The following is a 72,089-nucleotide window of genomic DNA, read 5'->3' on the forward strand; positions in this document are numbered from 1 at the left end:
CCCCCGCCCCCAGCCCTGTCCTCCAGTGGGGCAGCTGTACAGACCCCAGGTAGGAGGACTCAGCAGATGCGGTAGCATGGAAGGGCTGTGGGCAGTCTCCTTCTATGTCTTTCTGGTGCACTGTACCAGCTATAAATATCAGTGGGGGCGGGGAGGGATAGCTCAGTGGTTTGAGCATTGGCTTGCTAAACCCTGGGTTGTGAGTTCAATCCTTGAGGGGGCCATTTAGGGATCTGGGGCAAAAAAAATGGGGATTGGTCCTGCCGACTAGATGACCTCCTGAGGTCCCTTTCAACCCTGATCTTCTATGATCTTACTGGTGTGGCACACTGGACCATACCACCATACTTGTACCACTGGAGATGTGCTTCCTCAGCTAGGGGAAGTGTGTAACCCACACACCTCCTGGGTGTGGTGTTCTGTCCCGTCTAGTTTCACCAAGACCATTCAGAGAGAGAGATTAATGAGTCTGCTCTACAGCCTTAGCTAAGAGTCATATGGCTTTCAGTTCATGCAGTGGAGGCTCATGCACTAAGCTCCCGAGGCACCAGGTTCAATCCTACCCACCTACAACTGGGGTCTGTCAGCATTACATAAGCAAGGGTAGAAATAGGACCCACTTACTAGCAGTTTTTATTTATTATTTAATATCTATATTAGGGTAGCTCCCAGATCAGGGAATTAAAAACCTATTGGAAAATTTGGGAAAGGGTCTCTGCCCTTTCCAACTTGTTTTGATGTTCAAATAATTTAAAATATTTAAGTTTTTAAGGTATATTGTTTCACTGGTCCTAAGCATGGAAACTTTATTTTTATTTGAAAATCATTAAGTGAAATGTCCTTCTCCCAACACAGATTGGTCTAATTATGAAGAAAATAGTTGAAGGTGGAGGTTGACTGACATCTCTTTATTTGTTCTACAACAACTTTCTTCTCTTCTTTCTGTGCCATTTTAGTTATTTATTAAAAGTTCAGAACCGTGAATGCTTCATAAAAGGTGTAATCAGGTTTCTGAATGGCTGAATAGAACAATGAGATTTTGTAACAACTAAGGCACCCTAGAGCACGTCAGTGAATAATGTAAACTATAGAAAGTCCTTTTCATCTTTTAGCGAGGGTCATTATTTCTATCTCTCTCTCTCTTTTGTGCTTTATGAAAAGATTTACAGTAAATAATGACTAACTATGTAGTCGTCCTTTCTTCTTTTGCCAAGCTCTTTTTAGCTTTGGCAACAATTCTGTTTTCCCTGTCATCATCTAATGTCTATTTATTTTACATTGCTACAAAGCCAGTGAAATTCCCTCATAAATCCCAGGTCATGAAGATGAAGCAGCAATTCAGTTTCTTTTAATAAAACACTCAGTGTCCTCTCTCTTTTCCCTCCACCCCCTCCTCAGGTTCAGAGAGGCCATGGATTTGAAAAACTTCTGGAAAGGAATTAACGGAGTTAACAGATTGCATACTGAATGCCTTGCGTTTCTCAGTATTGAAGATGGAGAGGTATTTCAATACCCAACTGACTTGGGTAGCCACATGTGCCACCCAAATGCTTCTCACTAACACTTGATTTGAGCAATCTTATAATCTCCCTCCCCTTTCTTTCTATTACATATATACATAAAATACACATACCCCTTCCTCTGTTTCTCCAAACCCACACTGAGAAAAATCTGTGTAGAAGTGACTCACAGGATGACTTTCTGGGTTGCACAGTTTTGGCTTGTCAGCATCGCCAACCACTGCCAAAACATGAAGGTGAGAATAACAAATACAGAAATAGTGAGAAAGAGGTTTGGGGCAAGGGATGCTGTTTTTGCTGCTCTGTGGACTTAATGTAGTAGATTCCCAAACATGAAGTGATTAGCAGGTGGCATGTTCTGGAGATGGTTCAGCAGTGGTTCATGGTATGTACAAAAGCATCTGATATTGCACTTTCTGTAGCCTATTAGTAGCATTAGCAGTTGTAAAGGTGGCTTTCCTGCAGTTTATGAAGAGAGATGGAAATCCACTGGCTCTTACACCTCCTCATAATGCAATGCAGCTACTCATGTCTTTGGGCTCTCAATGCTGTCTCCTGCCCTAGGTTGAAAGTTGGAAATAGACACCACATATGCTACTATGGTGCTTTTTGAGCGCACATAGCATAAACCTGCGGTAATTACTGAATCACTATTCGAATAATCTTTGAACTATAATCCATTTGTACTTTGTGAGCAGTCACATGCAAGGTCTTAACTATTCCTGAATATTCATCAGAATTGGCAACTTTGATCTAGGGAGAAATTCCAATCACATTTCTTCTCTGAACAAAGCTTTTTTGCTACCACTGTGGCAAGATCACAGCAGGTCTGATTTGGCCCTCCAGCCACTTTTGGCCATGTTTGCAGTGATATAGTGGATATTTGCAGTGAAATTGCGATTTTTGCCCCTCTCCTGAGTTTATTGCCTTTTACTTTTGAGGACATAAGCTCTTTGGGGCTCTCTCTTTCTACGTGTATTAAGTCCCATTACGATAAGCACTGAACAGTCTTGATTGATGCTTTTAGGTGCAATAGCTACTACCGCTACTACAACTTACATGTATTAAGTCTGAAGCATCTGGCACTGACTGCTGTTGGAAGACAGGATGCTGGGCTAGAGGGACCATTGGTCTGACCCAGTATGGCCATTCTTATGTTCTTATGTAATATCTGAGTCCAAGTTCATCATGTGTTTTGAATTTTCATGAAGACATGTTTTTTTTCTGGGAGTCTTAAGAGAGAGAGAGATCATATGACACAAGGGCAGATTCCCAATAGAGCTATAACAATCTAAACTAGCTGAAAATCTGCCCACGGGGAGGTTGGGGGAGAGATGGGATGGGACTACTTAACAAATCTTCATTCCCAATGATATTTTGTCAAATCCAGGGGCCAATTCAATGTGGAGTGGAATCTCATGCAAGTGTCCAAAGTACCCTATCTTTCTACAGTGAGTGTAGTGAGGGTTATAATACACATAGCTGAAAGCTGTGTGGCCAAGTGGATAGAGAACTGGGATGCAGGAGATCTAGGTTCTATTTGAGCCTCTGCCACTAGCCTGCTGGATGATCATGGGCAGGTCACCTCACCTCCCTGTGCCTCAGTTTCCCCATCTCTGGGGTGCCAACTGATGTACTGGGGTCCCACTGAGCTTGCCCATTCCACCAGGCTGGGGTCCCTTACCCTGTCCTGCAGTGCCAGGCCCTCAAATCTCCTCTAGCACACACACAGGTAGGGCCACACCCAGCTGCAAACACACACTGAGATCAGCTCTATATGGGAAGACAGCTTGGGGATTCCCCAGCACTCAAATGCACACATCCTCAGGAGTGTAAACCCAAAATTCTATTGTCTTGCGTTGTATAGTACAGCACAAGCTCATGAAATTTGTTCCCTCCCTCCATGTGGAGGAGGATATGCGCAGCTTTTTTGCCCCCCCCCCAACTGCCCCCGTTATGAATTCCACAAACTGGTTATAAAATAAACAAAAAACAAGTTTATTATAGACAAAAGGTAGATTTTAAGGGATTATAAGCGATAGCAAACAAAACAAAGCAGACTACTGAGCAAATAAAAAATCCACACAAACTACACTTAATACACAAAAGAAATTGGCTACAAATAGTAATTTCTCACTATTAGACAGGTTGCAGAATTTCTCTGAGGACAGATAGCTCTTGCTTGCAACTTAAAATTCTAGGTATGTCCTTCACAGGCCAGACACTATTCCCAGCCGAGGTTCAGTACTCCCCACACCCTCTTCCCTTTTGTTTTTGTTTTTGTTTCTTAGATGTCTCCAGCAGTCATCTTGGGTGGGGATTCAGTGAAGCATGAACAAAGATTAACTCACTCCCCAGCCTTAAATAGGATTTGCATATGGCAGGAATCCTTTGATTCCCAGTTTGACCCCCACTCCCACCCCCTCTTAATGGAAAAACACTAGAGTTCCAAGATGGTATCCAGTAGCAGGTGACATGATCACCTGACCCTGCAATGTCAAAGCAGCAGCCCAGGAAACTTCTCTGGAAGGAGGGAGATTAGCATCTTCAAAGACCTATTGTTCCTCCAAATGGCCCATCCAGGCTGTTTACACACTGTCTGGTGGGTATTCCCCAGGTGAAACCACAGTTGTAATTGTTATATAGTCTATATTCCTAACTTCAGATACAGAAATGATATATGCATACAAATTGGATAATCACATTCAATAAATCATAACCTTGCCAATGATATCTCACATGATCCATCTTGCATAAAACATATCTGTCATGCCATATTCATATCATAAGCATATCTCTATGAAGAATATGGGGCGTAGCGTCACAGTACAGTCCTGCTTTGTAAAGTGCTTTGAGATCCCCTGATGAGCTCCATATAAGCGCTAAGTATTTTATTTTTTGTTTTTAATTTTCTATCTTCTAAGTAAACATAGAAACACTTTACTTAAGAAATTTTTACTTAAACACTTAATTTAAGAATTTTTCTGAACTGGTGAATTGCTGAGCTTTGAAAAATATGGGGTTTTGTGGTTTTTTGGGGGGTGTGTGTGTGTTAACCTTTAAAGATTTGGGCTTTGGATTTCTTCACTAAATTGCTACATCTTGCTACTAATTGTATAAGGATGAACTCTGCATGCCCTCATTGAATTAATGAGTCACTTAGGAAAGAGAGGCCATCACAAAAAATGAGGTCACTCAAAAGAAAAATAGGAAAGTTACTTTAAACTAAATTCTTATTAGTTTGGGGTATTGTGAATATCTAGTTACAGCACGCAAACACAGAGAAATTCAGAAGAAGAATATTAGAAATCAGATGAACAATATCATAAAAAGGATAAAAGGACTCACCATAACATGTTGCATGAGATAAAAACACTACAAAATAAATATACATAGCTCAGTTTTGCTCTCTTCTGTAGCAATGTAAATCAGTAGAAACTCTACTGAAGTCAGTGGAAACCAGATTCATAATGGTATAACCAAGATCGGAATCTTGACCACTGTATATATTAAGCTTATTGCAACACTGAGCACTATATTTTGCCTTTAGATGTACTCTCGTACACATACCTTCCAGTGAAGTCAGCAGAAGTTGCATGTAAGCATCTAAGGGCAGAATTTTGCCCTTTGCCAGCTTAGGAACCGCCTGCAATCACTTGAGCACTATTTGTGTGTTATGATTGGCACAGTTTTTATACGTGCCTTTCCCTTTAAAAACAATCATTGATCCTATCTTTCTCCTTGTGATAATGTTTAATAACCAGCATAAAGCAAATCGGGCATTGTGACCTTTTTGGTTGGAAATTTTGTAGGATGTGAGCAAGGTTACTGAATGTGCAGATTGTCTCTTGACGGAGATATCCTACAAATAGTTCTATTCCAGTAAAATCCCGTTATTCAGTAAAAGATAGTCCTCATGTGCACTATGTTGTGGTCCTTCAAGATAGTGTAATGATCAGGCTCCTCCATGAATATAGATGAAATACTATTTCTAAACTTTTTGCCTATTTAACAATTAAAGAACCAAGAAAAACAAAATCATATTTATGGGGCATTAAAGAAATATTTAAGGATTATCTATCCCCTAAAATGAATTTTTAAACTCAGTCATATTTCTTCCAGCCTAATACTTTAGTTTATCTTTAATCTTCATAAATTATTCTTTTTAAAGAGCAATTGTTAGGAAAGTAGCTTGCAGAATGTACCACTGGAGTTTAAATGGCCTTATTTATTGAAAAATACTAAAATTTAAAATTCGAAAGTGATTCATATTAAAATAGTTTGATCCCCACCAAGATAGCTGCTTGTAATAGTCTGTGTAAACTTATGGTCAGAGTGGAGTAACCACCTCTGATTCCAGAATAAACTTTCCATGTATCTCAGAGCCAAATTGATTTGCTTACTCAGATTTTCATTTGAATCATAATTTTTTTTTTTTGAAGGGAGTGATTCAAAGATGTGAAAGCCTTTGGAGGAGAAGGGTGGTAAAGACATAGTGAATTCTTCTCATCTTAGGCAATAATGTGTCATAAAAACAAGGAATCCAGACAAAACCTTTTTGAACAGTTCATTGTTTTTATTCACTGTGACACCAGTAGCAAATGAATCCACACATAATTGCACAATACAGATTAATTCCCAGGAGAAACTCCTTTTATCCAAGAAAACAGTCTTCCAATGCCAAGAGTGCCCCAACAGTAGGAACATCATAACCAGAATATCACTAGGCACTTTCTTGGTCTATCAAGAGTGAAATCCTGGCTCCCCTGAAGAGAATGACAAAACACCCACTGTTTTCAATTGAGCCTCTCCATATTATTGTAACAGGATTAGCAGAAATTAGAGGTGGAAAAGACCTGTTAACTATTATGGGCCTTATCCAAAGACATAAGTAGTAGGTAAGTATAACCCACTGGTCAGTGTGTGCTCAGCATATGTGGATCAAAACATTTGCTTATCTGAATGGCATACTGTGTTTTAAACACTTCATAACACGTTTTCACTTAGAAAATGCAAGTTTCTGGCTTTTTTTTATGATGTTTTCAAGCTGTAAAGTCATATCCCTGGGCTCTGATTACCTGTCACCAACATTAGGTAGACACTACAAGGTTTCCAAGCAGATTCTCTGTGCCTAGAACTTTGACTGACTGATAGCAAAGAGCAGCACAGTTACATACACACACTGCTTGGACTGTTGCTGAAGTGTGTGGCTCCGAGAAGCCATGCATTGAACCAAATATAAGTACAGTAAATAGGGCCAGATCCAGTGTCTGTTAAAGTAAACGAAAAGCTTCTCGTTGACTTCAGTGGGCTTTAGATCAGGCTCATAATAAGAAACAGGTCTTTTCTGAATCTGACCGTAGTAATAAGTATTAGACAAAAATAAACGTTAGTGATTTAGGAGGGTTGACTAAGATTATGAGATTTGTGGGGAAAACATTTTTCTCTTCTGTCTACAGTATGGGACACATCTTGGTCCTATTGAAGTGAATGGAAAAACCCCAGTTAACTTAATAGAGACCAGGATTTGACACAGAACTCTTAGAACTTTCATGCCGGTGCCATGTCCACACTTGCAACTCCTAGAGGTTTGTTTGGTGTCAGTGTCATGTCATGACAATGGGAGTTCAATGGACTGCACAAATACAGAATATGGGAAAACTGGAACAAAGTGTTTTTTCTGAAGTGATGGAAAATAATCATCAATTGGCATTAAGACTGATCCATTGTACTGGTGATAGTCTGACACAAAATTATGAATAAAACCTACTTTTGGTTTTTGGTTACTAAACTGAAACACATCTATCAGTGTCCCCTAACATTGTTCATTAAGTTTTGTGTGGATTCCCATGGCTTTAAAGATTCCATGGCACTTAAAAAAAAGAATAAGTACCTTAAATAATCAGTAGATGTCCTCTTCTGCACCAGCATTTCTTGTAAAGGAAAATCAGTTTTAAGATCCTTTTAGGATGAAAGGTTCTATGTAAATGCTGTTGTGTATTTCAGAAATGACTGCTTTCATTGATGGGTGTAGTAATTTTAATGTAACCCTTACCTAACTCTTACAGGCATTGACACTATAGAGTTGGGTGTGAGTCACAAAGTTTGGATCAGGATACAATTGCTGATTAAGGGATTTGGCATGGTGTCCCTCTATTGTGATACCCCTCTCGGCTGGTAAAATAATTCAAATATCAATTCTGATTTCCTTTGTGTATATTATCATGTGCAAGTATTTTCTTATTATGTTGGAGAAATAATTTTGGGGTGTTTCTGAACTGCTTAGTGGGACTGTTTGCTATTTGTTTCTCTCGCCCTATGACTGGTAACCTACATCATGTGGTGTTTCTACTGTCTCCTAAGATGACTAACTTTTAAAACAAGAATAGTGAATATCAAAGAATGCATTTTCTTGTACAACTTTTCAAATGAATTTTCATTTGTGAAACTTTTGAGATCCAAACACATTTTCAGGAATACCTAGCAGTCATCTGACTACACTTGAATAATGTGGTGTCATGAATCATAGTGAACAGAATGCAATACTCTTATTTTGGAATGATTGGTTCTAATCTACCAATCTGTTTTAGGTACCTGTGGCAGAGCAGTGGTTTGAACCTAGGTCTCTCAAATTCTAGGCTAGTGCGTAACTTCTGGACCCACCTTCCTGTCTGCCGCTATATACTATATATATTTAGTTTTGTCAGATCCCATTAAGATGGCTGCCAATTATGACTGAGATCCAAGCCCATGTCCATCATTCTTTCGTGTTTCCATAAACAGCAAAAGGAAATAATAATATCTAGTTGGCAGCTTGTTGCTATTCTTCTGCTACCCTTCTTCCCTTTTCTATATGCTAATGCCTTTTCCTTCCCTGTTGTCAAGGCTTCCAAATTACACATTTGGTACAGCAGGAAGAAATGAGTCCAGGTGTCTGAAAGCCCCCTTCTTGGGTTGAAATACTTCAAAGGAGAGACACTCAGTCATGGATTGGATTCTGGTATTGAGTGATTGCAAAGGGGATAAAATTTTGTGCCTCACCAGTCCCCCATGTTATTACTGAGGCTCGCTTGACTGGCTAATTTGTCGAGATCTAAAGACTTTTTTAGTTTGTTGTTTAATTTTAGGAGACTATATCCTAAATACTAAAATGAATGAGTTCACGGATCCTTGCTGCATTTTCACTGTTTAAAATTTCTAACCAATGGACAGCTGAGCATTTGCTCTTATATCTCTCTGTTTACCTTATATAGCCATCATTTGCCAAACATGTCACTCTTGAGCCACACTAGTCAAATCGTTCTCAATCTGAGGGGGATCTACAATATGGCTAATGATCAGGGATTGTACCTACTTGTGAATCCTTGCTCTAGTCTTCAATTTGAGATGGAGTGATTAGTTTTGGAGAGGAAATGTCCAAGAGTGGAATGAGAAGCCATTACCCAGGAGCTTTGCGGAGTTTTCTCCTGACTCACATTTGCAAATCTGTAATTCTGCACGGAAGAGTTCATGCCTTCTAGCTTTCCAGGGTTTAGCACGGACTTTTCTGCTTGCAAAGAGCCAGGGCAGACATAGTTTAGATTTCATTAGAAACTCATCAGACGTGCTGGATCTGAAACCACTGCTGCCTTTGGCCAGCTGGAAAATACCCGCTTGTTGCAAGAAAACTCCAACCCACTAATTATCTTAAAAAAACATGTAGGAATTCACTTGACCCAGTTTTTTCTGTTTCTCTTTTTTCCCTTGAATGCATGGATCAGTTACTTTCTTAGAAAATAAAGGTTTTTTTTCCCAGTCATCTTTTGTTGAGATTCAGTCATCACGAAGTTAACAATGTGGCATGACTGTCACAAATTAGCAAAGCAATATGGGAAGGAATACCTTCTTGGATGGGTGGGTATGCCAGGCTAAAAAAAATAGAATCATAGAATATCAGGGTTGGAAGGGACCTCAGGAGGTCATCTAGTCCAACCCCCTGCTCAAAGCAGGACCAATCCCCAATTAAATCATCCCAGCCAGGGCTTTGTCAAGCCTGACCTTAAAAACTTCTAAGGAAGGAGATTCTACCACCTCCCTAGGTAATGCATTCCAGTGTTTCACCACCCTCCTAGTGAAAAAGTTTTTCCTAATATCCAACCTAAACCTCCCACACTGCAACTTGAGACCATTACTCCTTGTCCTGTCCTCTTCTACCACTGAGAATAGTCTAGAACCATCCTCTCTGGAACCACCTCTCAGATAGTTGAAAGCAGCTATCAAATCCCCCCTCATTCTTCTCTTCTGCAGACTAAACAATCCCAGTTCCCTCAGCCTCTTCTCATAAGTCATGTGTTCCAGACCCCTAATCATTTTTGTTGCCCTTCGCTGGACTCTCTCCAATTTCTCCACATCCTTCTTGTAGTGTGGGGCCCAAAACTGGACACAGTACTCCAGATGAGGCCTCACCAATGTCGAATAGAGGGGGACGATCACGTCCCTCGATCTGCTCGCTATGCCCCTACTTATACATCCCAAAATGCCATTGGCCTTCTTAGCAACAAGGGCACACTGCTGACTCATATCCAGCTTCTCGTCCACTGTCACCCCTAGGTCCTTTTCCGCAGAACTGCTGCCTAGCCATTCGGTCCCTAGTCTGTAGCTGTGCATTGGGTTCTTCCGTCCTAAGTGCAGGACCCTGCACTTATCCTTATTGAACCTCATCCGATTTCTTTTGGCCCAATCCTCCAATTTGTCTAGGTCCCTCTGTATCCTATCCCTGCCCTCCAGCGTATCTACCACTCCTCCCAGTTTAGTATCATCCGCAAATTTGCTGAGAGTGCAATCCACACCATCCTCCAGATCATTTATGAAGATATTGAACAAAACCGGCCCCAGGACCGACCCCTGGGGCACTCCACTTGACACCGGCTGCCAACTAGACATGGAGCCATTGGTCACTACCCGTTGAGCCCACCAATCTAGCCAACTTTCTACCCACCTTATAGTGCATTCATCCAGCCCATACTTCTTTAACTTGCTGACAAGAATACTGTGGGAGACCGTGTCAAAAGCTTTGCTAAAGTCAAGAAACAATACATCCACTGCTTTAAAAGCTTACTAAACCTTTGCCCCATTTTTAAATATAAACTTTAACCAAACTTTTTGGGTCTGAAATATTCAGTTAACGGCATTTTTCAATTTCACATGCCTCTGCACTTTTGGCTTCCAGTAGGGACAGAAACCAAGAGAAGCCAAAATACCTAGACAGAAACAAAAAGAAGCCAAAATACTGAGACAGGAACCGATAAAGGTCAAAATACTTAGACAGGAACAGAGAGAAGCCAAATATTAACCAGAAGCAGGAAGTTCTGACATCTCACAAGACAGCCTCCATGTTCTTGTGAGATTTCCAACCAATGATTCCGATTAAAGAGGTTCAACTTGTTTGGAAAAACTTCTATAAGCATCTAAATAGTTAGGTACTTATGTTAACCAAACCGAACCTCTGAGTCTCTTGAAATTTGCTTCTCACTCATAGAAATGGTCATTTCTCAGAGTTTAAAAGGGCTCTTGGAGAAATGAGAGAACCAATTTTAAAAAACATCTAATAATAGATTAAATAAATAGCAAATGCTATCATTCTGATTTCTAGAATACGAGGGCAAACAGATGAGGTCAAATAGGTGGGAACCTGCCACTAATTTAGAAATAACTCTCTGTAGTAACAAATTAACATATGGCCTAAAAACTCATTACCACTGTGAATTTGAATCCTAGTCAAGGATTCCTGATGAACTTAAAGGTCCCTGTAAGCTTTTCTAGGCAGAGACTAAGGCCCAGATTCTCAAAGGTATTTAGGTTTACCTTTGAGGAGCTAGACCTCTTGAGCTTGACTCTTCTTTCTTATTTACACTGGTTATACACCACTATAACTCATCGACTGCAATGGAGTTAATACTGAATTACACCCATATTAGTGAAAATATCCTCTTTTCATTTGTACAATAAACTGCTTAGAACTTTTGGCTGATGTAAAAATAAATAATAAGAATAATAATGTATTAACTTGGGCATCACTGTCATACCAGTAAAGTTATTGGAAATGAATTGGGTATCTCTATTTGCATTGTATTCTACTGGCATTGCAGTGAATTTTAATATATAAAGAATGTATCAAGAAGGTTTCTTAGCTTTATGGATTACTGGAGAATAAAATAAATAAGTTCTAACAGCAAATTCAAAATAGATGGATTGTAAGGTTTGGTTTCTTTTTCTTTTCTTTTTTCTTAGAGAATAGCAAATGTTTGGAACAGACTTCTGAATAACACACAGAAGCAATTAGAGACTGTCCCAGGAGAAACAGTTTATTAGACAAGAATGGGCTAAACTGACCTTCTCTTGTTCCCCGTGTTCCTTACATTTGTATGAATGATGAGTGAATATGAAACCACTATACACAAGGGAATAGCTCATGCTGATCTTTATGTTCTTCATTTGCTGTCTCCATATGATATAATAATGCTCAGAAACATTTAAGTGTCAGGCCAGCATCTGCTCATTTGGGTGAGGGAGTACAATGGGTTTAGGTAACCAAAGGTCTGTGAAATAGTCTGACAATTCCTTTCCCTTAAAAATATGAGCTGGGGCTCCACCAAACAATCTAGATCTTAGAGCCCAGTGTTCAAGTCTCTTCTCTGCCACAGACTTCCTGTGTGTACTTGGAAAAGTCACTCAGCCTCTTTGTGTTTTGGTTTCCCAATCCGTAAAAGGAGGTAATAATACTTCCCTACCTCACAGATATGTTATGAGGATAAATGCAGTGAAACAATTGTTTGATGCCCAAATATATAAGATGGGTCATATAGTACCTCAGACAGATAAATAAGTAGGACCACATCAATGCCCATGATAGATATACGTGATGTGGGAAAAAAGTAATGATGGAACTTGGCTATGTAGAAGACTTGGTGGCTGACAGTGTTAAAATCTAGCAAAACATTAACATTAGAAATAGGCTGATTCAAACTCTGGATCCAAGCAGGGAAGGGGGCTTGGAATGCCAACCTCTCCCTGAATTTTTCAGCTGGCTCTTGCACCTATAATGGACCAACACAAAGCCCTACATCTGAAAACTTTGAGGCATTTGAAAATCTGAGTTTGTGGCTTGGGCCCATGTCTGTTTCAAATGATGATGTTTTATTCTGTAACAATTTCTACCTTACCCAACCAGTGTACTAAACTTAGTATTGAAGAACCATTTGGCTCTCAACAGGAGTATCGCACAAAACTGGGGACCTGATGTGCCACTGGAAAAATGTTTATTTTACCAACATTAGAAATGTGGCTGTTTTGTGCATGCTAAAGTTATATTGTAACATCGGGGTAGCTGAAGGAATGAGGCCAGACCACGTTGTCTGAAAATTAGCTATCGGGGCAGGCCTGAGACCACCCATAATTGCATTTCTGTCCTTTTCACTAAAATCATATGGAGCAACTTGATGGGATGGAGGCATGAGGCAAGACTTTTGATGTTACAATATTGTAACAATGAGGAAGAGACTCTTTGGTAAAAATTCAGTGCACGTTGTTCTCAAAGTGTCGACGGCATTTCAAAATGTTTTGGAAAAAAAGTTAGGGGAAACATTTTCAAAAGTGCCCAGATGGTTTAGGAACCTGAGTCCCATGTGACCCTGTATGAAGTTACATTTGAAATAATGATTGAAAAAATGGACCAAACACATGCTTCTTCCCTTTGTTGTTTACTTCTCTTTGTTTCCGTTAGGATTGCATTCAAACAAGGGTCTGTTCGTATACTGTTCATGTACTTCCATCTCTGTGGGTAACATGCTACTTATGTGGTGAGTTATAACTTTGGTGATTACTTGATACATGCATTACAAATACCTAAACCAGAACATTAGAACCTCACTGAGTTTCTATTTTAAGAGGACTGTTTGCATGAGTAAAACTAAGTAGCAGGAGGTGAGGCAGGGCATACATGTACACTCTCCTTGTCTCTGGGGTTGAAAAGTTTAATATAAATTAAAAAGTTTGATGCAATTTTCAAAGCTGGTTAGGGTATTTATTAGCCACATAACTCCTGTTAATTTCAAGTATTCCCAGTCTTCTTTGAAAATATCAAACACTTTCTTCTACTGTATATATTTGTCAGTGAGGAGTCTCTCTGGAATTTCCTTTGTCTCTGAACCATTTCTAGTTTTGAAGAATATTACATTTTAATAGCTCATATGAATGGTCCTGTAGCTCATGGCAGTGATCTGGAATTGTCTAAAGCATGGCACTGTGGTTTGGGGATCCCTGTGGATGATTTGAAAGAGATAGGAAATGAGAAAATGGGATTTAACAAGACAAGTGATGTGATCAAAATTATGTTCTAACTGCACTGTATTTTTTGGCTGTCTAACCTCAAACTGAAGAACAGCGCATTTTAAAACCATTCTTTCCAATGTCTAGCATACCAGGAAAGGAACCACAAAGAGATGCTACTTAATGTTTAATATGTTTTGATAAACTCAGGAATGTTACAACATTCATTTAGTGTAATAGCTCATCATAACATTTGCTTTTTGGGGGGGGTTTACATAATATTTTATAGCACTGGAGTGTAATAAATGCCATTGAGGTGCCAATATTGCTAAAAAAAATTGCAGTTTAAAGAATACATTTGTCCAAAAAATTAAAACTATTAGTTAATATATCAATTTTAAAAATAAACATTTGCAACCCATGTAATGATGATGTGCTTGATGGGATGTTTAACTTGAGAAGTTATTTGTAGTAAGCTCTGGGGGGCTGGGCATGAGGAGGAGGGAGGAGATGAGCCATGAGAATGGTTCCCGTAAGAACATTTCAATTGTCTAGATAGATAGATACAGTTTCCTGGATGAGTGTGATTTAAAGCCAGATGAAGGTAATGGAATTCTTTCCATTGACTTCAGTGGGCTTTGGGTCACACCCTATTTGCAGTATTTGCTAGTTATTCCCCATACTAAATATTATGTGTATAAAAATGAGTATCTTTTGGGGGAGGGAAAAACCTAAAACAAACCATGTGTAGCAATATGGTATAGTGGCTTAATAAAGAAATACCCAGTACAAGGATAAGTCAATTCATGTTCTGAGTTGGAACAGGAATCAAAAATTTTGAAATTCTCCATGAAATGGAATGGCAGCTCCAGGGCAGTCTGCCTGGTGGGTTGTCCTGGAGCCAGGGAACATGGGAGCTGTGGCTGCTGAGGAGCATGAGCCTGGGAACTGGGGCTCCCATGGCTTAGAGGCTCTTGGCTTCCCATCAGCCCGCCAAGCAGGCTGCCGAAAAACAGGTCTGGAAAGCTGGCCGCAAAGCAGCCTGGCAGCACTGTTCTGTTGGAGCCCTTGCCTGGTTTCTGTCAGAATTTCATCAAAGTCAACTCATCTCCACGGAATGTTTCAATTTTGAAGAATTGTCAAATTTCAACAAAAAGTATAGTTTGTCAAAACTTTTCTGACCAGCTGTATCTCTAATTATTTTGTAACCCACCCAGTCCCTGCTACTCTGTCCCATCTCTTTTTTTGAGATGGAGTGATCAGAACTAAGCACAATATTCCAAATAAGGGCAATGAACTGATATCAGTAATAGCATCATAAAGTCAGTATCATTCTGTATCCCATTCCTTATGCATGCCGCCATTTTGTTTCTGGTTTTGACCTCTGCTTCATGTTGAGTAGAGGTCATTATTGAGCTGTCCACAATGATGTCCAGGTCCTTTTTTGGATTGCTACTGTTAATGTAGAGCCCAGTAACTTAGAACTTATATAGCAGATCACAAATCACATAGTCTGCATGCCATTGTCCCATTAATTCCAACTGGAACTTCATATGGGAAGTAGGTGCAGAAAATGCAATGGAAATCCACATCGTGAATTAGTGACAAAAATTTTTTTCTTTAATATTAGAGAGATTTTCAACAGGCAGCACATTATACCTGTGAAAACACAATGATCTGAGTGTTAAGATTCAGCATTCATCACGTTTTCTAACAAGTACAGTGCAGAATGCTCCTCTACATATGATGGCAAATGGGCAAATTACCATGGAAGAGTCTGAATTTGGAAACTTAAACTGAATTCTAGAGGGAAAAGTATTGAGGAAATAACTGGAGTCTTTGGGGTTTTTTTCAGGTTATCAGGAATATCATTTTAGTCGTCTGGGTAATTGTCTCTCCAACACAGGTTTCAGAGTAGCAGCTGTGTTAGTCTGTATACCACAAAAAGAAAAGGAGTACTTGTGGCACCTTAGAGACTAACCAATTTATATTCAGCATAAGCTTTCGTGAGCTACAGCTCACTTCATTGGACTCCGATGAAGTGAGCTGTAGCTCACGAAAGCCTATGCTCAAATAAATTTGTTAGTCTTTAAGGTGCCACAAGTACTTCTTTTCTTCAACACAGTCACTCCAAGTGCCAAATGCCTGAAAATGTGCATGACAAACTCACCCTAGCAGTGAATTGTGGTGGTTCATCGGCACATTACTATGCACAGTCGTATTAACTTGGGGTATAGGGTGGTGAGCTAAACATGGGATCACTGAGGAGCTGCTCCCCCAACATAGATTAAGAGAGAGGAGTAAAATAAGGCTGTCTCTTGCCACTGTTTTTATTTCTCACAAACAAATCGGATTGAAAGATAACCTTATTCCTTTGTAGGAAGAACATATGGGGATTTAAAAGTTAAAGTAACACAGTTGTAGTTAGGTACCATAGAAATCAGATGGTGGCTGTTCTTTCTGTTTCCTGCATGGAAATATGGTTCCCCTTTATTTGTTTTTTATGGTGGCCTCTCATATTAATTCTCCATGTGATCACTACATTTCCTCTCCAACAAGAGAAATCCAAGTGATCATGCAGAGAATGTGTGTGTCTTGGCAGCTGTGATCTGTGCCTATTAATACATAGCGCACTCACTCGAAAATCCAATTTGGTAAGAGTTATGTAGTTTGTACTGCAGGCCTAAGCCTCAGTGGGACCTTTTGTAAAAGTCCTAAGTGAATCCTTAATCACAGAGTGTCCATTACAAAGGATGGACTCTGCACCCGGAAAATTCAGCTCCCAGAGCCAAGTGGCTAACTTTCCACAGCCCATCTCTGCTCTCCAAAAATCAGCAGTGTCTCTGTACAGCTGACAAAAGATACATCTGGGGGCAGTGTTTAATTTGTAATGAAAGAGGTGCCGGGGCTCAAGCAATCTTTTTACTGATGCAGCAAGCCCAGAGAAGCCGGGGCTATGAATTGCCAAGCTTAGAGGTGCTCATCCCTGGCAAGCCCTGGCACAAATTAAGCACTGACCTGGGGATCTAAGCACTAGAAAACATCTATTTTTGAGGTTGTACAAAAATAAACAGTACCAGACTGAAGTCAGGGGGAAAGAGAGGCTTTCTGATTAGTTAGCATATAGTTTACTTCACTACTCTGTTGAAGCAAACTGCATTAGTACTGACCAGTGGTTTGGAAAATGGCTCTTGCCTCTGTAATTACATGACTACCAACGAGTAGGGCAGGTGTGTTACTTAGAGATTATCAGAGAGACCTGCACTACCAGTTAATACCAGTGAGTATGTACTATCCCACAACGACTAAATCTAATTCCAATCTCAGTTATATCAATGTAATCAGAATATCTCCTTAACTGCACAGGAGTTATTCTGTATTTACACCATTGAAAATGAATTCTGAATGTAACCAATATATCTATTACCTACATTCAGGATGGTAATTATTTAATAGGTACAAGATTAATGCAGACATTATGCCAGACAGGGAATGTTTTTCATTTTGATTTGATCTGAAACATATAAATAATTGACGTTACTCTGATCCAGAGTTCCTAGTAGGCTAGAAACACAAATGACTACATTAGAAGTGAAAGGACAGTATTAGTATTAAATGGAATTAAATTAAAAGTAAGGGGTCGCTGCTGGCAGCAGCATTCTTACTATCTGTCTTAACAGACTGCAAAATTTCTGTGTGTTCTACCTTTCTGGTTTGGGAGAGGCTCATAAAACTGAGACCCATGCTAACAGATCACTGTTACCTCGGTAGAGAATTTCTTCTTGAGCCACCTCTTTCTCTCTCCTAAGGCACGCAGAACAAATGTGTGCTCTAGTTTTAAGGCCCATCCTATTAAAATTGATTCTTGTGCCATTGGCCACTAAAATAGCTGCTTATTCCGTAGCTCTTGGGTGAGCAGAGGAATGTGTAATTAAGGAAGGGAAATTGTACAAGTAAATGAAACTGAACATAGCTGTTTCTAGTTGGTGGGTTGATCTTATTTGGGTTTCAGATAACAATATTATTGCAGAGTACTGTATCTGTTTTTTTTCTGCATAAATTCTGTGGGCCACTACTTCATATCTTCCAACATGCTATACAGCATTAAAGTTGCTTTCAGTGGGATTTTGACAAAAAGATAGAAAGTTCCTAACTATGAACCATCCAGATTGTTACTTGTCCAAGAACAGACTGAATATGTATTAGTCATGTATGATAATAAAACACAGACTATCCTTGGCCTTATGGTAATACATTGAATTGAGAGACTAACATTTGTTTCCACTGGCAATACACTGCATACCTTCCCTTGCATTAGACAACTAGGTAGTAAATTTGTTTGGAAAAGATAGTAAGTAGAATGATGAATTTTGGCTTGAATTTAGTATCAGTGCTACTCAATTAATCAGATTATAGGGACATGCCACAATTGAGGGGGAACTAAATGGAGCCAACAAAGCATTGTTCTATTTAGTTTGCCTAAGTGGCAGCTTTTGATACAAGAACCTAAAAATAAAAAAAATGACTGGAGTGATGCTGAAGCTGTGAGAATTATATGTGCCTCAATGCACTCAAGATCATTTTTCTAGCTTAGTTCAGTCTTGGATGGCTCATGGCTTCTACTAGCTGCTGATTCAGAAAAGAAGATGGCCAGTCATTTTCACCAGCAAGGTAAATAAAAAGAGCTTTAGAGAGACAGAATAAGCTACCTTATGCTTTTCCAGCACTTCTGCAGGGCTCCCAGGATTATATGGAAATTAATGCAACAGATTGGGAAAATATGAGCCAGTTCACTGATAGCCTTTTTAAAGTGCAATAGAAACAAAGGCTGACATGAAAGATTTAACCAGAAGAAAACCGCTTCTTAAATCAATCTGTCTGTCATGGCAGCCAACATCTTTCTTTCTTTCTTTCTTTTTTTCTTTCTTTCTTTCTTTCTTTTCCCCCTCTCAGGAACTACGTAACCACAGAGTTCCTGTTTACTGTATTTCTTAAGGATAAAGTTTCCTGTGGTAAGAGACACCCAAGACTGTTAGGCACGCACACTACAGAGCTAAAGAAAGTCTGTTTACCAAAGATTCCAGGAAAAATATTGACTGGGCAGTAAAAATGCTTTCCTTGATTACTCAAGCTCATATTTTAAACTTAAAATTACAGGAACTTTTCTCTTTTAGCAATTTATTTTTAGGTTCTGTATTTTTTTCTTTTTCTTTTTTCTCATCTTTTAAAACATGGCATATTTCCATTGATTTTGCAAACCAGGGTATTTTGGGTCCAGGATTTTAAAGTGTTTTTATCACTTTTTTCAATATTTTTTTCAAGTCATTAGGAAATAAATGAGAGAGTAAACTATCTTTCTTTAGGCACTCTCCCAACAGAAAGAGAGAGATCAAAGTACGAAGCTATGGTGTATTTCAAAAAACCATATTCTATGCTATACTCATACTGCAAAGTACATAGTTATACCACATATTTGGAGATGAGATCCATGTGGTACATTCCTTATTTCTGCAGCTAACCTATCTGTCTGATTTTGGATGTCACATTTAAAGGATGATCCGCTCCACACCCTGGAGATACACTGCTATGAAAATCTAGTTGTAATGGATCTGCGGACTGTAGCACAACTAATAGGAAAATGTATCTGTGCTTACCTGAAAATTTCCTTTCTTTGACAAATAAGATCCATAGATTCTGGCCACCCTGAAAACAGATGGAAATTGACATCTAAAGACAGGGTGCTGGAACAATTTTTGTAGTGGGAGTGCTGAGAGCCATTGACCCAAACTGTAAACCCTGTAGACGATGGAAACCACTTCAAGCCAGGGGGTGCAGCAGCCCGTCCCCCAAGCCCCTAGTTCCAGCACCTGTGTCTAAGGATTTGGTTTCTGTTGTTAGGTGGAATTCACCATGCTTTGCACTAGAAGAAATGGTGTTTTCTTCTCAAAGTATATAATCTGTAATTCAGGAAAGTAGATTTGAATGATCTTGGCTGAGGAAGCTATCTCAGTGGGAAGGAACTTCAGGAGTTGGGGTATTCCTATGGGCCAATTGAAGTCAATGCAAAATTTCAATTTACTTCAGTAGGACCAGGATTTCACCTTAAGAGATTTGTCCAAGGTCACACAGGAAGTCTGTGGCAGAGATGGGGACAGACCCCAGGTCTCTTGAGTTCCAGTCCAGGGCCCTAAAAGCAACTCCATCCTTCCTCTCTCGACTGCAATCAAGTGAGAAATGTTACTAATTTTGCACCTTTAACAACCTTGCTTGCCTTCTGCCTACTAATCGATATGCACTGAGACGATTTCTAACATTCCAAACCTCGGATCGTCTTCAGATAGCTGCCATTAAAAACAAAACTGCCATAAAAATGTTTTTTCCCAATAGGAATTCCCCATTCCAATGGCACAAGGCTCAGGATGGACAATATTCAATCTTGGAACAGTGACAGGTTTAAGGTCCTTATCTCGCAACCTACAAGGCTAAAGTTGGAAGATTTATACTGTTGGAAAGGGGGTATTCCCAATGTGACATGCAGAACTCCAGCTGCGGAGGGTCCAAAGAGACAGAACCTTAAAATTGTGACTTTTTATGTATAGGAAAGCTATTTGAAGTACTTTTTAGAGTGTTGTTTTAGCCATTTTGGTCCCAGAACATTTGAGAGACAAGGCAGGTGAGTTAATATCTTTTATTTGGACTAAATTCTGTTGGTGAAAGAGACAAGCTATTGAGCTTACAAAGAGCTCTCCTTCAGGTCAAGTCAGGTCAGAGCTCTGTGTAAGTTTGAAAGCTTTTCTCTGTCACCTACAGCTCTTGGCCCAATAAAAGATATTACCTCGCCCACATTGTCATTTTTAGAGGTTTTTATGGTTACGGCTGAGTCCCAGTCAGGTGGACTCATAGTCCACTGCAGCACAAAACTGTTTAAGCAAAGGGACACCCACGCACAGAGGTCCAAATAAAAATTTTAAAACACTATAAAACATTTGTAAAATAGCCCCCTCCCCACCCCCCCTTAACTGACTGTATGTGGCATACATAGAACATATACTTGAAGGCATGGTGTGAAATCAAGGTTTTCCTGGCAGAAGTTTTGGACGACTCTGTTGCCTACAAGTCGTAAAGCCACGGACATCATCCCAAACAAATCTTTATTTCACGTCACACCATTATGCATTTTCTATAGAACTAGTTGCCATGTCGTTCAATGACAGTTGTGTCTTTTTCATTTCCTGGATTATCTGTGCACAGATTTCAATTCCAATGAATCTGTTTGCTTTCGAGAATTACTGGTTTATGTGATCATGGATCATCCTAATGAGTGGTCACAAACAATTTGCTGGGACTGTTTCTTTGAGTGTTCACTAAATGAGATGGGGGTCCTGGGGAAAAATAGTATGTGACCATATAATTAAAGATTGTCACAGGGGAGTGGAATGAAAGTTGCACGATCCACCTTAATACTGCCATTTATTAAATTTTGAATGGCTGATTTTGCAATGTTATAGTTCTTTTAATATCTCCTTTTTGTATGGAATAATATTTACTGTAAAAGATGTACTGATCTTGATAAAATTGTATTTCAAGGCATGATCTCAATTAAACATTGCTTCACTTCAATATAGAGAACAGATGAACCTATGAAGAGAAAATGGAATACATAATGCAGAAAAAATCTGATGAAAACATTTCTCTAGGGTGTTATGGCAATAACTCTTTAAATATCATTATGAAATTTTCTGCATCAGTATATTCTGTACATTTTACCTCCCAGATTTCTTAATTTTTAGAAAAGTTGTTCAGTTATCTGCCGGTGTTAGTGTTAAATATGATTACAGTTCATGTATAGTTCACTTTAATGCCCTAAAGATTGTACTACCGATACAGTAAATATGTTTGTGCGTATATTAGCAACATGTTTATGGAGGAATAGCATGCTCATGTGAGATCATAAAGAAACTCACGTCGTGTATCACATAAATGTTAGAGATGGACTTAAACCCAAACTCCAAATCTGAAAACCGCAGCTATGTTGAAGTTCAGATTCAGGTTCATCAATCCACATAAGTTAAGCTGCTTGTTATTTTCCATTCCTTATGCCTTGTTTGAACAAGGATCTTTTGGGATTTTGTCTTTCTAGCTCCCTGCAAAACACCTAGCACGCTGGGGCTGCTATATTATAGTTAATATGTGCTTTCCTTTGGCGAATTGTGCCTGCTTTACACCACACTGCTGATATATTTTGGTCACAGAAATTTGCTAAGAGGCCCAGAGAAGTTCACCCTAGAGCAAATGTGGTCTTGTAGTAGCATGCAGCGGACATAGCCTCCCCTACATCACATAGCGTCCATACTGTCAGCAGAATAAGGCTGTGGTTACTGAAGAGAGGATTGGTCTAGACAGTACCAGGCTATACAGATCCTGGGCTCACTGGTCAGCACCTTGTAGCCATTACAGGCAGGTGTAACACAGAGCGCATTTTAGGCTGCACTGGCACAAGGCACATAGTGGAAGGCATATAGAAAGCAGCATCAGGATCAGTGCAGTGCAACTGGGAACTTTAATCCAGCTTTGCTCACAAGAAGGAATTTCTGTCAAAATAGCATTTTTTCATGGGGAAATGGTGGTTTTGCAGCAATTTTTCATTGGGAAAATTAAAATGAAATAGTTCATTCAGGACAGATAGAACCAAATCAAAATATTTTGCTTAATTGAACCAAAATATTTTTGTTTCAAGTCAGTTCAACATTAAACTGCACCTGCCTATTATAATCCAGCCATGGTACATCTTCCATGATGCACTGGAGTCTCCCCTCTGACTGAGCCATCTAGTGCATCGTGGGAGTTCTCTGACTGATACATCGTGGGAAATATACCCCAGCTAGGGGGCCAGAGCACTAGGAAGGAATGCGAGGCATGAGGCACCTGATCTACAATTTCCATGGGGTACTGTGACACCTCATTTTCACAAACTCTGAATTTTGAGGTTTTCATTAATTTTTTGTCAAAATATTGATTTTCAGTTTAATAATCTCCTTTGAATTTTGATTTAAAATGTATGACAATAGACATTTTTCAGAGAAATTTTGAAATTTCAATAAAATTCTGTAAGCAATTTTGCAAAAATCCCATGAAATTTTGTGGTGCATTTTTGTACAGCTGCATTAAGGAGTTTTGTTTTTTAAGAAATTAATTGCCGAACATGTGCAGCAATATTTGTTTGCTAAAGAAGTCCCTAGAGCTTTTCTGTCATTGATTCATTTTGCAAGTGTGTGGATGTGTACTCCAGGTCATGTACTATGTTATAGTCAGATAGCTTTTATCTCTTTAGTCATCTGCTTTTATTGCCATTGCTTTCAAAAGGTACCAATTAAGCAAAATAAAGAAAAGTCCAGAGGGTGGGGTGGGGGACTGGGAATAGAATTATGTAAAATGCTTTTGTTAGAGATTTTTCAAAGCAGTGCAGCAGATGTAACCACACAATTTTAATATAAGTTGGGTGGCTAAGTTCCCTGAGCTGCTTGGAAAGTCTCAGCTTCTTATGTTTGAATAATACAACCGCAAAAAATTAAAAAGCAAAATAAAATCTGAGCAGTGGGTGAACCAATAATATAAAGTTAGTAACGACCTGGATCCTTATTCAAAATTCCATCTGAACCCGAACAAAGCCATTTTGAGGTTAGAAAAAGACTCATTGAACATTTTTAAAAAAACCTATTTGCCAGTTTTGCACATCTCTGCACTTCCTCATTGTTCCCTGTGAACCAGCAAGCAGAAGTCAGGAAAAACCACTAGAATGCCCTCTTCTCACAGTATTTCTGGCCTATTTTCTCAGGACATAGGCTTCTTTCCAGCTCAATATAGCAGACTTGAAGGTCAGACAATTTGAATAAGGTTCTCATAAATATCCAGGGTCTGATTCTTCTTTCATTTACACCAATTTTATACCAGTGGAACTTCGGTGGGGAGTTACTCCTGCTTTACACAGTGTAACTGAGAGAAGAATCAGGCCTCATAACTTTGGGGTATTTATCTGAACCAAACTTATGAATCTTTGAAGTTCAGCCATCATTAACGTATATTATTGTGAAATAAGTTTGATAGTTTAGTATAAACAGACTTTGGAAAATATAAGAAGGAAAAAGTAGTAAAGACTCCCACCTCTGATCGACCCTTGAGCCCCTCCCCCCCATTGTCCACTTGTTACATTTTCAAACAAGCACCTTCATACTTCCTCCCTTGTTGCCCCTCACACTTGGGAGGTGCTCCCTATAAACATCTGCAAAGCTACCCATTATCCACCTTCAGATCACTCCTTAAAATTATCCTTAGTGCGATGCCTACAAAAAACTTGACACCCCTGGTATGCTGAGATCACTGCCTAACAGTGATGACCAAAATCTTCTCATTTGTTTCCATGTACTCTTCTATTTGTCTGTATCCATTTGCTGTCTCTTGTTTTATATTTAGCTTGTAAGCTCTTTAGGGCAGGGACCGTCTTTAGTTCTATGTTTTTATAGCACCTAGCACAGTAAGGTCCTGATCCATGACCGCAGCTCATAGGCACTCCTATAATAATAATAAAGACACTTGATGGCATTTGGGAACTGGAAGTACATTAGATCAGAGTAGATAGAGATGGACAAATTACCGGTAGTTTAAATTAAATTAGAGTATTAGAGAGTATCCAGAGGTCAAGAGGAATATGTAGGGATCACAACTACAGTATCAGAAGACCGTACCTATATCAGAAGCTCTCAATTCCTACTTTTGTGCTACCTTTCCTAAAGAGGTAAAACATAGAATGTGATGGTTTTCAAAGGTCTATGTTTCAGTTTTGTTTTTTTAAAGCAGTTTATGATGTTCATCGAAAACCCACTGGAGACACTGGGGTTTTTTTCAATGCCTCCAGTGGGCTTTGGATCAAGCCCTAGAAAAGCAAAACTTCTAAAGGATGGTGCCAATAAAATTTTGCTTTCCAATCTGCAATTTAGATAGCTCTGCTATATATATTGCACACCCTTCATCCAGGAATCAAACAGAGACTATGTGGTAGATATTTGCATTGCAAACTGAGTGAAGAATTATGCCAGAGTTAGACATAGAAGTTAATTACTTTTATTTTAGCTCCTGGGGCCAAATATTGCTCTTAGATATGCATACCCAACCCCATTTGACTTTATTATTAGTACTGCTTAATGTAGTGCTGTTAATGAGCACAATGCTTTGAAAGCTAGTCAGAAGAGAGGTAGGGTCCCCTGCCTTACAGCTGGGCTTGGGGATCTGAAGGCAGAATTTAGTTCATGATGTTTAATGGACTAAATTGTGTTTCTAAACTGTGATTAAAAATGCAGCTAATGTAGGGCCCAATCCTCTGGGATAATGAGTCTCCTGAGAAGTTCTGAGTGCCTGCCACTTCCATTTACGTTAGTGGAGTTGAGGCCCTTATGAATTGGGCCCTTAGGTAAGGTTCATAAAAGCATTAATTCTAGGAACTGAAGAAAATATAGTTTGACGTGTGCGAGATTACTGAGGCTATATTATAGTATGCCAAACATAGCAAAATAAAGCAGAGAGAGTTTCAGACACTTAGCCGGATTGTCATATAGGCTTTTCTTGTCAGTGAGCATGTGTTTATTGAGCAGCAAACTTTCCTGGTGTTTGTGTGTGTGTGGGGCGGGGGGGGCGGGGGAGGAGGCTGCATAGGGGAAATGGCAGACTGGAGGGCACCAGGTAAAGGTTTATAGGAGTCACGTAGAAAGACCTTGTTGGTTTTTCAGCTTTCCGAATCTGCTAGGGCTCTAAAGTCCACTGTAGGAAAAGCTCTGATTATCAAACATAATATTCACATGAGATTTTTGTAGTGCAGTCTGAACTTTGGGTATATACAGGCTTTCAGTGTTCCTTAATAAATTACCTCTTCTTGTAGCAATTAACCCCCTTCCATGAGGATTCTGGGTTTACTTGGGACTGTGCCAGTGCTAACAGCTATGGCTTGACATTCTTTTTAATGGGTTGCAATTACTAGTGAGAGCAGGGGCGACATAAAATATTAACACTTAAGCATCTTTTACACTCCTTTCAACGTTAGATTGTCTCTAATATAAGTGACTTTTCATTCTTACAAACCTGTTATTTGTTTAGAATTCCACTGGACCCATGAAAATGTTGCATTTAAGTGGTTTCTGTTGATTTATTAACTTCCCTCAAAGTCTGATGGAAGTGGCTCCATTCAGCATATTAAAAATATTTTGTTCTTGACACTGTTTAATAGTATTGCCAGTAGAATAAAGGTTTCCACATTTTTAAGGGAGGTAAAGTGACTTTGATAATAACATCCAGTGTATTTCAATTTTTCTCCTACTGTGCTACCCATTTAAGAAAATAATTCGGAGTACAGCTGCCATATATGTGGAATGAGTCCCAAGGTTGCAGATTATATACAGTGTGTTACAGCAATGCAAAGTGGAGTGGAAAGTAGATTATAGATGAGCTAAAACTCTGGATCCAAACATCCACAGACATCGTTCAGATTCAGTTCTGGATTTGGATCCCAGTTTTGTAATCAGATCTCATCTCTATAATAGGGCAAACCAAAATCCTGGATCTGAATATCCCCCAAAGTTTGGATCTGGGTTTGAATTTATACAGTGTGTGATTCTTGAGCTTTTCTTTGTCCCTGTAGAATGGAGGGGCTACCCTGGGACTCTGGTTCCAATCTACTGCAGGTACCTCCTGGCCTCTTAAACTATATGGTTTCATTTTTGGGGGTGGAAACTAAGAGACTGACAGTATCGTTTCAGGTCAGTGGGCCATGAAGAAAAGTGATGGACAAATTTTCAAAGGTTTGATGTTTCAGCTTGGATAAGACCCAAAAGATGGAAGTTTATCCAAAACTACTAGAACCGCTGGGATCTACAAAATGGTCAGGAAATCTCAAATGACATGGGTTTGTCCTAAGTTTTCTTGTATGTATGTCTAGCTTCTGTTAGGTCCAGAAACATTACAAACATAACTTTTTCTCCCAGTATTTTGGCACATCTACTTCTAGTCTCAGCTGGATTCTAGAAGAGTAGAGGCACTCAACATTCAAAAATAACAACCATTTACTGAACCGCAAAACAGTTTCAATACTGGCTCAGTTTGAATCTTGATCAAAGGTGTTCTCGGGGTGGTTAATGGGTTTGCTTCTTTTCCTAATTAGAATTGTTTTCTATGCTGCTTCATTACCTATGGAGCACTCTCCTAATTCTTATCTGTCAACCCACTTCTTCTCTTAAGTTTAGAAGTGTGAGCAACAAGAGTGATGTAGTGGTGGGAGTCTCCTATAGACCACCGGACCAGGGGGATGAGGTAGATGAGGCTTTCTTCCGGCAGCTCACGGAAGCTACTAGATCGCATGCCCTGATTCTCATGGGTGACTTTAATTTTCCTGATATCTGCTGGGAAAGCAATACTGCGGTGCATAGACAATCCAGGAAGTTTTTGGAAAGCGTAGGGGACAATTTCCTGGCGCAAGTGCTAGAGGAGCCAACTAGGGGGGGCGCTTTTCTTGACCTGCTGCTCACAAACCGGGTAGAATTAGTGGGGGAAGCAAAAGTGGATGGGAATCTGGGAGGCAGTGACCATGAGTTGGTTGAGTTCAGGATCCTGACGCAGGGAAGAAAGGTAAGCAGCAGGATACGGACCCTGGACTTCAGGAAAGCAGACTTCGACTCCCTCAGGGAACGGATGGCCAGGATCCCCTGGGGGACTAACTTGAAGGGGAAAGGAGTCCAGGAGAGCTGGCTGTATTTCAAGGAATCCCTGTTGAGGTTACAGGGACAAACCATCCCAATGAGTCGAAAGAATAGTAAATACGGCAGGCGACCAGCTTGGCTTAACGGTGAAATCCTAGCGGATCTTAAACATAAAAAAAAAGCTTATAAGAAGTGGAAGGTTGGACATATGACCAGGGAAGAGTATAAAAATATTGCTCGGGCATGTAGGAATGAAATCAGGAGGGCCAAATCGCACCTGGAGCTGCAGCTAGCGAGAGATGTCAAGAGTAACAAGAAGGGTTTCTTCAGGTATGTTGGCAACAAGAAGAAAGCCAAGGAAAGTGTGGGCCCCTTACTGAATGAGGGAGGCAACCTAGTGACAGAGGATGTGGAAAAAGCTAATGTACTCAATGCTTTTTTTGCCTCTGTTTTCACTAACAAGGTCAGCTCCCAGACTGCTGCGCTGGGCATCACAAAATGGGGAAGAGATGGCCAGCCCTCTGTGGAGATAGAGGTGGTTAGGGACTATTTAGAAAAGCTGGACGTGCACAAGTCCATGGGGCCGGACGAGTTGCATCCGAGAGTGCTGAAGGAATTGGCGGCTGTGATTGCAGAGCCATTGGCCATTATCTTTGAAAACTCGTGGCGAACCGGGGAAGTCCCGGATGACTGGAAAAAGGCTAATGTAGTGCCAATCTTTAAAAAAGGGAAGAAGGAGGATCCTGGGAACTACAGGCCAGTCAGCCTCACCTCAGTCCCTGGAAAAATCATGGAGCAGGTCCTCAAAGAATCAATCTTGAAGTACTTGCATGAGAGGAAAGTGATCAGGAACAGCCAGCATGGATTCACCAAGGGAAGGTCATGCCTGACTAATCTAATCGCCTTTTATCATGAGATTACTGGTTCTGTGGATGAAGGGAAAGCAGTGGATGTATTGTTTCTTGACTTTAGCAAAGCTTTTGATACGGTCTCCCACAGTATTCTTGTCAGCAAGTTAAGGAAGTATGGGCTGGATGAATGCACTATAAGGTGGGTAGAAAGCTGGCTAGATTGTCGGGCTCAACGGGTAGTGATCAATGGCTCCATGTCTAGTTGGCAGCCGGTGTCAAGTGGAGTGCCCCAGGGGTCGGTCCTGGGGCTGGTTTTGTTCAATATCTTCATAAATGATCTGGAGGATGGTGTGGATTGCACTCTCAGCAAATTTGCGGACGATACTAAACTGGGAGGAGTGGTAGATACGCTGGAGGGCAGGGATAGGATACAGAAGGACCTAGACAAATTGGAGGATTGGGCCAAAAGAAATCTGATGAGGTTCAATAAGGATAAGTGCAGGGTCCTGCACTTAGGACGGAAGAATCCAATGCACCGCTACAGACTAGGGACCGAATGGCTAGGCAGCAGTTCTGCGGAAAAGGACCTAGGGGTGACAGTGGACGAGAAGCTGGATATGAGTCAGCAGTGTGCCCTTGTTGCCAAGAAGGCCAATGGCATTTTGGGATGTATAAGTAGGGGCATAGCGAGCAGATCGAGGGACGTGATCGTCCCCCTCTATTCGACATTGGTGAGGCCTCATCTGGAGTACTGTGTCCAGTTTTGGGCCCCACACTACAAGAAGGATGTGGATAAATTGGAGAGAGTCCAGCGAAGGGCAACAAAAATGATTAGGGGTCTAGAACACATGACTTATGAGGAGAGGCTGAGGGAGCTGGGATTGTTTAGCCTGCAGAAGAGAAGATTGAGGGGGGATTTGATAACTGCTTTCAACTACCTGAAAGGGGGTTCCAAAGAGGATGGCTCTAGACTGTTCTCAATGGTAGCAGATGACAGAACGAGGAGTAATGGTCTCAAGTTGCAGTGGGGGAGGTTTAGATTGGATATTAGGAAAAACTTTTTCACTAAGAGGGTGGTGAAACACTGGAATGCGTTGCCTAGGGAGGTGGTGGAATCTCCTTCCTTGGAAGTTTTTAAGGTCAGGCTTGACAAAACTCTGGCTGGGATGATTTAACTGGGAATTGGTCCTGCTTCGAGCAGGGGGTTGGACTAGATGACCTTCAGGGGTCCCTTCCAACCCTGATATTCTATGATTCTATGATTCTTATTTAAATTCTGCCTAAAGACTCAGTCTTTCCACAAGCAGCCAATTATTTAAATAATTTAAATTCTTCAGAGCAATGCTGCCAGCAGAGAGGAAAGCAGGAGGCACCTGTGAGGAATTATTGTGCCTCTGTGGGTTTCCTGAGCCCTGTGTAGATCTTGGGACAACCTCAGAGTTACGACTCAGACTCTTGAGTCAAGTGCTGTTTGTATTTGCTGTCATGTGATGAGAAGTAAACAATACAAAATGAAACTTGCAGACTTCCCTGCTACTTACATGGGAAAAGTTAGGTTAAGGTGGCAGTCTGGTGCAGTGAAAGGAGCACTGGACTAGCAACCTTGAGAACTGGGTTCTAGTCTCAGCTCTCCTACCGACATTTTGTGTGACCAAGATCAACTCTGTCCACTGTTATATATTTTAGTTTTCATCTCTGTAAATAACGGGATAATGCCCTTCCTTTGTAAAGCACTTTGAGCCCTAGAGATGAGAAATGCTATATAAAAGCTAAATAATATCATATGGTGGAAAACAGCTCAAAAATTCTTTTTCAGACACATCTCCTTAAACGTTAAGGAATAGGTGGACCATGCTACCCCAAAATATGCAAGCTAGAAGTAGGAATATTTCTCAAAGATTTCCATGGAGCATCAGCAATTCTTCAGTGTGTTTAAATATGTGCTTATATCCATCTCTACACTACAAACCACGTAAGCATGTGCTTAGCTTAATGACAATGGGATTTAAGCATGTGGTTAAAGGTAAGTCTGTCTTAAAGTGCTGTGCTGAATTGAAGCCCAAATGATCCTGTATAGGGTATACTTCAAACCATTCAGGAATGGTGCAGTTTCCATAAATTGTGACAGTAAGAGGAAAAGCCAGTGCTTCTCTCTGAAATTGTAAGACAAACATAGTTGAAAGGAATATAAATATAGATGAATGATACAGATATATCTCTTTATAGTTGGGGTGCACATGCTGCCTCTATTCATGTTAGTCAAATGGTACCACATTGTCCGTGACTTCACATCCACAGATGTAGTTTCATCAGTGGCAAATCTGTTATTTCATAACATCCGGCTCAGTGAAATCTACTGTTGTCAGCAGAAGCTGCTATTTGAATTATTTCATATTTCTTTTTTAAAGGCTCAATGTTCAGTGCTATTATCTCTCCAGCTGTAGGTTAAGATAACACACTTGGTGGCTTTTCCTGTCAGGAAGAGATGCCATGCCTGGCCTATTACTCCCTGGGTAGTCACTGCAGCTAAAATAGAAGGAGCAAAATGAGGTTTACATAAGGAAAAGGGGGGGATCACACCCAAATCAGAGGAAGAAGGAGAGGCCCAGTGAAAACATCGAGAAAGGAGAGTTCAACCACTACTCACATTTAAGCATTCAATTGGAATTCTTACTTTCACGTTCACCTTTAAGGATAATCTGGCAAATAAGTAGGCCTAAGAGGTAAACTGTAGTTGCTTTCATATTGTGTCTACTTTAATCCTCAAGTATGCAGTGATAATTACTTTTGTCCCCCTCCCCCTCCATATTAATAAACAAACAAACAAATGACACATTTCTGGTACCCATCATAAGCCACTTTGGTGTTAGCAAGAAAAAAAATTGATGCTATTCCACAGCATGGGAATATTGTGGATCTAGATTTAATAAAAAAGAAATAAGAAAAATGTATTTTGGATTTTGTGCATCCGTAAGTAGAAAGACGTACAGCTAGGTAAGGCCCTCATCCAGTCTAATTTTACATGCTTAATTTTACTCATTAGGACTATTCACTTACATTAAGCTAAGCACATGCATAAGTGTGTGCAGGCCTGAAGCCTAAATAATATTAGCAATAGGTGTGCATCTGAGGTTTTCATAAGCCAAAGCAACAAATATATAAATGAATAAATAATTTTTTTATTTGATTAAGTAAAGAGGATAAGGAATTTGATCCTGCAGATAAGGTACAAGCCAGGAGAAGTGTATTCTGTTCCTGGCTGTGCCATAGACTTGGTGAGTGATGCTGGGCAAATCACTTAACCCATCAGTGCCTCAGTTTCCCCATGTGTAAAATGCGGATAATAATTGAGCCTGATTTAACACTTTCTATCTAAACTGTTTTTCAACAGAGAATTGGGTATTTGCTTAAACCAAGTTTTTCCTTAAGTGTTTGCTTTCTGCATAAAATTTTGATTTTGTTGTTGTTGACAAACCAAGCTCCCGAACACCAAAATATTTTGATTTAGACTTCCTCTTTGTATATGGATTAGGGGTATTTTGGTTTCTTCAAGTCTTTTGTGGGCCAGACTCCAGTGATGCAACCTGGCCAGGGACTCTCATGGTGCAACCACATCCTTCGTGGTGAGGGGAGATCATGGAACACGTAGTCTGATCAGTTACTTTCTCTTTAGGTCATTCTTTTAGCTCTGTTTAATCATCAGTGTCAGCTAGGGTAGTGGCCATCACATGTGGCTTCTCTGACTGCTGAATATTGACTCAGTATCATTTAAATGAGGAAGCCAAAACTCTTGACGGCCCAAGCTTTGCAAAATCTATGTTATAACAGAGAGTCATATTTAGTTAGCCATTTATGAATTAAAAATAAGCGATTAATTTCTTCTATGTTAAACAAAATCTATGAAACCTCCAAACTGTATACTTAGGTCCTGATCCAAACTCCATTAAAGTTAATGGAAAGACTCTTTTTAACATTATGAGGCACTGAATCAGGCCTTTAGTATATTCAAATGTTACTATCACTATCTCCCTTTCCTTCCCTCACTCCCATCCCCACTGAGTTCTTCACCCATCGTTTGCATCTTGTCCCTATCTAGAGGGACATACCGGCCGTTGCTTCCCGCAGCCCCCATTGGCCTGCAGCGGCGAACCACGGCCAGTGGGAGCCGTGATCAGCTGAACCTGCAGACACAGCAGGTAAACAAACCGGCCCAGCCTGCCAGGGGCTTTCCCTGAACAAGCGGCGTCCCAAGTTTGGGAAACACTGGTTTAAGGGAAAGGATCGTCATTTGTTTTATGTTTGTACAGTGCCCAGTATAATGGGGCCTGATCCTCATTGGGTGCTACTTCAGTAGCAGTAGTTGTTCATTGTACAAGTTATTTTATTCCTTAAACAACAAAAGAGAGGCTATCAAATATTCAAGATGAGGGAATATGGAAGAGCTGGGGCATTTATATGAATCCGCCATCCTATTCTGCAGTCATCTAGTTAGCTGGTTTATCGTAACCCTCTCTTTTAGACTAACTTGCTTTGTGTTAGTTTCATTGTTTGTTTGGTCTTAGAATAAGCAGCTGGAATAATGCAGTCCTCCTAGGAACTTGTCCCAGCATATGGGAATGATAGAACTTCAACAGGGAAGAAAAAAGTTCATCTTTATTATTCAGGTTATTGTCCTGTCATAATAAATATGAACAAAGGCTTGGGGTTTCTATTGTAAGTTTGTTTATGGTTTATTTTGTCTGCGTTTTGCTTTGTTGATAACCATAAAGAAAACAGAACAGTGGTTTTCAACCTGTGGTCTGTTGACCTATGTCTAAGGGGTCCACGGTTGACTATGAAAATCAAGTTTCAGATCTCAAAAAAGGCATTTTGTTTCTCTGATCAATCAAAAATATATGAATACCCCTTCCCCCCCCACACACAGGTCAATACCCAGAAGTATTGTTTTTACCATAGAAGCCCACAGTCAAACACGGTTTCTCACAAGCACGTGCAACATTTATAGTTGAATTCTGTTCAGTCATTTTTAGTCTAAGACTTTTATGCTAGGGGTCCGTGGACCACAGGTTGAATTTTCAAAGGGGTCTGCACCTCCATTCAAACTTTTGTAGGGGTCTGCAAATGAAAAAAAGGTTGAAAACCACTGTCCTGGAGAACTTTATACTACTTTACACCTCACTGCACCGTCACAGTCAGTCAAGGACCTTCACAGCTGTGTCAACTATGTACACACCTACAAAGTGCAATGGTCTTGATTCAGCAAACCACGTAAACCCATGTTTGATTTTATGCATGTGCTTACATCCCATTAAAATTGACCACATGTGTAAATGCTTTGCAGAATCAGACCTGTTTGGCAAATCAGGGCCTATGTGCCTTTAGCTGCTACTGAAGTCTATGGGAGTTGAACACACTCAGTATCTGTCAGGTTTGGGCCCTTTATCACAAAAGAATGTCATGCAGATATAATATATAGCACTCATAGCATGAGATAATTAATTAAAGTAACTGAGGTAAAGGTTGGAACCTCACTCCCCCTCCTGTTTCAGGGAGGATGTGGGGCTATTTTGTGGGATAAGAGAGTTTTTGCTTTTGGAAACAAATATGTTTAAAAGCTCTTTGTAGTCCCCAAAATTATTTTAAAAATATAGACTTGGGAGTTAGGTACCTCAAGAAAGCTCAGAAAAACGGAGCTCATGTACTAACTGAAAATAAAGTATTGAGGTATGGCCAGTATTTTAATGAGGCTCTTGCACTGACATTTTCTCCCTCGTTCTGTGATTAGGCCCTGTTGTACTGGGTCATGTGAGCTTGCTGAGAGGAGAGGTGAGGAATTTGTTTTCTCACTGAAACAATGCTTTCTCAGAACAATAACAAGGATGCAAACAAATACAGACTTCTCCCCCCCAAAACTATGTTGACTATATTGATACAGCATGGAACATGAATAACATGAAATGAAGGTGAGGGATGGATTTATAGGAGTTCCTGGGGTATCTTCCTCAAGGAATGTCTTGGGAAATATCTGACACTTGGTGAACTCTGGTCCATTCCAAAGGCAAATATTTGCTCTTCAGAAGTATTTTTATGAGCCTAGGAACATGTCTGTCAGTGTTGATTTAGCAATAATCAGAGAGGAGGTAAACTCCATCAGAGACAGGGAATTCACTGGAATTTTCACAGTAAGTCTCTACCAGCCTCTGCCAGTCCCCTCCAGCATAGCTCTGAAAAATACCTTATTGAGAAGAAGGGGGATGGTTTGTACCTCTATAAAATCTATCTCTACTGCTCTGAAATATTGCAAACACAGTAATATAGGGGCATTCAGAGAGTTCTACAAGAGTGGCTTTGGAGATATTTTTCAGCCATGCTGGAGGTGTGCCATGGAAAGTGCATGCTAAATGTGATAGAGTTTGAGAGAGAGACTTCATACTAGGATCCTAAACTGGGATATCCTGCAGAAATGTATGATAATGCCTAATTTAAATGCAACGTGCTGTCGGTGCACAAGATGGCATCACAAACACACACAGAGGTTAGCGATGGCTGACATTAGGAACACCACAAAATGGTATGTTTATTTCAATGTTTTTAAAATATTAAGAGATGTTATTAAAAATCCCAATCTTTCATGTTTGCATATGGTCCTAAGCTCTGTCTTCATTTTCAAAACATAGACATGGAATATTTTTTTTCTGAGCATGTGAAATCATGCAATCATAGCATTTGAAGGAATAAACTTTTTAAAACCCTTGTGAGGCCCAAAGAGCCATGTTGATTATTTTCATGCAGGGCATAAAAATACCAGACATGGATTTTTTTTATCTCCCTGTGAAGGAATCTGTGGACCGGAGGGTAGGCTATAATACTTTCAAAGAATCTTGGAAAGTGAGAATTATAGGCACTTGAGAGAATTACCCATATTCCTTTCATAAATTCCCTCGACAGCTGTCTGAAGATGGTGGTGGTTCTCTGAGAAGCCTGTAAAACTGCCGAGGGGACATCAGACCAACACTTTTCCCCCTGCAGCAAGCAAGCAGTAGGGTGGGGTGGGATTGTGGCCATAATGGCACATATTATGTAATACCCCCCCTCAGACTGCAGATGTGTGAATTAGTTTAAAAGTTTTATTAGTGTTTTTATTAGCCTATGATACAATCCCGGCCTCTTCGCAGTTGCTAATTTAGCCAATTCCTCACAAGTTTTAACAAATTAAGAATACCTAATGCTTAAGCTATTCTACACTTTGGGGGCAAAGTCCCAAACAAATAATATTCTGTGTGCTTGTGTATCCAGGCTCCCCCACCTAGTGATCACGCTTATGAAAACAATAGATTTTCAGACAGGGCGTCTTTACTGCTTTGGAATAGTGATGGAGTTTAAACTTTGGGACTGTATAATCTTAAATCCCTGATTGTTCTCTGCTTGGCCTGAAATCCTTGCTTTCTAATGCCTTTGGCAGCAATCCAATCCTGCATGTTTTGTTTTATATTATGTTTTATTTATGTTGATGTAATTGATAACTTTGATATCTGAAATCTTCTTTTTATCCAAAGAACTCATGCAAAGCTGTGATTGCTTACTGATGCTGTCCAGCAAATGTGCCTTGCCACTAGTCAAGTGGGCCATCTCTAAGATCGATCTGTCTGTCTGTCCATCTATGGTTTCTGTGAGAAGACTGACAATTAGAGGGCCAAGCGGTGCTACCTGTGCTGGTGATGTATGTGATATTCACGTGCATCTGGTGGCAATTGAACTGAGAGACCACCGAAGCCGAAAGTTGCTTAAATGGTAATGACTTCATGTGGAATGACTTCAGGACTGGATAAAAAGGAGGCTCAGTATGTAAGGGAGAGAACCAAATCTAACTTGCTGGAGCCTCCATAGAAACTTTGGGTGGTCTGCCCTCCAAAAACTAGACACTGTATCTGGATGATTAGATCTGAGTTAAGGTGTCTAACTTTAGGCAAATGCAGGCAAGACTTTGCATTCCCCCATGTTGGTACACACTGGCTATCTAACGAAAGAGTCTGTCAACCCCTTGCCTGTTCAATGTACAGATATTTATATTCTACATGCATTGGCTTTTCTGCTCCCAATGACTGATCAGCAGGCCATGTTGTAATAAGGAGGTAGATTTAAAAATAAACATAAACAATGTGCTACATTATAAGCCCAGTGGAATACTGAAAATGAAATCATGTTTCCACGGTATGCATTCCTGGAGTGACCAAAACTCCCACCGACTTCACTTCAGTGAGACTTCTGGGTGCCCAAGGATTCAGAATTGGGCTTTGGGTCTCTGTACTGGTTTTGGCTACTGTACTGGCACTTCTAACTGCTAGGAAAACACTGGCCTCATTTCTACATAAAAGATTGAATTGGGGGGGGCCACACGCGGTCAGCTATTAATTTTTAGCATGTTTTCTTACATTTTTCTGGTCTAAAATAGTAGTAAATGACCTCAAGGTTGGATATTTCTTGTCAGTCGGTGGTTTGGGCCCTTAACACTTTGCACCCGGTCAATAACTTCCAGGAAATGACCCCCTTATATTCCATCACTCACTACTGCTTAAGAGTATAGATAATTGATCATGGAGACCAACATTCAGCTTTCCCATTGATTAATGTACTGCTAGGAAAAGGCCTCTATTGTAAAGAGAAGACTTTATTTGCCGCAACTTGCAGTTTGACTTGTAAGCTTTCAACACATAAAACAGTTCTTATTTTACACCATTTTTTTATTTTCACAGCACAGAGAGCGAGCTAGATTCTATTACTTGGGCATCAGCAACAGAGTTGTTTACAATATTCCAACCACTTAACAGGTTTGACCCCTCTTGAAACAGTGAGAATTGCATAGATGTCACTGCTGACATACTTTGACAACAATGGGATTGAACAGTATACGTGAGGGACGAATTTGGCTCACAGAACCTTTATTTGCTGGTGCTACACAAGAAGGAAAGAACCCAGTTTGATCTGGTTGAATTGGCAGCATCGGCAATCAGAGGAAACATCTCTTCACTGGTACATTGAGCACATTAAATGACATTTTGGGGTTATTTCTGCATCTATATCATTACTTTCCAGAACAACACTTTCACTCTTTCCCATTGCTGAAAGGGTGTTTTATCACATATTTATGTGCAGTAGGGGTGCAGTCACAATTTTGGGTGCTTATTCACAATGAACCTGCTAACTTTTCTCTCTAATAAATGAAGAATACAGAGTTATATTAAAAAGGAACATTGAGTGGCATGTGTACTATTAAAAGTCACATTAACAGGAATAGCTATATTTAGATTAATTTAAGGTTTTCAGGGAATCACCATTGGTGGGAGACACAGGCAGAACATTGGAGGAGATGCAGGTGTGGACCAGCAGAGAGAAGCAGTGCAAGTAGGTGGGGTTTCCACAGTGGAATGAGAACCAGATTGGAAGGATGGCCAGTAGCTTCTTGGCATGGTGGGGAAGAAAAGTTGCCTTTAACTGTCTGGAACTCCATGACTGGAAGCAGAGCTGTGGAAAATAGAAGTAGGTATGGAGGAGGAGATGCTCCTAGCCAGCTGAGCTAACATCATGTGTTTTTAGATGCAGCACTAGGACCCTTTGAAGTCAAAGCTCAGTGAATGACCACAAACATTGCATATCAGAGCCAAGAGGTTAGCATTAATCAATGACACCTGTTGTGTATGCGCTATATGAACATTTCAAATGACTATAACTACAGCTGACTGTGAAACTTTCACAATAAAATGCTAACTGGGCAAAGTGTGGCCAGTTTGGATTCAGAAATGGAAACAAAACCAGCTGTGTTTTGTGCAAAACTTTCTTGGTCCTGTGAACATGTCAAAACCTCAAGGTGGAAAACTTCTGCTGCCCCTGCAGAAGCAAGAATAAAATTGAGTTTTGTGGGTTTGCTTGGTTTTGTAACAAAAACAGGTGTTTGGGGTCCTCAAAACAAAACAGGTGATTGGGGTCCTCAAACAAACCCTCATCAATGTATATATAAGGACAGAAGGAAGGAAAGTCAACTTTGACCTTTCAAACTTAAGAGAGCCTGAAAATAAAAACTAAATTAATGGGTATGGAGACCAAATAAGCCAAATGTAAAATTATAAAAGGTTAATTGAAACTCATGTACATTGAGATAATAATTAGGAATGAATAATATGTGGCAAAATTCAACCTTTTCCAATAAATTGTCCACAAACAGTTTAGTATTTTCAGAAATTGATTTGTCATTCAAATTTTTATACTGAAGAATTTCTGCAAACAGTACTTGGTCTGTAGGTTGTGAGCGAGAAGTTTATTAGAAGTGTTTGCTACTCCAAATTCCAGCTATATTGTCTAGTTTAGTTTGGACACATAGGTCCGGAGCCATTGGTTTTCTTTTGTAAGTGGAAAGGCATAGTATCAGATCAACATCTGAGAGCATCATGTTGACACCTTCAGAACAATATAAAAAATTTGCTATAATTTTTGCAGCAAGGATCAAGTATGCAGGTGAGGTGAATTTAAGTTTTTATTGGAGTAAATATTCGTGGAAACTGGTTTTAGTATTTAGCGCATTACTAACTAGCTTGTTTCATAGAATCATAGAAATGTAGGGCTGGATGGGACCTCGAGAAGTCACCAAATCCAATCCCTGTGCTGAGACAGGACCAAATAAATCCAGACCATCCCTGACAGGTGTTTGTCCAACTTGTTATAAATCTCCATGATGGGGATTTCACAACCTCCCTTGGAAGCCTATTCCAGTGCTTAACTACCCTTATAGTTTGAAAGTTTTTCCTAATATCTAATCTAAATGTCCCTTTCCCATTGGTTCTTGTCCCACCTTTAATGGATATGGAGAACAATTGATCATTGTCCTCTTTATAACAGGCCTTAACATATTTGAAGACTATTATAAGGTCCCCCGCTCAGTCATCTTTTCTCAAGACTAAATATGCCCAGTTTTTTAGCCTTTCCGTATAGGTTAGGTTTTCTAAACCTTTTATCATTTTATTGCTCTACTCTGGACTTTCTCCAATTTGTCCACATCTTTTGTGAAGTGTGTCACCCAGAACTGGACAGAGTACTCCATCTGAGGCCTCTGAGTAGGGTGGGACAATTACCTCCTTTGTCTTGCAAACAACACTCCTGTTAATACACCCTTGGATGATATGAGCCCTTTTCCCAACTGAATCACATTGTTGATTGATATTCAATTTGTGATCCACTATTCCCCTCAGAGCCTTTTCAGCAGTTCTACCACCTAGCCCATTATTCCCCATTTTGTAATTGTGCATTTTATTTTTTCCTTCCTGAGTGTAGTACTTGGCACTTACCTTTATTGAATTTCATCTTGTTGATTTCAGACCAATTCTCCAATTTGTCAAGGTTAGTTTGAATTCTAATCCTGTCTTCAAAGTGATTTCCCCACCACCTCCCAGCTTAGTGTTATCTGCAAATTTTATAAGCATTCTCTCCACTCCATAATGTAAGTCATTAGTGAAAATATTGACCAGTCCTGGACCCAGGACTGACCCCTGCAGGACCACACTAGATATATCAGTGTTGTTCCTTGACTTTAGCAAAGCTTTTGACACGGTCTCCCACAGCATTCTTGCCAGCAAGTTAAAGAAGTATGGGCTGGATGAATGGACTATAAGGTGGATAGAAAGCTGGCTAGATTGTTGGGCTCAACGGGTAGTGATCAATGGCTCCATGTCTAGTTGGCAGCCGGTGTCAAGTGGAGTGCCCCAGGGGTCGGTCCTGGGGCTGGTTTTGTTCAATATCTTCATAAATGATCTGGAGGATGGTGTGGATTGCACCCTCAGCAAGTTTGCAGATGACACTAAACTGGGAGGAGTGGTAGATACGCAGGAGGGTAGGGATAGGATACAGAGGGACCTAGACAAATTGGAGGACTGGGCCAAAAGAAATCTGATGAGGATCAACAAGGACAAGTGCAGAGTCCTTCAGTTAGGAAGGAAGAATCCCATGCACCGCTACAGATCAGGGACCGAATGGCTCGGCAGCAGTTCTGCAGAAAAGGACCTAGGGGTTACAGTGGACGAGAAGTTGGATATGAGTCAACAGTGTGCCCTTGTTGCCAAGAAGGCCAATGGCATTTTGGGATGTATAAGTAGGGGCATTGCCAGCAGATCGAGGGACATGACTGTTCCCCTCTTTTCGACATTGGTGAGGCCTCATCTGGAGTACTGTGTCCAGTTTTGGGCCCCACACTACAAGAAGGATGTGGAAAAATTGGAAAGAGTCCAGCGAAGGGCAACAAAAATGATTAAGGGACTGGAACTCATGACTTATGAGGAGAGGCTGAGGGAACTGGGGATGTTTAGTCTTCAGAAGAGAAGAATGAGGGGTATTTGATAACTGCTCTCAACTACCTGAAAGGGGGTTCCAAAGAGGATGGGTCTAAGCTGTTCTCGGTTGTAACAGATGACAAAACAAGGAGTAATGGTCTCAAGTTGCAGTAGGGGAGATTTAGGCTGGATATTAGGAAAAACTTTTTCACTATGAGGGTGGTGAAACGCTGGAATACGTTACCTAGGGAGGTGGTGGAATCTCGTTCCCTAGAAGTTTTTAAGGTCAGTCTTGACAAAGCCCTGGCTGGGATGATTTAATTGGGGATTGGTCCTGCTTTGAGCAGGGGGTTGGACTAGATGACCTCCTGAGGTCCCTTCCAACCCTGATATTCTATGATTCTATGATTCTAATTTGACAGTAAATCTTTGATAGCTATCTATTCATATGACTCTAACTGTAACTTGGTAGAAATTATATTAATACACAAAAAGGGAAACTATCAAATAGTTCAGACTTCACATTTAGGCTTTGCAATAAAATAAAATAAAACTAAAATTACAATGCAACTATAAATGTTCATTATCCTTTTAAAAATTCTGATGAAATTTTTAAAACTTAACTTTATTTCTTGCAATATCAAAAACTTAGCATTAGCAGTATTGCGTTGTTGCAGGAGAATCACAAAAGGAAAACTGGCCAGTTTCCCTTTGGTCCAATAGTACAAAGACTGAATACTGAAGCCAGTGAGAGTACTCACAGGCTGAAATCCTGGTCCCTATGAAATGAATGGCAAAACTCCCATTTACTTTAATGGGCAGGCAGTTAACTTCCAAAGCATATTCAATGCGACTACTTGGAGTGCATTTAGCATATGGTTGGTCTTTTCAGGATTGGGATTAAGTTTAATATTTTATTCATTGTCCAAAAGAATGAAATGCAAAATGAAAATAAACAGCATGCTTGGGGCGTTGGGGGAGGGAACAAATTTTAATGTCCTTTAGTTTTAATAACGTAGCCTCTGATCCTGCAAAACGATATTCTAGGATGGACCCAGGCACCCAGCAGTCTTTCCATTGACTTAACTGGGGTTTGAACCAGACCCAACAGCTGCATGATAAAATAAACATATTGTAAAGAACATTTTTAAATGCAATCTTAGTGTAAGCAAAAGCAAACCCACAAGAACATGCTATATAAATAACTAATTACGAAACGCAATTTACTTTTCGTTCAAAAGTAAAATAAAGAAGGGGTTTTTTAAGGATATTTGGTAATAGTGGAAATGTTTAAGTTGTCCATGTGAGACCAGTTGCAAGGTTTGCTCTTTCCTAGGTTGAACTATAATTAAAGAAAAACAGCCTGACTTATAGCTGGTTTATTTGGATAGGTGAGCTCAGTGATTAGATGTCAATACTCAGAAGTTATCATTCGTTCTAGAAACCCCAGAGCAGTTATTTGGAATTCATTCCCTGGTTAGTCTCTTAGAAAAACATGGCTATATCTTTCTTACTCTGTTGCATTAGAAAATTGGTTGTGTTCTCCTCTCTTCTCGTATCATGAATGATTTCCTACCACTATTGACATTTTGAGTAGTAGATTTGCCTCAGGAGTGTTTAAGTGCCTTTAGAAACTTTTAAAACCACTTAAAGTGAAAATACTGTAAAACAACTCCTCCAACATTAAAATACATATTAAAATAATGTACGCAGTGTTGTGACTGTGTTTGTCTTATATATCATTAGTTTGGGGGAGGGATAGCTCAGTGGTTTGAGCATTGGCCTGCTAAACCCAGGGTTGTGCGTTCAATCCTTGAGGGGGCCATTTAGGGATCTGGGGCAAAAATTGGGGATTGGTCCTGCTTTGAGCAGGGGGTTGGACTAGATGACCTCCTCAGGTCCCTTCCAACCCTGATATTCTATGATATTAGAGATTCAAGGTATGTGAGGTAATATCTTTGATTAGGTCAATTTCTGCTGGTGAGAGAGTCAAGCTTTTGAGCTTACACAGAGCTCTTTAGATATTACCTCAATATATTACCTCATCCACCTTGTCTCACTAATATTAAAATAATCATTTTTAACCTAAATTGTTGTTACACTTTAACTTCAAAGTAAGAATTAACATTATAGGAAAAACTAAGACCTTTAAGAGGAATAAACTTTTCAAGAGTTCTAAGGTACCTAATATAAACTGAAAAAGAAGAAAAAACCTTTGAGTCTTTAAAATAATATTAGTTTTGTATGTCAGTTTTTCTTTAACATCAACTTTTTGGATTGTTTTATTGAAACTTCAACAGACAGTAGCTTATTTTTCCACAGACTTAAGCACCTGAGATTTTTGGCTGATGGATATAAGACCAGTAAAATTTCCTATAAAATGTAACTTTATACAAGAATTTACACAATGTTTATAAAATATGTTCCAACATTTGCTTTTCAAAGTCAAACTTCTCAGTATCCACAGAAAGAAAATTAGTTGTATTGCAACGGAAAACTGAAAATTGATCAGTCTGCCCTTTGCCTGACGTGTAGCTTTATTTCCCACCCACAGATCAGTAAATACCTGATCCAAAATTCATTGAAATCCTTTCTGTTTACTTCAGTGATCTTTGGATCCGTTCCTAAATCTGAAGGAAAACACACACAGATTGTATGACAGGCTTCTGTACTGGAATATCCTGTTGGAAATACCTGGAAATTCCTGCTGTTATACTTCACTATCCGTAGTTCTATGTAAAAACACCAGTGATCATGGGCTCATGAATATTACACCATTGGATGGCTAAAGACTAGAATACTGTTCTCATTTTATATAAAATGAAGAATACATGTCGTAGTGTTTTCAAAGCCAAGTATGACAGAATCAGAGATATGTAGGTACTGAATCCATTCGCCATAAGAAAACAGGGTTGAATAATCAAAATAACATGCTTCCTACAGATGGCCATCTATTATAAATAAAACGAACAAATAAGCATCTGGATGCTCCTCAGATTTTTCAGTCTCTCCATCACAATGTGTTTCCAGCAATGTATCTCAGTCAGAAAGTGGGAAATGAATTAGACTGGGCTAATAGTGGAACACAAAAAATTGATGTGCTTTGCCCTCCTTCGTGTCCTTTCCAAGGTATACATAGAAATATTGTGAAGAGAGAGAGAGAGAGCAGGAGAAAATTGTTGAGAGAGTTTTTGGCAGGCACCCAGTTTTGTATTTACTGTGTCAAGGGTTTTGATGATAGATTGATTCTGAGTGAGATCAGATATTGTGGGATTTGTGGCTGTAGTGGTAATGTTACTCCTCTCTTCTTTTTCTTCTCCTTTCCAATCCCGCTCAGGAAAGATATTTGCTAAAGAACGCAAAGCTTATGCTAAGTATTAGGAAACAAATAGTAACGGCAACTGGACTTTGTAAAACATGACTATGGAAGGTGGTTGAGGCACCATCGCTGTATAGATAAAAGAAGAAATTTGATCATTTGACACTTTTTGTATAACACTCTCCAACCTTAATAATTGCAAAATAAATACATACAATAACACTGAACTGCAGCCACCTTTGGGTTGGAGGAGAGCAGCCAATTGAAATGCATTTGTAGGAGGAAAGAAAAAAATTGGTAAAGGACACCAAAGCAAATCTCTACCCTTATGAAAAATGCCATGGGAACTTTAATGTCCAGTCAGATAAAAGAGGTCCCAGTTTTTAAGGTCTCATCAAAAGACACAACTGTAGTTAACCTCATGGGGTGAAATTCTTGCCCCATGGAAATCAATGGCAAAATTCTCATCGATTTTTAGTGAGGCCAGGATTTAACTCATTGTGCTTAATTAATCTGCCTTGGGATGGTGCAGGTCAGTTCGTGTCTACTGTGATTTGAATCTGTGAAGCCAGGAGTCTAGATACATCAAATCAGATGCTTGGACACCTAAGCAAGCCTTTCCCATTATAAAACATGCAAGGTTTAATTTTTTTAAAGTGATTAGCAATGTGGTGTTTTGCGTGTCTCGGTTTTTGAGTGCCCAATCTGAGGTACCTTAAATTGGCTTGATGTTCAGAAAGTGCTGCTCTTAGAAGTTCTTTCAAATTGGGCACCCACTTCACGAGTCACTTTTGACAAGAAGCGTAAGGTAGTGAGCGGGCCTGGAAAACACAAGGGATCAGAAAAAAATGACCCAAGTGATTGTTTCTGGCCTTCCTATCCACTGGCCCAATCCTGCTAGGTGCTGAGCTCTAAATCTGAGATGCTAAATCCTGTAACTTCCATTGAAATCAATGGCAGTGAAGGATCTGAGCACCTCGTTGGCCCTGATCTTGCAAAGATGTACACGCATGCTTAACTTTACTCCCTGGTAGTGGTCCCTTTCACTTCAATGGAACTAATCACCAACACTGATCCTGCACCACTGAGGCCAAAGGGAGTTTTGCCATTGACTTCAATGATTGTAGGATCTGGCCCATATTTCATATAGTATGTGTGTAGGTCTTTGTAGTACTGGGGCCTGTGACTGTAATAGCTTATTGCTGTGGAGTATTTATGGCACAGCAAAGAATAAATAGATAGTGGTGACTTCTGCAGGATGCCCCTTACACTCATTAATGGTGACACTGTATTTTGGGCTGGACCCTGATATTTTTACTGCTGCAAAACTGAGATCAGTGAAAGTTTTGCCTGTACATGGACAGCAGGATCACAACAACGTTAAAGACACGGGCTGGTCAAAAAATGTTCTTCACAAGTAAATTGGCAAAAATTGGTGTTTTTGAGGAAGTTGAAATGAGTAGAATGTACTAGATGGATAGATGGTTATCAGATAGAAGCATATCAGTGGAAGTATTATAGACAGTCATAGGCCATGGTAAGAAGCAAGCTACTGATCTTTTGGAATCTATAACAATATAGAACATTTGACTAACACTTTAATAACACCTATTAATCAACTATGAATGTATTTAACTATATATAAATAGAGCCATATAGATAGATATATAAATTGTGACAGTTATGGGGAATCAATAGATATTTATTTACACATTTTCTCTATAATAATGCCATTTTTCACAAGATATAGCACTAATAATAAATGTGCAATGTACAGGGGTCTAGAAATATTTTAGAAATCATGTCAAAGATAGTTATTTCAATAATTGTTTTTTTCTAAAAACAGCTCTTAAGCATGCTTAGTAACTTCCATTTTTATGCACATCAGTTATTAACAACATTAGAAAAGTTAAAAACAATGCACCGTTTTCTTCCAAGGCTAAAAACTTGATCGCACAGTGAGAAAAAGTTGTAAGACTGTAATGCACCATCTGGTGAGCCCCAACCTTAATACATCAGGAGCGAGATCCTTGAATTCTGCTTGGTACTAGATATGAGGTTGGGTGGGGGTGGTTAAATGGCTGTGTACCACCTTGCACACCAGAACAGCCTCAGGACTGCTCAAATTTGTGCCTACCTGAAATGCCTCCTGCCTTCCACCCCAGTGGCTGTTCTGCCAGTTCTGCTCCTATACGCATTTTAGTCTTTCACTTGCTTCATTTCTCTCTACATTGTAGAGCATGTTTAACATGATTTAAGGTCTGCTACAATCTGTTTCAGCAGGATAGATCAAGAATATATGGGAATACAGGCCAATTGATTTCAGTATGGGAGCAGGATTGGCCCCATAGTTTGTGTTTAAGTGGCTTTCCCTCCCCGGTATAGAGGGTTATGAATGAATTCTATGCACTCCATCATAAATAATGCAAATAATTAAAAATACTGTAATTTAACCTACAGCTGAAGTCTGAAATTCTGACTAGCCTTTGAATCAGCACTATGTCATAATTTCTCATTGTCATTCCACTGTTCTGCTGTCTTCATTGTGAATAGACATAAACTATCCAGAGTCAATGTGAGCTTCTGCTTTCAGAGGTAGCACAGTTTGGGGTTCCATAAGCACATGAAACAAGTTCTCTGTACTGGTCTTTTAAAGGGATTTAAACTAAGTAATGGAAATAACAGATCCCAGGAAATTGATTAAAATAGCGTTGCATTCTTCTCATTTAGTAGTCAAAGCATGGTGATTAGAGCCGTATATGACATGGTATCAGAATATCCAGCTGATCACACATTCACATACATGGACTTTCTTTTTTCTGGTCAACTAGCTACAAATATGTTCATTTTATCTGATGGAAAAAGCATGACTACATAAGGAACCAAGGACATTTCAAACTGAATTCACATACATTCATTCTCCTGCTTTACTGTAAACGACTATTAATCTGGAGCACGTTGTACTCTGATGACAGTTGATCCAATGAGTCCATATTTTATGTCTGAGCAGGCCACAATGATTAAACTCATCCATGCTTCATTTGTTTCCCACTGAAAACCATTCATCTAACCACTGTCTGAATGAAAGTGTAGAGGTGGGACACACACACACAATTATTCCTTTCCTCCTAACTGGGAAAGCTGATACAACAGCCTTAACCAAGAGCCAAATCTTTCCCACATTGACTGTCACGCCCATTGTAGCCAGTAACGTTGTTTTAACAATGGCCAATTACAAAAAGCTGCCATTCTGTGGAAAGATTTACGAACAGCCTTAAGTGGAAACTCTGAAATAAAACCAACATGTTCATGGAAATAGTACTCCAAAGACTTTAAAATAATGCAAAAAAGTGACTCAGGGATGCAGTAACTGTAAAATCAAGAGCCATAAAAAAAATCACTAAATACATTTTTTGTTTTCATTCTTAATACATACAAGTGACTGTATGGAACATATTGTGATTGGAGCACACAATATTTTCACATTCTGCCTTTCAAAAGCTCGACTCGATTTCAATTCCGCAAAACAGAATTCTATCTGGCAGTGTAATGAAAACCAGAAAACAGAAAGAGAAAGAAAGAGAGAAAAATCATCAGGAGTGAATAATACTGACTGATTTTCTGTCATTCTCACTGCTTCAGTTGCTGAATGCTGAAATACTAAAAGAAAACATACAGCTGTCTCCAGGGATGCTGTGTCAACAAAACCTCCTTCTGCTGGTGCTTTACAATATCTGTTTAACTAATCACAGGGAAATTTATCATATAGGATTTGGTGGGGTTGTTTATGGAGTCTTTAGCACAATGGTGCTGGAGTTTCAGCTGTCACTTATGCTCTTCAGAAGGTGAAATGCCACAGCTGGTTGGGAAATAAATGGGTGCCAAAAACTGAATTTCAAAATAGAGGACTTTATTTGAAAAATACTATTTCTAACATTTTGTAGGAAGGTGGGTTTATTTTTAACCCCAACGTAATGAGCAGGTGCTGAAGAATATTAGGAGGAGGTGCACTGATGCATTTGATAATCTTGAAATGGCTGGTGTCATTTCTTTTACTTTGTGATAAAGAATTTACTTAGTGCTTTGTTTTTACTTCAAGTAGATAAGTTGGTAAAAGAGCTTTTGCAAATGTCCAACAATACAGTAATGCAATGAAACTCTGTTTGTTAAGGTAAAACGCTGAGTATGCACTGGATGATGCTGAGATACCATAAACCCCAGGTGAGAAACCCCACTATTCAAATTATTAGCTCCATTTTACAACTGGGAAGTTGAGATCCAGAAAAAATCTTCAAATGTCCACTCATTTGGGGTGGCTCCATTTTTCGTTGTCCAGCTTAAGATGTTAAGTGGGAATTTTTTTTTTTGCACTATGTGACTATTCTACATGTCTTTAATATATTTACCTAACTCATTCATTGCTTAGTGTTTGTAAAGTGATTTGAAGATGTAGGGTGAGACTTTCATATGTACTCCAGCATTGGCCTAGCTCTGCTCCCAATGAAGTCAGATGTAAAACTCCCATTGACTTAGTCCAGTACTGAGCACTTTTGAAAATCTCACCCTATAAGCCCTATGTAATCATTTATTATTCTTAGTGTAAGAAATCAGAGGTCTTGTAAGAACTCCCAAGGTTTTCTATGGCATGTATTGCCATAGTCTCCAAGTACTGAAGAGGTACATTAGATTTGCAGTGGTGAGCTCTGTGACATATCTGGCAATTTCCTGCAACATACTTGAAAAACCTTATTGAATTAAATGTAAGTAGCTTTGAAGTCCATTGTATTAAAAATGCAAATTTTTAAGTGTTATTGTGGAATTGTATCGAACTTCGGTGGTGATGGCGGGGGAGGGGGGGGATTTGTGACCAATGTGAACACTGCGGAAGTGACATGTGCTTCACGGGACTATTTGAAACAGACAAGAACAAACTCAGGGGATAAACAAAGTCAGACGTGTTTCTCAGGAAATCTCTAGAGGAAGCTTTATGCAAATGTACCACCTGCGGTTGTGGAAGAAGTCACTCTCCCTGAGCAGGGTATCTTTGTCTGTTGATTACCTGTTCTAAGTGTCCCAAGATGAAAGACCCAAACTGTACAATGGGGTGACTCTTAGTTGCATGGGGGTTCCTATTCTGAACAAAAGCTGTTATGAACTTGCCCACAGAAAACTCCCTTTGTGGGTGTGAAAGTTTTTGTTTATGGGGTGCATTGCCTAGTGGTCAGGGTCTTAGGCCCTTTGACGTACAGAGGGAGGGTTTTGGCAGGGGAGCCCAGGCTCTCCAACTCCCCTGAGCTCTGGCCCAGAGCCCTGTGAGGGGAACAAAAGGGTTTGACACCTAGGAGCTCCTGAAGGTTGCCTTCCCTGGGTCACTTCCTACCACCCTTCTCTTGTCCACAATTTTCAGTCTGCAACAGGAAAGTGTGACGGAGTCAGCTTACCACCTGGCACCTTTTCATGGCCGGGTGTGGCATGGTAGCTTGCGCTCTCTCTCTCTTGGGGTGGAGAAATGACCACCGGCCAGGTCATTCCTAATTCTCTCCCCTTCAGGGCCAGTCCATAAACAAAAAATGGGGAATCTACACAAATAACCTGGGTTAGTAGATGGGGGTGGGAGGAAATGCCTCCCTCTCAGGGTCTATCAGAAGCAGATCCAAGCTTCAGGCAGTTGTAAAGGGGAGAGATCCTGCCTTCCCTCAGTCCTTTCCTTGGGAGCTGCAAGGTAAAGGTCCTTTCTTTTCCCTGGTCTCCCCACAAGGGAGTTGTTCTGCTCCCTTTTAACTCCTCTTGCAGGTACAGTGGGGCTGGTTGAGCCCTGAGCAGCTCCTTAATCCTTAGTTGGCCAGTGCGGGATTTGTATACCACATCACAGTGGGTTTTGAAGGACTGAATCCTACCAGAGCCTCTGCTAGAGTTGGGGGGAGGGAGGGGTTGGTGATCTCTGGTGAGCTTATTAGCATGCCTGTAAGTTCTTAATATTTTCTCTGGAATGCTTTCACCTTAAGAATAAATGTGCTTGCTTAGAAAGGGCTGTGTGATAACTTGTAACGGTGGGCAATTATACTGTTTATGGCCTCTGAGAAGAAAGTCAAGTGGTGAAGGCAGTGCACTGGGCAGCCTGGAAAAACCCTGGTCAGGAGGGAGAGACATGCAGCTATCTGCCCAAAATGGTGATGGCTGAGACGTGGGAGTGTAAAAGTGGGTGCACTTGTCAGACCATGGAAGGGGAATACAGGTGTAGTTGCCTTGATCTGTGACAACTGCCATTGTAGGCTTCATAGAAGTTTCTGCTCTTTGCCCAAATGGATTATAAGCTCTACTTGTTTTTTGTTTGTTTTGTTTTTATAATACTGGTTACTCTGGGGAAAATTTTGTATCAAGTAGGTAGGTATTGCAGCTTGCTCTAACAATGGACACATGCACTGGATTAGGGTTATCCCTTCTGGTAGCTTGTTTCACAAACAAGCCTCCTGGACCAAGAGTGCTTTATCTTCATGTCTTGCCTATTTCCTCCTGGCGTTTGTAAACTGCATCCTACCAGAGATACACAGCTATTTTAGTGGTTCATATGGTGGTCTGTTGTGTAGCTGGGTCCTGATCCATTTCTTGCCAGATGATGATCAACCTATTGAAATGGTATTAGAACCTAACTGGGAGCAGGCGCAGAGTACAGTGCAGAGTGATGGTTTATTCTTGTCAGCTCATCCTGCTGAGGAGGCAGGCTGCTGGGTTCTGGCCATGTGAAAATCTGGGTATTGGTTCTAAATTTATACCCAAATAGAGTGAATTATAAAAATCCAGTCTGAAGCTGGTGAATATCTCATTCACTGTCACAAATTTGCCTACTCAGATGGAACAAAGTCTCCTAGCAAATGGGGACAGAAGAAGGCCATTAATAATACTTGGGAATCTGAGAATAGTGATAAATGCAGCAGAACCTGGAGGAGGTCAAATGCCTTTAATTGCAGGAGAGGTTCTGACCTGACTAGTTTCTTAAAATGGTTCCCCTTTCCTGTTAAAATCACTTAGATTTTGCCTGGATTCAGTTTTTCATCCAGGTACTGTAGGAACTGGGACACCTTTGTGATGATCTTCATTGCACCGAGAAAGAAATATGTCAAGGACACACAGTTGCGTATTGTTGGTTGTGCAACCCAGGTTGTGTCTCATGTGGTTTCGTATAGAAATTGCAATGATGGTTGGGGGGGCTGGATAGATCAGTACGAAGCTTCTGAGGGTGGTGATTCACATGCACATTAGCCAATTAATTACAGAGGACCTGATCATGTTCCCTTTCATCCAATGTGCAGATGACTTGTGAGTCCCAGATCCATAAAGGGAGAGGAGCTGGATTACTGGTATGCTGGATGGATGAACATTTCAACCCACTATTCCTGTGGAGTTCCCCAGGTAAAGGCATTGCAGTCCAAAGCTGTATTAATTTTCCTGCAGAGTACACCCTGCACTTTATATCTTGAAGCTGTTTCCCATAGCCAGTTGTACCTTGTGGTGTCCCTCTTAGCTTGAATAGAGCCCTACTGTCTGAGAGCTGGTGGGGTGAGCTCCAGAACCAGAGCAAAGGCACAGGGTATCTCTGTGAATGGCTCCCTACATGGTTCCCTTGGGGTGTGTAAGATTTGAGTGCTGGGCCTGCAGCCTATGCCATAGGTCAGATTGCCCCCCTTGCCCTAGTGGAACCATACAGGAGGAACCTCCTGCAGAGATTTCTTCCCCCTATGAGAGGAAAGGAACTGTAGGCACCCAAATGAATACTTCTAGACCAGGGAGCTGAACAGCCCTAAGGAATGTAACTTGCTACATAACAATTTTTCCAAGTATGTGTCACCACTCAAGTTCAAAGATAAACATTGGAAAGGGTGGAATCTTTTTGCATGCCCATGAGGTCAGCTACCCACAGTATACTGTAAACCCATCAAAGAAACATGCAATAAAAGAAAAGGCCATCCTGTGGTTATGGTAATGACAAAGTTCCTTTAATATCTCTCCATTTGGTGATATCAGGAATCCCATGACTGTTTCCAGAGGCAGAGAGAAACATGCAAATTGCTGTTCTTTAATCTAGCTACATTACCATCCACTGCCTCAGGCCACTCTGTCTGATCCAGTCCAGGGAAGAAGGAACATCGGCACCCTTGCCTTTATGAATACTTTATGAATAGCAAAAAGTACTGTATTTGTACTGCACTCTTTTCTCATGCTTTGAAATACAACTAGCTCTTGAACTTCCTAAATACCCTTTGTGCTGCTTCTTTAGAACAAAACAGTGCACGTTCCCTTTATTCAAAACCTTGGGGGCAGATTTCATCCCTGGTGTCGCCCCACTAAAGTCAATGGCAATCCACCAGATATGAATTTGGTTCACGCTGTTTATGTTAATATGTGAAAGCTAATACATTTCATGTGTGCCCAATGGCAATGTTTTCTAAACACTGTGGTCTAGTTTGTGCTGTTAAGGCAGAGCTATAGGACCAAAGAAGCATAAGATTTGCTATATCAGCTCAGACTTGTGGTTTTATTTAGTTCATATCCTATTTCAAAAGGAACTATGCTTGTGAAGAAGATTTAAGTAGCCTTTTTTTGGGCAACTATACAATAAAATGCCTGTGGTGAATATTTCTTCCTAACCTGAGACAGTTAGTGGTTGGCTTATACTTCAAAGCATGAGGATTTGTATCCCTTAATAAAAGTTTACTCTTAGGAAGTATAACTATGCATATTTTTATTATTACAGAAGCACTGATAGCAGCTCCATAGGTAAGGTTGTGTTTAATTAGGCATGAAAACAAATATTTATTGAAACCAAAGTTGCAACAGTTTTTCTTTTTTCCAGATCCTTCCTGTACGACTTTCTAAGAGTTCAGACTTTTGGAAGAAGTAGCATTAACCAGAATTGTATGCATAGGTTAGCCTTGAGATAGTATATTACTCTGTGAAACTATGATGAAGAAGCATTATTAAGAAATGGGATAATAACTCTTGTCTTTGTTTGTTTGTGGCCAGGACCATAAGATAATCTAGTTGACTTCTTGTATATCACAGGCCACTAGTGTTTACCCAGATACCCCAGTATTAAACCCAATATTAGTTAGACCAAAGCATTGCAGTCCTCTGAAAACTAAATTGTGTGCCACAGGGAGAGAATGGGAGAAACCAAGGTGCCACCTGCAATGGCAGGGAACTGACTAGATGAGATGTGTCCAGGTGATCCCAGCAGGCAAACCAAACCACCAGAGGAAGGCAAAACCCTGTATGATCCCAGACATTTTGATCTTGGAGAAAATTCCTTCCTGACCCCAAATCTGGAGACCAGCATAACCCTGAGCATGTGAGCAAGCCACAGCAGCAGGCTTTAGAAAGACAATTCTCTGTACCATCTCAGAACACTGGTCCACCCTATCTGGTGTTCTGTCTCCAGCCGTGGCCAATCTCTGATACTTCAGAGGAAGGGAAAAAACAGACCAACCAAGACAGATTGTATCTAGCCAATTGTGCATCAGGGAAAAATATTCCTTCCTGACCCCTACTGGCTAAAGTCCTAAAGCATTGATTATAGTTGTTACTTTGATTATAGTTGTTACCTGAATGCTGAACCACAGTTGTTATGAGCTTGTTAAGGACAATGCAGGTGATCCTGCTCTCCCCATGGCCTATGAAGGAAGGGAATGAACAGGGTAATTCACAGATTCAGAGACACACAGGCCAGAAGGGATCACTTCAGCCATGCAGCCTGAGTCCCTGCAAACACAGGTCATACAATTTCTCCCAGAAGCTGGACTGAAGGATATAACATAAGAATGGCCATGTTGGGTCAGACCAATGGTCCATCTAGCCCAGTATCCTGTCTTTTGACAGTGGCCCATGCCAGATGCTTCAAAGGGAATGAATTTGTTATGCCTTTCTTGGCAAGGCTGAAAAGCGCCCTCACTATCAGATATCTTCTCCATGTGTAGGTACCTAGACTCAGTGATCAAGTCACCTCTCAATTTTCTCTCTGATAAGATGAATAAGTTGAGCTCCTTAAGCCTCATTCTAAGACTCATTTTCCAGCCTCTGGATCATTCCAGCCTCCTTTAAGCGTTCTCCATTATTTCCACATTCTTCTTAAAGTGTGAGGACCAAAATTGGACACAGTATTCGAGTAGCATTTGGATGCAAGATCGCTTCCTTACTTCTACTTCATATTCCTCTTTCTAGACCCAAGGATAACATTAGCCCTCTTTGGAACAGCATTGTACTGAGAGCTCATGTTGAAGCAATTATCTGTGATGACCCCAAGTCCTTCTCTGAGTCATTGCTTTCCAAGGCAGAGTCTTCCATGGTATAATATGCATTCTTGGATCCCAGATGTATTACCATGCATTTAGTTGTATTAAAATGTATTTTGTTGGATTGTGACCAGTTAACCAGATGATTTGCATCACTCCATAATCTTCCTCCTCATTATTTATTACCGCACCAATCTTTGTGTCATCTGCAAACTTCACCAGCGAAGATTTTACACCATTATCTGGATGATGTATAAAAATATTAAATAATGTTGGCGCAAGAACTGAACCAAGAACCTGGGGATATCTGCACATTAACAACTACATTTTGAGATTGGTCAGTGAGCCAGTTTTTAATCCATCTAATGTGTGTCCTATGATGTCCATATAATGCAGGTTTTTTAGTCAAAATGCCAGGTGATAATAAAGCATGGAGAAATGTGGTACTCTATATATTGGAGAACTCCAACTACTCTAGTCTATATTAACACAGTTGCCTTTATTAACCAGACCTGTAATCCAGTTTTTAAACAAGCAAAAAACACCAACAGGTTTGTTTAACAAGACCTACTTTTCATAAAACCATGCTGACTGGCATGAATTATATTTGTAGCATCTAATTTTTTGTTAAAGAGTCCTGAATTAACCATTCAATTATTTTACACGGTATCAATGTCAGGCTAATCAGTCTATAATTCCCTGCATCATCCATTTTAAAATATTAGAACCACATCGGTTGTCCTCCAGGATTTGTTAAAAATTAACATTTAGTGGTTTGGACAGCTCCTCAGCTAGTTCCTATAAGACTGGTGGTGTAAGTTATCTGGATCTGTTGATTTGAAAATGTTGAATTTTTAGCTTGTGCTGCTTCACATCTTTTTTTTTTAACAGATGATAAACTTTCTGTTCTGTCCACATCATCATAGGGGATAGATACATCCTCCTGCTTCATTCCAAATACAGAACAGAAATTTCTGTCGAACATTTTTGTCTTCTCTACATCGCTATTTACAATTTTACCATCTGCATCTAACAATTGACCTATACCTGAGTTTGGTTATTTCTTGTTCCTAATATGTTTTTTTAAATGACATCTTATCTCTAACCCTATTGACCACTGATATTTCACTGATTCCTTTGTCTTTCTTTATCAGTTTTAAACTTGTAACTTAAATTCATTGCCGTTTCCTCCCTCTTTTTTCCAGCCCTTCTCTCTTTCTTTATATATATATATATATAGTTTTATTGCTATTTTCACATTTCCTTTAAACCGGAATGGCTTTCCCAAGGTAACTTTATTGTTATCGGTTTGACTTTTTTATCTGTGGAACTGTGGCTTTTTTGGGCATCCAGTAGGATTGAACAATTCCCATATTTTGATGACTCTTCCCAATTCAAATTTGTGTTCCCCATCCATTACGGCAACAATTACTTTGAGCTTTGGAAAACTGGCCTTGTAAAGTTCCAAATATGCATCAGAAGTAATACTCTCTCTCTTCCTCTAGCCCCTATTTTATATAAATATAAAAACTAGTGGAGGAAATATCATGTATCAAATGGTGATGTATTTATACATGACAAAACTGTAATGGGTAAAGTTTCATAAGTGAGTCCTTTAATGGACGGGCTCAGTTAGGGAATAGCTATGTCAGATATAGAGGAAGGCACCTGCCTTTTGGGGCTATAAACTCCGCAGAAAACAAACACATTCCAGTGACATGGCTTCTCCCATCTGTGCAGAAGAGGAGCAAACTTCTTTCCTGGGGACCTTAGGAATCTATGGAAAAGGACTTTCTTCATGGGTATCTTTGGCCTTTAGTGACCTCAGAAGTTGTGCAGGAGGGGAGCTCCATTGCCACAGGCCTCTTTAGGTCTTCAGAAGAGCTTTAGGAGGGGATCATGGTGTACAAGTGTCTTCAATGGTATTATGATTGGGCCCTATGCTTTTTAAACTAATAAGGTCTACCATATTTTGTATAATCTTTTCACAGTCCCCTAGCAATGGAATAATCAGTGTTAAATTGGCTGTTTATAGCACCGTACACAGTGGAAAGATCTCTGGTGTCCTGTTAGTAGAAACTGCAGTCACTTTGTGCGTGCTCGCTCTCTCACCATAGCAGAAGAACTCCCCAAGACTGGACTTTCTCCATGATTTGGATTTCTTTTCATCAGTCATCACATTCATCCATCATGCACAGAAACATCTGGGCAGGCCAGTTAATCTATAGCTGACTTCAGTTAATGTTAATAATTAAGCCATAAGACTCAAGAAGCAGTGCATTTCTGAGGGATTATCACACAGCTCAGGTGCAGCATGAGGCACCAGCCAAAAGTCAAGTGACTTCAGCTACTCAAAAAGTGCAATAATCCCTCAGAAATCTATTAACCATGAGTGCCTTGTAGCTATTATGATATGGAAACTCCAACATAAAAAGGTCATACCTGTGCTTTTAGTGGGAAATATTGACATGTATTACATCACTATCACCCAATCAGAAATCTCCATTGTTACCCAGCATTCTTGAATCATTTTGTAATAGCCAAATGTTGTAAAGCAGTTTACAGTGCTCTGAAAGTTAAACAGTATTTGAAAATTCACTTTACATATGCAGTGCATAGCATTTTTGTCTTTCAAAGCAGATATTTGGATACCGTTTAAACAAAATAAGGTCCCAATCCTGCAAACACCTATCATAGAATCATAGAATATCAGGGTTGGAAGGGACCTCAGGAGGTCATCTAGTCCAACCCCCTGCTGAAAGCAGGACCAATCCCCACTAAATCATCTCAGCCAGGGCTATATCAAGCCTGATCTTAAAAACTGCAAAGGAAGGAGATTCCATCACCTCCCTAGGTAACCCATTCCAGTGCTTCACCACCCTCCTAGTGAAAACGTTTTTCCTAATATCCAACCTAAACATCCCCCACTGCAACTTGAAACCATTACTTCTCGTTCTGTCATCTGCTATCAATGAGAACAGTCTAGATCCATCCTGTTTGGAACCCCCTTTCAGGTAGTGGAAAGCAGCTATCAAATCCCCCCTCATTCTTCTCTTCTGCAGACTAAACAATCCCAGTTCCCTCAGCCTCTCCTCATAACTCATGTGTTCCAGTACCCTAATCATTTTTGTTGCCCTCTGCTGGACTCTTTCCAATTTTTCCACATCCTTCTTGTAGTGTGGGGCCCAAAACTGGACACAGTACTCCAGATGAGGCCTCACCAATGTCGAATAGAGGGGAATGATCACATCCCTCAATCTGCTGGGAATGCCCCTATTATACAGCCCAAAATGCCATTGGCCTTCTTGGCAACAAGGGCACACTGTTGACTCATATCCAGCTTCTCATCTACTGTAACCCCTAGGTCCTTTTCTGAAGAACTGCTGCCTACCCACTCAGTCCCTGGTCTGTAGCAGTGCATGGGATTCTTCCTTCCTAACTGAAGGACTTTGCACTTGTCCTTGTTGAACCTCATCAGATTTCTTTTGGACCAATGCTCTAATTTGTCTAGGTCCCTCTGTACCTTATCCCTACCCTCCAGTGTATCTACCTCTCCTCCCAGTTTAGTGTCATCTGCAAACTAGCTGAAGGTGCAATCTATGCCATCCTCCAGAACATTAAAGAAGATATTGAACAAAACCGGCCCCAGGACCGACCCTTGGGGCACTTCGCTTGATACCGGCTGCCAACTAGACGTGGAGCCATTGATCACTATCCGTTGAGCCCAACAACATAGCCAGCTTTCTATCCACCTTATAGTCCATTCATCCAGCCCATACTTCTTTAACTTGCTGGCAAGAATACTGTGGGACACCATGTCAAAAGCTTCGCTAAAGTCAAGGAATAACACATCCACTGCTTTCTCCTTATCCACAGAGCCATAGAAGGCATAGAACTTATCTCATAGAAGGCAGTTAGGTTAGTCAGGCATGACTTGCCCTTGGTTAATCCATGCTGACTGTTCCTGATCTCTTTCCTCTCCTCTAAGTGCTTCAGAATTGATTCCTTGAGGACCTGCTCCATGATTTTTCCAGGGACTGAGGTGAGGCTGACTGGCCTGTAGTTCCCTGGATCCTCCTTCTTCCCTTTTTTAAAGATGGGCACTACATTAGTCTTTTTCCAGTTGTCTGGGACCTCCCCTGATCGCCATGAGTTTTCAAAGATAATGGCCAATGGCTCTACAATCACAACCGCCAACTCCTTTAGCACCCTCGGATGCAGTGCATCCGACCCCATGGACTTGTGCTCGTCCAGCTTTTCTAAATAGTCCTGAACCACTTCTTTCTCCACAGAGAGCTGGTCACCTCCTCCCCATGCTGTGCTGCCCAGTGCAGTAGTCTGGGAGCTGACCTTGTTTGTGAAGACAGAGGCAAAAAAGAATTGAGTACATTAGTTTTTTCCACATCCTCTGTCACTAGGTTGCCTCCCTCATTCAGTAAGGGCCCTACACTCCTTGACTTTCTTCTTGTTGCTAACATACCTGAAGAAACCCTTCTTGTTACTCTTAACATCTCTTGCTAGCTGCAACTCAAAATGTGATCTGGCATTTCTGATTTCACTCCTGCATGCCTGACCAATATTTTTATACTCCTCCCTTGTCATTTGTCCAGTCTTCCACTTCTTGTAAGCTTATTTTTTGTGTTTAAGATCAGCAAGGATTTCATAGTTAAGCCAAGCTGGTCGCCTGCCATATTTACTATTCTTTCTACACATCGGGATGGTTTGTCCCTGTAACCTCAATAAGGATGCATTAAAATACAGCCAGCTCTCCTGGACTCCTTTCCCCCTCATGTTATTCTCCCAGGGGATCCTGCCCATCAGTTCCCTGAGAGAGTCAAAATCTGCTTTTCTGAAGTCCAGGGTCTATATTCTGCTGCTCTCCTTTCTTCCCAGTGTCAGGATCCTGAACTGGACCACCTCATGGTCACGGCCTCCCAAGTTCCCATCCACTTTTGTTTCCCGTACTAATTCTTCCTGGTTTGTGAGCAGCAGGTCAAGAAGAACTCTGCCCCTAGCTGGTTCCTCCAGCACTTGCACCAGGAAATTGTCCCCTACGCTTTCCAAAAACTTCCTGGATTGTCTGTGTACCACTGTATTGCTCTCCCAGCAGATATCAGAGTGATTGAAGTCTCCCATGAAAACCAGGGCCTGTGCTCTAGTAACTTCCGTTAGTTGCCGGAAGAAAGCCTCGTCCACCTCATCCCCCTGGTCCTGTGGTCTATAGCAGACTCCCACCACAACATCACCCATGCAATTTACATATGCATATGTAAATTATCAGATACACAACCACATTTGATCAATTTTTGTGATCATAACAAGATTAATACCTGCCCATTATCTATATATGGTGTTCCAATTTTGCATAACTATTCCATTAATCATGAATGCTGATAAACTACATCACATAAACCCCTCCAGGATCAGGGCAGGGGTCAACAGTCAACAACTTTATGCACATGATCAATGCTGATGAGGTCAGTGGAATTACTTATATATGTAAAGTTAAGCGTGCGTCTTATCACACTATAAATGTTTAATGTTTGTAGGATTGGATGCTTAAATTAATATCTGTGTCCGCTCTTTCAACACTAGGATTCTGTTTCTGATAACAGCATTGCTTCTCTGCTGAGCAGCAGTCAAACTCTGGAGCCTTGTTCACTGGCTTCTCAGTAGAGGAGAAATCAGTGACATGGAGTTTGACTGAATTCTTTGTGTGTTCTAACTATAACTTACTTTATTTTCATATATATATACCATTCCAAGTAGACAAACAGGATGCAGGCAGTCCCCCCTTCCAGAAATCCCAGCCCACGCACAAATATCTGTTTTCATGAAGTTTCTGTGTTCCAAGAATTTCCCCAAATATAGAAAATAATACAGAGAGGAGAGTTTGTGATCTGCCACCGCCCCTCTCCAAGGACCACTGTGTAACAAAATGAAGAATACAGCATTTTTCAATGAATAAAAACTTACTGTCTGGTTAAGAAAAAGTTCTTGTCAGATTATGTGTCACAGCACCATCTGGTGACTTTGGCCAGAACAATGATAATACCTATCTCCTTGATTATATTTTAATGTATAAAATGTGCCTGATATAAAAAGTCTCAGAGGGCATGAAACAATGAAGGACTTCTAAAAAACAATTTAAGAAAAATCAAAAAAATTCCCCCAAACAATACACCCTTGCCGCACAAAGTGGCTCCATGCCCTAACAAACTTAGGCTTTGTCAAGCCAGCAAGAAAATTGACTGGCAGAGCTGAGGGGCCTCTATTCAGAACATACCAATGTTTTAATCTGGGGACTGTTAGTTTGTGTGCCCAAGCTTCTCTCAGCCAGGAGGATAAAGGTGGTTCGTCAGACAGGAGATAAACCCACACCTTAAATGCCATGTGGATGACAATGAGAAAGTAGCACTTTTAGTGAAGTGCTCATGTAGTATTCTTCATGGGGTTGTATCTGCTAAGCAGACAGATAGGTGCACGCTGCCCTAGTAGAAGCTTCCACATAATAGTCAAGGGTATTGGATAGCCCCATGCAGAACACATTGCATGAATCCAAAGAAGAAATTAGAAAAGTCGGGGCTAGTGTAGCAAGGTCCATGCCTGAGAGAGAGAGAGTCACAAATCCTTACCAGTGACAGACAGGAAAAAGGTGCTCTTGATCATTTATGCCCCCTGAGATGACAGTAGTTGATGGAAATTTAAAAGCACCCTGAATTATTAATTTCCTGAATAAATGGTGGACAAACTCTCTTGATTTTGGTACCAGAAACCCTCCTTGCTAAACCAGAAAGATCCATATCTCACCCATTAGCATCACCTCCATCTTGCTTGGTTCAAGCGTCAACGAGCTTGCTCCCGTTCAAGTCCAAATCTTGGCCAAACATTTGAAAAGCAAAGAATCCCTTTAACAGGATATTGAGAGAAAGAGTGAGAGTCAAAATAGCACTCAGATCTTGAAGAAACATTTTCACTGTTACAGTAGCACTACATATAGGGCAGGGGTGACCAAACTTACTGGCCCTCCAAGCTGCATATGACAATTTTCAGCAGTTCAAGAGTTGGTGCACATTTGCTGGGGGCTGGGGCTTGGGCTTCAGCCTGGAAGGAAACACCTGATAGGACTTGGGGTTTCATCCCCACTCCTGCTGAAGCCCCAAGCCCCAGCAGGTACACCCCTAGGTCAGAAGCCCTGAAACCTCCCTCCACACTGGGCAGACGCTGGAAAGCCCAGAGACCCCCCCCATCCGCACTGGGCAGAAGCCCCTACCCCACCACCTTGCTGCAAGGCAGAGGTCCGGAGCTCCACCCTCCCCCAGTCTGGTAGGTGGAGAATGTGGCAGCTGGGGGAGGGGACTCCACAAGCCACACTTTAATAGTAAAAGAGTTGTGCATGGCTAGTTTGGCCACCCCTGATATAGTGGAAGGGAACAATTGGTTTGTCATTTATCTGCATGCACATCTGTTTTAAAATCCAGCAGTTTCTGTAACACACGTGCTGTAAGGAGAAAACAGAGGGGGAGAATTTATCATGCTCTCTCTGCACATGGTATAACACATGCAAGTAGTGAAATAGCAGATGTATGAGGCATTAGAATCAATCCATTTTTCAGTACTTTTCTGGTAAAGTGACTGGCTGCTTCATGCCCCTTGTTTCCCCACTCCCCCCAAATAAAATCAATGAACTCTGGGAGTTTGGGTGTTGAAGTTCCAGTTCTGGCTAACCTCTATTATTATAAGACAAAGAAGGATCAGACCAACCACAGCAACAGCTGTGTGTACATACACAGAATGGTTTCAGTTCTAAAAGGTGAGCCAAAGGAATGGTTTCACTAGTTCTCAAGTATGAAGGTGAAGTCAGCTACTGCAACACCCTCTTTTCTTTGGCTTTGCCACATGCCGTGTTGCCCCACTTAGTTCCATTCAGAATGCTGCTGCAAAGATAATTTTTCCTTGCTCATTGATTTGACTGTGCCAACTCCTCTCTTTGCATCCCTTCGCTGGCTCCTTCTTCATCCCATCGAATACAAACTATTTGTTGTCCCTTTCAAGGCCTGGCGTGGCCTACCCCCACACTACTTAGCTCTCATACACTATTGAGACATCAACTCCCACCTCTACTGTGCTAGTGAGGCCAGCCTCCATGGCCCATTTGTTATATTTTCAAGCAAGCACCTTCTTGCTTTCCCCATGCTGTCCCTCATGCTTGAGTGGAGCTCCATGTAAACATCCACAAAGCTACCTCATTATCTACTTTCAAGTCCCTCTTTTACTGTGATGCTTACAAAAAACTTGATGATGATTAGGCAGCTGGTGTGCTAAGACCAAAGCCTACCATGCCAACAAGTACTGTCTCATTGTTTCCTTGTACTCCTGTGCCTGCCTGTCAGTCTCCACCTGTTGCCTCTTTTCTCATATTTAGATTGTAAGCTTTTTGGAGCAGAGACCATCTTTGTGTTCTGTGTTTGTACGGTGCCTAGAACAATGGGGCCCTTGTCCATGACTGGGGAATCTAGATGTTACCACAGTACAGATAAGATATAATGATTAAAAAAAATCTTAGTGAAAGTGACTTGACTCTGGAGCCATATGTTTTTCCTTCCCCACACCATAACTTAAATTACCTTTGAATTTGATATCATGATCCCTGAAAACCAAAAGGAATGCAGAACACAATGAAATTTGTGTGGTTAAGGAAAAGCAAATGATTACATGGAGGAAAAATCCACTGGAAGGGGCTTTAGACAAAAAAGGTGTTGATGAATCAGCATTTTTTGGAACAATTGGGGTGGGAGTGGGGAATGCAATGAGTCAAACACTTATTCCAGAATCTCATTGGTCATTTGCTGTCACTGGTGTGTTTCTCAGAAAGACAGGGTTTTTTTTTCAGAAAAAGAAAAGTGTTTTGGCCAAAATCATGTCCCTGAGACACGTGTGTGTAAATTAAGCCCTTTTCTTTTTAATGCCAGGTTGTGCTGAGCAAACTGTGCATTTATTATGGGGAACACAGAGTATTTGTGAGAAGACAGATTAGGATGTGTATAGTTTCCAATATGAAACCAAATGTCCTTTATCACCAGTGCAAAAGATTAAATCTAGTGAGCTCCATGAATGCAAATTCTCAGACAGGAGCTTCAGGTGATGGTGTCTTTTTTAGTGAAATGTATAAAGAGTAAACTAACAAGGCCACTGATTTAGGAATATTAAACGGAACCTAGAAATTGTAGTCCAGGGGCAAGGATTTTCTAGGATCCTAACTTAGTTCTGGATATTGTGATTTCCCCAGAATTCTACCCTTCAACTTCAGTAACCCACCAAAAATAAAATAAAATAAATTTTAAAAGGCTACAACCTTCCATTCCACAGCCTCCTAATGCAGATGATAATGGTGACATTGCTTTCTAAATGAGCAGGCTATGGGGACTTCGGACCTGTAATATTATAGTATATGTCTTGACTGCTGTGTGTGTGTGTGTGTGTTATCATTTCCATGGTGCCCATCCTCAAATAGCTCAGAAACTGAAGCAGTACAGACTTTGTTCACATTTGTCCTGATGTACAAGTGTGGAACTCCTTGCACATCCACAATGATCTATTGTTACTGGAAACATCCTGAAATGGGAATTTATGACTTATTGCCTCTCACTGTTTCCTCTTTCGCACTAAATGGATTCCTTACCTGCCATCTGAAAAGACAATCTCTGCGGGCTGACAGGGCCAGGACTAACTGGCCTTTTAATTAAACTAAATGATTTTTTTAAAAATACGGTAATAAATTACAAGAATTTCAGTCAACAATTGCACTGTAAACTCAGATTTAAAGGGATGCCAGCAAGTTGTTCAGGCCAAAAGTCTTGAAGTGATGAGAATTTGTTCCAGGTTCTAAATTTAGCCATTCAAAACAAAAATTGTCATTGTGACACTGAGAAATTTATTAAAACCCTGTACCTTCTTTTTATTTGTTGCCCCAGCGTTCAGACGCTGTCAGAGAAGCCGCCATCTAGCAAACAGGGTGAGTTAAATAGCAAATCCTAAATCTCCAAACTGTTGTGATGCTGCTGCTATGGATTTATATCCGCTGCATCAACGTAGTAAATGGGGAAAAGTCATGTTGGCTTGTGCTCCAGAACAAACAGTGAGATTGAATCAATGTTTGCTACATAAAAAAGGACCAAACCCCAGAGAGAAAAATGCTACTTATGAGCTCCTAAGAGGGCATCACAAACAGGGGTGGTTAAGGATTTTCAAATATCTAGCTGCCTTTTTGCACTCACAGTTTGTAGACACAGACTAGTTGTTGGGGCAGTGGGAGGCATGTACAAGTACTTGGATATCCAGTCATGTTACAGTCAGTGACAAAATTCCCATTGACTTCAGTGGAGCCAGGCTTTTATTATTTGCGTCTGTAATTCTGTGGGTTCAAAAAACAAAATAAGTCCTAAAAAACAGGTCCTAAAATTTTGTGTAATTTAAAAGAAAACTATAAAAAGTATTTGACAGTGTTCACAAAAATGGAATTATTGTTTAATGTAAAAATCAGAAACAGGTGACAGATAGAAAAAAAATAGCTATAAAACCTTGCTCAGTATGGAAGACGAATGTCAGCTCCATGCTGTTGTATTGTTAATATGTGCAACTAAAAGAAAACCTATAAAGTCTAAGATAACTTATTGTGGATGAGTAATATTGATGGCACCATCATAAAATGCATAATATGGTTAGTAATCCTTCAGCATATCTCAGGGGTTTCTCTTTATTTATTTACTAGTTTTCCTCCCTTCTTGACATCTGTTTTGGGTCATCGTTGAATCCCACTTTCTATCCAGGAAAGGAACAATATACTATGCTCCCTGTCTCCCCCAATACACACATTCTCCAAATGATAGATAATCTCCACATATCTTCTGGGAACAATAAAAATCCTTGGATGTGCTCCCAGAACCCTCAGGAAGTTCAGAAATCTTAAGAGGGGGCCTTGGATTGAGGTTTTATCTCCAGAATTTTACATAACCAACTTAGTAAGCATTGTATAACAGTAATACATATTCAACAGCAGAAAATGACATTAAAAATAACACTGGGGGGAGGTCAAGTGAGTCAAAGGCTGACGTGCTGGAATCGCTTCACTCCAACAACTCAGTGTCTACTACTTTATCACATTCATACCTTGCTGTCTGGGGTTTTGGAACCACGACTGCTTCTGAATGGTGAAGTGCTGCTCATAAGTAAGCTGCTAAGTTTCAGCCATCTATTTATGCAGCTGAATGGTGTTCACACCCCAAGACTGAATATCTTGAACCTGACTCTTCATCTCTTCTTCCTCTGTCTCAAAGACAGAGATGCTGCTGCAGGTCAGAAGGGATATCTTTAAACATGACTCCACCTTTGACTCAGACCTGCCCTTGGCCTCCACTACCTATAACATTGGCATCATTCTTGATACTGAACTTTCCTTCTCCTCCCACAGCTCATATTTTATGTAAAGCTGCCTATCACAACCTCTACAACTTGGTCAGACAAAGTTGGCCTTCCTCTCCTTTACATCTTGTTCTCACTGGGTTTTTGATACACTCTCCTCTCCCTATTCCAAAGTTCCTTCAGTGGGTCTTCCTCTTCATCTTCCATTGCCTGAGGGGTTGCCCAGGGCTCTGTTCTTAGTTGGCCCTTTGCTCTTCTTACTTTACAGTTTACACCCTGCCTCCAGGCAATTGCTTCCATTGACACAGCTTCAAGAATCCACTGTGTGCTCAAATCTCTCTCTTTGCTACTACTACAACATCTTCCTTTCTGGCCCCCCATACGCACACACTCTTCCTTCTTGAAATCAATAGAGTTACACCAGAGTAAACCTGGAGTAATACAGTGATGAATCAAGCCCTTTGATTGTCATATGTTTATTTGTTATGCAAAACTGTTTAACAAACATGTTTATGGGAACATATTGCTCTTTAGGGAAGATACCACATCTTTACAAATGTTTTTACAGTGGTTAGCTCAATGGAGCCCACACCTGATGGGTCCTCTAAGTGCTGTTGTAGTATAACTAGATTAGGTTGAAAATTTTCCATAGAAACTGTTTTTTGACAGAAAATTGGTTTTCAATCTTTCAATTTTTTTCATTAAAAGTATCTGTTTTCTGCAGGAACATCTTGATTTTGTTTTTGACAAACCAAACTTCTGAAAACCAAAACAATGTCAACTGAAAATCAAAAAAGTTCTAAATATAACTATTGAATAATATTTAAGACTATTGTTCATTCACTTTCTCACTTTCCATTATTTGGGATATGAGACTGGTCATCTGAGACATGTGGTGTTTTTTCTCCCAGATTGGATAGCTGATACTTAGATAAATAGGAGGAGTTTTCAAGATGGCTGCACAAACACTTCCAGTGTGAATATTTACATGTATATGTAACACTAACACACACACACATATTTGTGAGATTTTTCACTCTCTGTGAACAAAATAAAATCACTCTTGTGAATTTTTATGGAAAAAGAAATAAAGAGAACTGTGAACAGAATAACAAACCTTTAAAATGGAGTAACATGGTGTTGGATCATTGGCCAAAAGAAAAAAGCGGTATTTGTGAAGATAATTATTCACTATGGCCATTTCATTTGATTCTAGTGCTAGGCCTACTAGGTGCAGGGGTTGTCCAATACAGGGATATCCTGTGGAAAGAGGCCAGGAGTAGGTGTGCATTTTCCTACTGGATGTCACCCAAGTGATGACTGAGTAATGTTCACTTGCTCAAATAGCACTAATATTCATGTTTGGTACATTTATTATTCATTTTCCCAGCCTACCCATAATGACAGGTTAGATGCATAGTAAGAGGACTGGAGGGCCAAGAGTGAAACCAAACCAAACTCTGAAAGAAAATACCCTGGAGCCTCCCAGATGATCTCTGCCAAGCCCAAACCACCTCTGGTAATCATTATTTCCAACATGCGACAGTCACTTTGTGAATTTCTGGCAAACTGTTCTGCACAGTCATGGTCATCTGATGGCTGATTCATTTTACCATAAGTGAAATGAATCATGGTGCTGATAATAGTATTCTGATTGAATTTCCCCAATCTAGTGGAGAGATTCTCACCCTACCCTAGCTGATTCTCAGAGACCATTAGAAAGAGGAAAGCCTGACAAATCTCTCAGGATGAAATTCACCCCATACTGCAGGCCAGCTCCAGGGCTATGAGTGGGGCTTAAGAGGTGAGAATTTAAGCGGGACTTAAGAGGTACCTAGTTCTGTGCCAGTCCTCTGTCCAGGGGTGAATTTCATCCTAAGAGACTATGAGGAGGATGTGAGGGGACTACTAGTACTCTATGTATGTTTGAACTGGCAGCTTCAATATTCTCTATTAGTAGCTGAATTTCTAGTGCTGCAGCCTGGACCACACCTCTCATGTGAATACATCCACATGGAAATATTTTAAAAGGGAAAATGAAACCAGCTACCCCCATTCTCTGACAGGCTATCCCCTCACCAAACTCAAATGAACCAGTGACAACATAGTATTCTACCAGAATCCCATGATGGTTCTTTAGCTTTAGGAGATTTCCTGGTTCAGTGCTGAAATCTCAAAATACCTAATCTGTTCTAACAGAAAATGCCAATTTTTTTCATGACTTTTAAAAATTTAAATTCTCTGTTTCATGGCTAAAATTTCACATTGCAAAAAATGAAAATTTGATTGTGTAAACATGAGGAATCATGACATTGTCCATGTTTTGACTGTGAAAACAATGTTTCTGTAAAGAACACCTATTTCACTAACAGTGCTCTCCATTATAGCATGGAGACTCACAAAACTGAGACCAGTTTGAAATTGGCAGAAGTGAAAATGTTCAAATATTGAACCTTTTAAAGTTCACTGAATATTTTTCTTACTTCTAATCACAGTTAAGGTTGTATGAACAGTTACATCATAGTTGTTTGAGTGGATTTATGAAATAAAAAAGTGGCAGTGCATTCATTTTTTACATTTCTTAATGCAATATAACCATTAAAGACTAGTCATTTAGTCTGGCTATATTCCCCCTAGTTTAATTTCCTGAGCAGCTCAGTCAGATACCAGCTAGTGGCCTGGCAAGGAATAGCAATTAGGCACATTACAAATACTAGCCTAATGTCTTGATGTTTTATGTTCAGAGGAGACCTTTCATGTGTAGTTCTCCAAGCTGACTTCACAGGTAATGCAGTCATTAATACATAATGTTACATTAAGTGAATACATATTTTACATATGTATGGCATTACATATTAATGCAACAGAACCATTAATACAGAAGAATCTATTAGGAAACTCTGCAAGCTGAACCCTTTGTAAGCTGTCAGTCTGTTATGTATAGTTTACTTCCGGGGGGGGACAATGTGGGCTACTGTGTATTCTGGTGGGTGTTGAATTAAACCATACAAATGTTCCAGGCTGAACTCTGGAAAATATACAGTAGAACCGAGTTGTTTGTAACTCTAAAATGTTTGTAACTCTGAACAAAATGTTATGGTTCTTTCAAAAGTTTACAACTGAACATTGACTTAATACAGCTTTGAAACTTTATTATGCAGAAGAAAAATGCTGCTTTTAACCATCTTAATTTAAATGAAACAAGCACAGAAACATGTTCCTTACCTTGTCAAATCTTTTTTTTAAACTTTCCCTTTGTTTTTTTGTAGTAGTTTATGTTTAACACAGTACTGTACTGTATTTGCTTTTCTTTCTTTCTTTCTTTCTTTCTTTCTTTCTTCTCTGCTTCTGCTTGTTTGTGTACTTCCTGTTCCAAATGAGGTGTGTGGTTGACAGGTAAATTCATAACTCTGAGGTTCTACCATATGTTCATTTGCAGAAGTTAAGATGCTTTCTAGTGCTCTTAAAAAAACTTCATTTCAAAATGTAGGGTCTTAGTTTATAATCTGCATGAAGAGTTCTGAATACTTGGAAGAAAAGTTATTTAGGATTAGAAATATATACTGTAAATGTATAACTACAATGCAAATCCAACCATGTCAAGGGGTCAGTTACGAAGTGTTGATCTCTCATTGGTTACAGTACACGCCATATTGTAGGTAGACAGTATGGGTAAGGCCTCATCTATGCTACAAAATAGAATTGTATTGTAATCAGGTCAGGGACAACTGCTTAACCATATGTAAGGGTATGATTTAGTCATGGCTATTTTTAGAAAAAATCATGGACAGGTCATGGGTAATAAACAAAAATTCATGGCCTGTGACCTGTCCATGACTTGTACCATATACCCCTGACTAAATCTTAGCAGGGGGCTGGGAGGGGGTGCTGCTCTGGGAGATGGGGAGGGCTGCTTCTTGGGGGGGGGGGCAGGGAACTGCTGCTGGGGGTGGGCAGGGGCCAGTGGTACCAGCTGCCGGGGGCCACCAAGCAGCAGCTGCTCCGGCAGCCCCCGCGGCTGCCCACCCACCGCTGCTTCTGTCGCTGCTCCTGCCACCCCAGGACCACTGCTCAGGCAGTCGCTGGGGCTAAGCTCACCGGCCACTGTTTGGGTGATCCCCAGGGCCAGAAGCCTGGGGCCGCCTGAGCAGTGCCTGGTGCGGCTGGCCCCAGGGCCATTCTGGCTGCACTGGTGCAGCTGGCTGCTGGGCCTTCCATGCGGCTGGCTGCGACTGCTCCAGCTGCGGCCAGTCTGGCCGTCCCTGGGGTCACCTGAGCAGCTGGGCTCTGGGGCCAGCTGCTTGGGCGGCACTGGGGTCAGCCACATCGGCTGCTGCAGAAGTCACGGAGGTCGTGGAAAGTCATGGAATCCACAACCTCTGTGACAAAGATGGAGCCCGAACCATATGTCTTGGCCCAGTGATACTTGAAGGGTGAATAGTTGCTAAGTGTATGGTGTCTTTACAACAGTGATATTAATCAGATTGTTCTTCATGCTGATTCAGTGCTCATGCTCAGAGTTAGAAATGCAAATTTATCAAGATATTAAAGCAAAAATGCCTTGATCAGGAAAGCAATTTCCAGTTAGATTTAACTGATTTAAACAGAATATGCAGAATATGTATTGGTATGCATAACCTGGGAATACTTTTCATTGGCATGCACAGTGAGACAGATTGTCAAAGGTATTTAGGCACCTAAAGATGCAGATAGGCACCTAGTGGGAGTCTCAAAAGCACCTAAACAGGTGCCTAATTCTCAGTGGGATTGCATATCTGCATCTTTAGGTGCCTAAATATTTGGCCTATTAACTAGTTCTTCATTATGCACTTTTGTGAATACCAATGATAATCTTTAAAAGTATATTTTATTGATTGAACTAAAGAAGAAATCAGTTAGCATTATTGTAATTTAAAATATCCAATAACTGTTAATGAATGATGCTTCTAGCCAAACTATAATCGTTAGTCTTTTTCAAAAAAGGTATTTTTTGGTTTTATCTGAAAGCATGCATTGTGCCTGGTGGGGTATTTTTGAAAGCTAGAAAATAGGCCATGGTAGTCTTGTTGCTTAAATTTATTTAACATGGTTACTGAAGCAGAAACTTATCATGCATGAATGTGAAACAAAGTCATTTGATTTTGACTGGTGCATACCTTTGGACACAGAGATAAACTGTACTGAGTCATGTGCAGTTTGTTTTACTAAGCTCTATACCCATGCTAAAAAGATCAAATTTCTGTCTCCATTTCAAAGCTCCACTTTCTTGAATAGAAGGTAGACTGTATTTTTAATTTTTTAAAAATAATTAAAATGGATTTGAATGTGCTGGCCTCCGCTGAAGGGATAGATGTTGTTTAACTACGTTTTTCATTTCTAAATTATTTTAAGGCTGTAGATGTGTGTTTGTTAAAATTAAAGAAAGAGGGTAGCTTGAAACTGAGCTTTAGACGGAGAGGAATGAAAGATGGTTTGGTTGTTAAGATACTGATCTGGGTTCAAGTCCCTGCTTGACTACACTGTGCCTGTGGTACCATTTAATCTCATTGGGTATGCCCACACTATATTTTAAGCCCCACTGCAGCGAGTTTCAGGGTATGTCTGTATGGCTACCTTTGCCCCGCCTCGTGGCAGTGCACCTCACAGCCCAGGTCTACAGACTCAGGCTCATACTATGGCGCTAAAAATAGCCATGTATATGTTTGTGGCTCAGGGTCTGAAACCCACCTCCTTCCCTGAACTGCAGTGCCTGAGCTCCAGCACGAGCCCAGATGTTTACGCAGCTGCTTTTAGCACCATAGCGCGACCCTGAGTGTGTAGACCCGGGCTCTGAGACTCACTGCCGTGGTTTTTAAACCTCCACTCTGTGGCTCAGTCCCTCATCCGTAAAACGAGCATAATACTCCCTTATCTCATTGAGCCATTGTGAAAATTAATTAATTAATTAATTAATTAATGTCTCTTTTCTATTGGAATGCTCTGCTCACCCAGGTTTGAAATAGCCTAAATTCGTGGATCTTCTAGGAATGCTGCAAAGCCCAGCTGTTTGAGTGGGAATTCATGGTGAGCTGAGGCAGTGGTGGATTTCTCTCTCAAGGAACAGTGCAAGGGGGGCGGGTGGGCGGGCTGGTTAAGCTTTACAGGTCACATGACTGATGATTAGGTGGTGTATAAGAGAATTATTTGTATTAATCATACTTAGTACGGTGTCTAAGAGCCAACTAAGAATGGAACTCCCTTGTGCTAGGCAATATACAACCACAGTAGTATGTGGATGGTCCTTGCCTCAAAGAGTTTATAATCTGAATAGACAAGACAGACAGAGGGTGAGGG

Source organism: Eretmochelys imbricata, chromosome 3 (genome assembly GCF_965152235.1).
Source record: "Eretmochelys imbricata isolate rEreImb1 chromosome 3, rEreImb1.hap1, whole genome shotgun sequence".
Classification (NCBI taxonomy): Eukaryota; Metazoa; Chordata; order Testudines; family Cheloniidae; genus Eretmochelys; species Eretmochelys imbricata.